The 70725-nt window shown below is 41.4% G+C and overlaps 2 protein-coding genes across 3 annotated transcripts in view; both read right to left on the minus strand.

The window, feature by feature from the left end:
- The window catches only part of LOC140323126 (sulfotransferase 6B1-like), a 13706-nt gene extending 11446 nt beyond the window's left edge, over positions 1-2260 (minus strand). Inside the window, exon 1 of one of the 2 annotated variants that reach the window (XM_072399913.1) lies at positions 2118-2260. In XM_072399913.1, coding sequence (XP_072256014.1) covers positions 2118-2175 — 58 coding nt within the window. In that variant the 5' untranslated portion in view covers positions 2176-2260. The remainder of the gene's footprint in view (positions 1-2117) is intronic. The other variant, XM_072399912.1, reaches the window with a different exon arrangement.
- Positions 2261-32811: 30551 nt separating this feature from the next.
- On the minus strand, positions 32812-58868 carry ST8SIA1 (ST8 alpha-N-acetyl-neuraminide alpha-2,8-sialyltransferase 1). Its single transcript, XM_072399914.1, has 5 exons — positions 58584-58868; positions 46834-46978; positions 44665-44774; positions 40729-40821; positions 32812-36158 (listed from the first exon to the last, which is right to left on the minus strand). The coding sequence occupies exons 1-5, from the start codon at positions 58766-58768 to the stop codon at positions 35669-35671; spliced, it is 1023 nt and encodes a 340-aa protein (XP_072256015.1). The 5' UTR covers positions 58769-58868; the 3' UTR covers positions 32812-35668.
- Positions 58869-70725: the final 11857 nt, after the last annotated feature.

Below are 70725 nucleotides of genomic sequence, written 5' to 3' on the forward strand. Positions count from 1 at the left end.
TTATAAATCTGGAGATCAGGGGTGTCACTGCTAAATCCTAAAATATAAATCTGGAGATCAGTGGTGTCACTGCTAAATCCTAAAATATAAATCTGGAGATCAGGGGTGAAATCTGGAGATCAGGGGTGTCACTGCTATATCTTAAAATATAAATCTGGAGATCAGTGGTGTCACTTCTGTATAATATAAAATAAATCTGGATATCAGGGGTGTCACTTCTGTATATTATAATATAGGTAAATCTGTAGATCAGGGGTGTCACTGCTATATCTTATAATAAAGATCTGGAGATCAGGGGTGTCACTGCTAAATCCTAAAATATAAATCTGGAGATCAGCGATGTCACTGTTTTATCCTACAATATAAATCTGGAGATCAGGGGTGTCACTGCCATATGTTATAATATATATCTGGATACCGGTGGTATTATATTGTAAAATTTAATTTAAACTTAGAGATTGGTGTCATTAATGTATATTATAACTGATATCTGTAGAGTGGTAATGACTCTTCTGTAGAATAAAATTACAGTATATCCGGAGTTAGTTTATACGGGAGTTTAATATAACCTATATCTGAAAGGTGTGATGTCACTTCAGCATAATATAACTTATATATGAAAAAGTGTTATATAATTTCTGTAATACAGTATATATAAAGTTGTTTTATTTAGGGGTTATATAATATAGCTTGTATAATTTGAGTTACAGAATGGTTGTCACTTCTGTATATTTTATTAATATCTGGAGAGTGGTGATATCACTTCTGTATAGTATAAAATATATATGAATAGGATTAATGTCATTCCTGTATGATAAACCTTATATCTGGAGAATGGTGATGTCACTTCTGTTTTTTATAACTTTTAGTATATCTGGAGTTATTGTATACATGAGTTTACTCTAACTTGAATAATAACATATATCCGAATAGGAATACTGTCACTTGTGTGATAACTTTATAACTAAGTAAGTTATAACTTATATCTGACTAGGAGTCATGTCACTTCTGTATAATATACCTTATATCTGATTAGGAGTCATGTCATTTCTGTCTAATATTACTTATATCTGATTAGGAGTCATGTCAATTCTGTATAATATAACATATCTGATTAGGAGTCATGTCATTTCTGTATAATATAACATATCTGATTAGGAGTCATGTCGCTTCTGTATAATATTACTTTTATCTGATTAGGAGTCATGTCACTTTTGTATAATATACCTTACAGTATATCTGGAGTTATTTTATACATAAGTTTACTATAACTTGTTTGATACTATTCATCTGAATAGGAATGATGTTACTTCTGTGTAATACAATATTATCAAATGAGTGGTGATATCACTTCTGTATGATATACCTTATATCTGAATAGGAGTGATGTCACTTCTGTATAATATATTTACAGTATATCTGGAACTTGTATAATAACTTGTCACCCCTGTATACCATAACTTATATTTTGAAGAATAATGATGTCATGCCTGAATATTATCAGTTGATTATCTGCAGAGCAATGATGAATGAAATGTTTAAACTCTCCTCCATTGCTTCTGATCTACGAGTGAGTAGATTATGTGAAATAGAACATTATATGACAAATGTCTGTGTTGCAGTCAGCGTGACATAGCTGTATCAATAATCTTTTTATTACGATTCATCTAGGTTGGTACAAGTACTTTATTGCTATGAGAAGCCGTAATTTAATTTCCTGCAAGATATAACATAGATATGAAGAACGCTGATATCAACCCTGTGCATGACATCAGCAAGTAGTCTGAGCGGGATGGTGTGACATCACAGAAGGTAATATTGTGCAGTCTACAGGTGTGACATAGCAGAATGATAGGCACATGGTCTGTATGGAGTCAGCTATTCTGCTTAAACTTGGCACATCCCCTATCAAATGCAGAGCTGGCAAGTTTATCAGGTTGTACTTAATAGGTTCAATTACCTAAACAGACCAATTCATTCCCTGTAATGAATTGAACAGGGAGGGGGATCTTTCTGATTCTGTAGCTTTGATGGTAACAAGAACAATCATACTGCTAAATTCACATTGCAGGTGTTGAAGCCAGAGGATTAGTAAGACAGCCATCTATGTAACTTACATTTCCAGAACCCCAGCCATGTCTTTCTTTGTATTTCGCTCACTCTTGAATTTTCCATTAGAGCTCAGAAAGACTTCAATCCACTGTCATAGTCACTGATGTTAATCTTTGCTGCAGATCGGCCTCGCTGTGTAATTTTTAGACATTTCTGTGGGTTTGTTGTGACATGTTGATAGAGAAGATGTCATCCTTATCCGCACATCATTACAGGTTTTATAGTGCACGTCTGCCTCCTCTGTGATATAAATAGGTGAAGTGTTCTAGATATGGCACTGTTTGGGGAATAGATACTTACTGCTTATTTTTAGGTCTCAGTAACAGCAAATGATCTGTGAATTCAGAAGGGACAATCGTTCAGTTAGTAGACTTGCTGGGCCCCTGAAATTACCCTTTCCTTCCATTGGAGGAATGATGTGATGGGCCACGCTTCCCACTGTGACCCACGGCTGATTTTCCATGTAAGAAAATGGTGCAAAATATTTTATTGCCCCCAATGCACTGTTATAGTAATAGTCAATGCACCCCCATAGCAGTGCACCACATCATTGCATCATTCATTGTTTTGCACCATGTAAAAAAAAAATTGGGTCATGTTGGCCTTTATCGGAAAAAAATTAGTAGTGCCAACACATTGCAGAAACAAATATGAGTCAGCGATAAAAATAAAATTGTTGGTCATTATAAAGTAATGTCTTCATTATATGCAGCTCTACCCTTCCTAGTAAATTGCTGTGTAAATGAAACAATTATTGTTTCTGCACACTCAGAGTCCAATAGAAAACAAATCTCTCACCTTTACCCCGTGACGTAAAGACACACCAAATATTTAGACTTCAATGAAATACTAGATCTGGTGGTTATTAAATGGTTGACGATTTTCCTATTTTTTGACACTGAAAAAAAATTTTCACTGGACTGATTTATATTATAGCGGGACTACAAACTGTAAATACCTAGGTAAAACAAAAAAAAAGTTAAGCAATGAGATTAAAGGAGATCGAAATGTGTAACTTAATCATGACAAAGACATGTCATGACAAATCATAACAGAAATCTGTAGATTGGTGGCTATGGGTACTAGTCCCTTATCCCTGTTCAGGTTCAGAGCTGGGCTGGCATTTTGGTTGTGGCTGATCACCATTGAAGTCAATGAAGAAGAAATGATGGTGGTTTGGTATGTCTCAAAGATGAGAGTTTAATAGCTGCCAATTGCATCAAAATGTCATGGGAAGATCTCTAATTGTCCCAGGAACATTGTGTTGAGTGAAATGAACAATGGTAGGGAGCATCCAATTTATGTGGCTTGGACGTTAACATGGGAAAGATGGAAATGCTTTATTTACAGCTCTCCGGGGTCTCTAAATTCTGCTAACGAATCACAAAGGGTCATTTATTTATTGGCTTGTAGAAGGATTTTAAGCTAGAAGCAATATTGATTTCACATTAGGCATGTGCCACAAAAAATTGGAGATTTAGGCCCATGGGTTTGTTGGTTAAAAGGCATCTGCATGGCATTGCAAAACACAGAAAAAAAAGACCAAAAATTAGTGTTAGCTTTTGTGTATACAGTATATGTATTTACCCCTTCATTTATCCCCTGGTACTACATTTGGACAGCAGCATCGACAAAGCTGAAAAGTCAAGCAAAAGGACCTTGGGGTCCAAATCCATGCACCCAAGGGTTTGTTTGTGATAGAGGAGAAAGATGCAAAAGTGATAGTGAACATTAACATTAGATCTTCATTCAGACAATGGCTACAGACAAAAATGATTTACCTAAACACATTACACATATAATTGGCACAGTCTATTTAAATATTTGAATATAGTTTTATATATATATATATATATTATATATATATTCACAAGATTACAGTTTTCTTTGGAACATATAGGCAGAAGCCACCCGTCAACTGATAAAGTCAGAGAGGTTTGTCCAAGTAAAGAAACTTATTTGGTCCAAATGGATGAAAGTGTTTCAGGTGAAGAATGTCCTACCAACTGTGAAGCATGGTAGAGGAAATGTTATGATTTAGGTTGCTCTTCAATTTCAGGACATCTTGCAGTCAGCTATGAACATCATTTTAAAGCATGTTGTTTGAGAATGCGAGGCCATCTATTTAAAAGCCAAAGCAAAAATGGCTCCTTCAATACAATAATGATCTGAAGCACACTACATCAGAGTACTGGCCTAGACAAAGCCTTCATATGAAACCCAATAAAATGTTGTAGGGATTGAAAACAGGCAGTTCATGTAAAGAAACCTACACAAATAATGTAACCGAAGGACGTTTTCAGGTCAAGGTCATACAGTGGCAAGAAAGCATGTGAAATGTTTTCCAGTATTGTTGTACACCTTGTTACGATGATGTTGAAAATCGATAACAGTTTTATTTAATATGCAATTAAGAATGAACTAAGGGTGGAGATGCATATAATGTAGACATTAAAGATTATTTTTTATTATTTGTTCTGTTTTTATTGCTGACTCATTCATTGATGCCTATGAGGAAGTGCTGAGATGAATGTTTTTATACAAATAGGACCAATTTAGTTTTTCTTGAGTGATTACACTGGGTTAACATGCATTGTGTTAAGAGAGCCCAGTTATTATTATTATACAGTATTTATATAGCACCATCATATTACACAACACTGTACAAAGTTGATAGTCATGTCACTAACTGTCCCTCAAAGGAGCCCACAATTTATTGTCCCTAACATAGTCATATGTCATTAATGTAGTCTAAGGGCAATTCTGCGGGTAAGCTAAATACCATTACAAGGCACAATGCATGACAAGGGCTGGCAGATGAGCATGTTTTTGGGATGTGGGAGGAAACCAGAGTACCAGGAGGAAACCCACGCAGACATGGGGAGAACCTGCAAACTCCATGCAGATAGTGTCCCGGCCGAGATTTGAGCCTGGGATATAGCTCTGCAAAGGCCAGAGTGCTAACCACTGAGCCACCATGCTGCCCACCAGTTGCTACAAAAGGGAAAGGCACAATGCATGACAAAGGCTGGCAGATGAGCATTGAAATGCACATTATTGTGAGCTGCAGTGCATTTGTGTTGCCTGATACTTGATTAGTGTTGTGTTGCGATTAACTGCATATTACAAATGTAAATGGGTCCGCAATGTTTTATTTATTTAGGATGTGCTGACAATGTTTAATAATTGGAAACATTTCTATTGCAATCCATGGGATTTTATCTTACTACTTTTCCCAAAGACAAGTTATGAGAACAGTTACAATTTTAAGTAATAAAGTCCAGAAAAGTTCAAACTGACCAGTTTAAAGAAGCAAAACTCTGGCATATGTTGGATGTCCAGCTGGCATTCTGATGGTGCACACAGGAATAGCCGTCATGTATCTTAGTGCTTTTCCATTTCTCTGTTCTGTACAATCCCCTTGTGGCAGAGATTCCAGGTAATGCACAGGTAATGCACACATAATGCGCATTGTTCGTATATTCATAGAACTGGTTTATGGTGGAGATAAAATGTATCTGTACTTTCACTGGATCAATGCTGTAATCTGCAAGTGATTGTTCCATGTTATCAGCTGCCATTAGTGTGTTACCACATTCCACTCTGCAGCTCACATTCTGTGTCATATGCTGTATATATGACCTGGATGACATTCCTTCTATGTTGGAGAGTTATAGGTGGAGGTGCAAAAAGGGCCATAACACATGGAGCTCAGGCCGCTCCCATAGAATCAGGCATTTCAGAGCAGTTCAATGCTATATTCTCTTAGATTGTAAGCTCTTCAGAGCAGGGTCCTCCTCCTGTTTCATTGTTTGCATCTGTCTGTCATTTGCAACCCCTAATTAATGTACAGAGGCAAGAGGGGCTCACATCTCAGACACTTCTGTGGTAGGGCTAAATTTCTATTGTCACAGATTTGCTCTGAAAAACTCCTGCTATGTGCAAAACTGAGCTGTCAAATGAACTCAGTTGTCACAGAATGCAGCAGACTGGCTGCAAAAATGACTGCAGAGCTCTGCTGGGTATAGCATCCTGGTCAGTGCTATCCACTAGAATGTCAGTATGACAACTCCAGGTCTTTTTTTTATTTTGGGGTTGCAGCTTTCATTTACAAAACAGTGTTACCTTTAAATTGTTTTACAAATCATGTATTTTGTATACATTCAATGGCCAGTTTATTAGGTACAACTGTCCAATCACCCAATCACATGGCAGCAACTCAATGCGTTTCAGCATGTGGATATTGTCAGGATTACCTTGTGAAGTTCAACAACAGTAACTCAGATAACGACTTGTACAACCAGGTATGCACAAGAGGATTTCTGAATGCACAACATGTCATGGAACAGAAGGGTTACAGCAGCAAGAGACTACACCGGTGTCACTCCTTTTGGCAAAGAACAGGCACCTGAGGCTACAATTTGTACAGACTCATCAAAATAGGACAACAGAAGATTAGCAAAACATTGCCCGAGGTCTACTATTTCTAATGTGGTTGGATGAAGTTCTGTAACCTACCCTATATTGCTTAACCACCTAAGCGTTACACTGAGGTCTAGATTTCTGTACCAAAAGTGATCCACTGTTTTTCATGAATTTTTTTTAAAATTGTAGACCTGTAACTTACCGAAATATGTCCGAACAGGGGTTCTAGTAGATAATATGAATATAAAAAATGTTTGAAACAAAGTAAGGATGTGAAAAATCTCGGGCTTAACCATCCTTGCAATTTTTTTTTGCCCGAGCGAAGGTCGGGCTTAACTGCAAGGAGGTTAAATACATATTCTTACTTTAATGTGAAACTCAAATTAATTATTTGATATACAATGTTTCCGACTGTTAACTTTCTTTTGGTTGTTGTTACCTTTTTTTTTCTTTCTTACATTTTGTTTAACATGTTTTATTTTGTATCTGTTTTATTATTTTATTTTATTGTACTGTTTTATTGTTACTGTTATTGTACTGTTTAAAAAAGTAAAAACCTTTAATAAAAATTTTAATTGAAAAAAAAAAAAGAAAAACATTGCTTGATCTGATGAGTAGTAATCTTTGCTGTGACATTCAGATGGTATTGTGAGAATTTGGAGAAACCAATATGAAATCATGGCTCTGTCCTGCTTTGCATCAGCAGTTCAGTCCATAGGTGGTGTAACAGTGTGCCAAATTTTCTTGGCAACACTTTGGACCCATTAGCATCTACTGAGCATGTTTTTTTTGACACAACCTACCTTAGTATTGTTCCTGACCATGTCTATCCTTTTATGAACACAGTGTCCTATCCTATAATGGCTTCTACCAGCAAGATAATGCACCATGTCACAAAGATCATCCCAAACGGTTTTCTTGGACATGATAAAAAGTGCAATGGACATTTGGGATGTGGTGGAACAGATTTGAACCATGAATATGCAGCCAACAAATTTGCAGTAACTGTTATGCTAGGCAATTCTTAAAGTGAAAGATGGTCCAACCCAGCACTATTCAGGTTAACCCTACTTTGTTTTAATTTCCCCCATCATGCACTTCGTCCAATAACTATCTGGTTTGATGTTTCTGTTTCTTTGCTAATGCAGTTTCCATTTGTACCTAAAAGATTAAAATACTGTATAAGAGATGTAAACTTTCTGCTCTCCAGATAATAGCTATATTTTATAAGAGAGAATTCACTGTTCTCCAGATAAATGTTATCTTATCCATTATTAATATTACCACCCTTCAGATATTATTTATATATAACTGGAATTACATAACTGGACTTCACTGCTCCTAAAATGGAAATTATGCAGGAATACTATCATCACTCTCCATATGTAAATGATATCATACAGGAGAGACATCAATATTATCCATAGGTTATAATAATATACAGAACTTACCTCTGATCATAGGATTTAGTATTTTACTGATTTTTCTTATTGGATTAGCAAGATATGTAGAGAGGGTATAGATATTTGCTTCTTTTAGAATCTCAGTTTGATATTTATTTCACTATAATCATCTAATAATAGAAAATGTCATTAATACTGTAGACACGCAGACAGGTTCTCTTTGTGTTTCCTTCATCGTAATAGGCAATCAGCAGAGGAGGGATTTTCCTGCTCACTGTTCAGATCTGATGAAGAAACTGCATTGCAGGTATAACATCAGGTGCAGATGAAAGTTTATATAGCTGATTGCTGGTGACACAATGTTCTCTTGTGAGATGCTGATATGTATCACCCAATTACCTGAACTTCAGAGAGAGCCCTCAAAATGTCACTCTGCTTATATCAGTATGGGGGTGACCATGAGTTCCAGAGTACATCTATCACATCCCACAAATCCCCAATGTATGGGACAGGAGGCAAATCTAAACCTGACAGATGCATATTAATATATTCTGCAGAATATTGCAGATCTTTCCAGGGCTCTGCATAACATTGCTCTGTCACATCTCCATCCTGAAATATCAATATTTATATATTCTGCAGATTACTCTTTTAATTACGTCACTAGAGATCTGCAGAACATTGCTCTGTCCCATCTCCCTCCCGATAGATACATATTGATATGATCTACTTATTATTCCATCATTGATCTCTATAGATTGGCAGAACATTGCTCTGTCTCATCTCCTTCCTTCAGATACATATCCAAAAAAATCTGCAGATTATTCTATCACTGATCTCAATACAGACCTGCAGATCATTGCTCCTTCCCATCCTGTTATAGACCATTAATATATGATGCTTCCCATTTTGTTATAGAGACCTGCAGCACATGCCTTGATATAATTATATAATTCTGAGGTCTGCATTCTCATTGCACTGACCTTATCTATTGATTTACAGTACTGTGTGTCAGCAATCGAGGATTAATGATCAGGATCCCACACGCCCCCCAACACAAATCATCCAGCAAAAGTCAGGAAATCCAATAGTGTTGACCACCTAATTATATAATAGGATGTCATCATGAATAAGTTTTACTGAGCTATTCTTAGCAATGAAAAAATGCAGGAAAATCCCTGTATGTCTTATAGAAGAGAACGAATATACAGCTGACAGGTCCTCTTTGTACTGCTGCAGCCTTTAATCTCTTTGGCATGCAGTTCTAATTGGATAATGTAAGAAATCTGTTGATGTCCAGGAGAACCCAACATCTTCATACACACAGATCTTTGAACCTCATGATGTGTGTTATGTGTGTACACAAGGTGAGGCACCATTCTCCAGAAATGACCTTTTCAAAAACATTTACCTAAATGCCCTATTTACTTACCTGGCCTTCCCGGTCCCATGCCTTCCTTCTTCTGGACTGCCCAGTGGTTGTGTCCTTCTTCTGATGCCTAGGTTATTCTTTGTTAAAGTAGATGTTTACAAATGGCTAATGGCTGGGCCCTAAAGACTTCCAGTGGAAGGGATTTTATGATTCCACAGGGCCAGGACTCCAATGGTAGATCACTGGTCCTAGGGTATTGCAGGGGATCACCTGGCTGCAAACTATTATGGATAGGAAGTGTATTATGGATAGGTGGTGTATGAGCAACTCGGGGGCCAAGTGATTGACTTTTTGACTTTGATTGAATTTTTAGCTTACATAAACAAATTTGGGAAATTTCAATAAATACCCTTGAAATATTCTGCACTCAGGCCATGATCAGATCCTGGCTTTGTGTGGTACAGCAACAGAACTTCACACCTGCCCGCCCAAACCATCATCTTCTGCAAAAAAAGAAAAAGTAGCACAGGTCTTATATACAGCTTTAAAATGACATCACCCAAAAGCTATAACAATATCAATAAATTATCTTTCAGCTGATGTATCTGTTTTACAGCCCTGCAGGGAGGAATATAAACAGTCAATGAGAGGCAGATCCTGAAAATGAGGAATTAGATGACATTTTAATGAACAGACAGTAACTGTGTAAAGAGAATGAAAACTGCAATGATGCAGAAAAAAAAAGGAACATTGCATTGTATTCTTCAATAGATCCTTATTCATGACCCCCAAGGGGGAGTCTAAAAGCAAGGATCCTTTAAGATGTCAGGTGTGTGTTAAAAAATGCTCCACCCCTCCTGCAGCACATATGCACTGCACTAGATTCTGATTGGCTCTCCTGGTTTTGTTGCCTTAACAAAAAACATTTTAAATTAATATGCAACTGCATCATTATTTAAAGTTGTATCAATTGTAGCTCTATTCGGACCCACTCTACAGGCTACGTGGAAGAACAGGAGCAGAGCCTTTACTTTATCTGTGGAAACAGGATGAAATCTCTCATAAGCGCAGTGCCTCCACTCAGTTGGGTCTTGTGAGTAACAAGTGCAGTCCCAGTTGAGAAAAGTATACTGATAAACAATAATCCACACTGTATTAGCAGAAGGAGTCTCTGTATTGAATAGTAACAACATATGAAATCCAATGTAACATCAAACTTTGCAATCTTCAAACAGCAGCAGTGTAAACATGTTAAAGTCCTTTCAGTCTGAAGTTTTACTTTCTCTGCCCATGCAACAGAATCTGAGTCTGTCATTCTCCAAACCCCGTCCTTCCCCAGAGTTTACCCAGGAATCCCTGCCCCAGGCTGGGTCAGTACTGACGACCCCATCCCCAAAATCCCGAGGGCACAGCAGGCATCTTGGAACATGGGAAAACACAAACTGCAGTAATTATCATAGAATATAATAATGCATAAACAGGCAGTGAAATTACTACATTTGCTACACAATATTAAAGATAGATTGATTGATAGATGGCCTACAGGTTGTATGGCCTGCAGAGGACGCTGTTTTTGTAGTGCATATGGAGAATAAAAAAAAACATGTACTAGGTGTGTCAAATTCCAACGACATGCAAAACGGGGCAGGATGACTTTATACCTGGTGACATTTATTCTACCAAGGTACAAAACAAAAATAAAATTTGCCTACGCAATATAAAAAATAGACGCCTTTATATAACAGGTATTGTAGATTATTGGTACTTAACAACATTTCAAGTGTAATGTAAGTGCAAGAAATCATTTTTATGTATTTATTTCTGTTCTAGGTACATCAGATCAGTTTAAAGCATTATATATATTTTTGTGATAATTGCAGCATGCCGAGTAATGTGTTATTAGCTTTCATGGTAGGTGATATGGGAGGTGGGGGGGCTGGCCAGGTTAATTGCACCAATTATTCTAGTGGAAGGTCCAATTTCCTAATATTATTATCATCATATTATTATCATTATACACTGTATTGTTAAAACCTGTTCAGGAATAAAAAATGAATAGTTGAGGGAATTTTATGTGTTACATTTTTCAACTATTCAAAACAATGTATTCCTGTACAGCACTGCGTAATATGTTGGTGCTATATAAATCCTGTTTATTAATAATAATTTCCTGATTAAATTCTCTTACACACAGATCAAAGAGCTTGGGGGTCATTGCCATGAGAGTGCGGCCACTGCAATTATCAGACCATGAAGCTGGGCTATGATAGTGTAATTACTTTGCGGTTATTTACTGTAGTGCTCTCTGGTATTCTGGCTAAGGATAGCTGAGACTCTCCAGAAGAAGAATGCTTAGTCTGCAGGGATCCAGATATATTAAAGAACCACAAGTTCCAGGATACCCAGTTTGCAGAAGGAATACAATTCGTAGGTGATAAACTACAATACACAGCATGTTCCTGTTGCTGGTTGTAAAGAAGGTAAAAGTTCTTTATTGTCTAAACTTTACCATATTTAAATGTGGTGGGTGCAGTTTTTTTGTCAGGATTTTTTTCATTTTTACCGTCAGCAATACACTTCCTGTCCTAGGGTGACAACATGAATTCTCCATTCTTAATAAAGCGGCATTGTTGTCACACTAGGACAGAACTACATAACATTCCCTTATCTCTAGAGGAGGAGTTGTTATCCCCAAAGATTGCTGATAACAATGTAACTAATAGGATGAAAACTCACAAAGGTTAAAGCATGATCAATAGGTATTTGTAGCACTTGAACTGATACCGGTATTACAAAATGCTCTTAATAATATATTTACCAGATTAAAGGGGAGCAGTCAGGGAAGTTTATTATGTATGTTTGTGATAGGGATAAACAAATAAATAATTTTCTATTTTCTGCAGCTTGGTTAAAAATCAAAAGTTTTCAGAAACTTTTCACCACTTAGTTACAATGCAGTGAAATCAGTAGGGAAGGTGAAGTATCCATCCCCCCCACAACTTGTAAATAACCTGTTAAATGAAATGCGGCCGCACGTACACTCTGAACCGCCTAGACTCCCACCTCCCAATTTTTTTTTAATCACCGATTCCTCTACATCCCATCTTGCCGCCTCAGTGGCCACCCCAATCCGAAATGAATGCGAGGAATAATCCTCAGTCTTGACACCCAACCTACCCAATCTTTGCCAGAAGACAGACACAAACTGAAAACGGGACAAAAACGTCCCGTCTGCATGTTTCAACAGCGGACCACCCCCTTCAGGCCTAACCGTCAACAGATCCGCCACCGCTCGCACCGGACAAACCTTTGAACCCTGTAAAGCAAAAAGATGCACATAAAAGCCTTTACCCCCTTGGTCCGTCTTGGACCGCTTAATCTTCAAACTTACCTTGTCCGCAGTAACCACCACATCCTCAACACAAATTCCCCCGGGCCTATCCTTCGCAGGACTCACCAGTTCTCCAACTCTCATAGCCCCAAAAAATGTCGTTACAAAAGCAGCCCTAAACAGTTAGGCCTCATATTTCCCAAAACAAATAACCCCCAAACCCCCGACCAACCCTTGTAACAATTCAAAAGTCACAGGCCTCCTCCTATCCTGTACTTGCTTACCCCTCTGGAACCCTTTCAGCGCTTGCCTAACAATAAAGGCCTTCGTAAAATCCTCCTCCCCCCTAAGTCTAAAACCAAAAGCCAACCCCGCCACAAATCTATTAACACATGCCACCGACACCCCTTCAGCAAATTTTTTGGCCAACAGCCACAAAACCCCTTGAAGCGGTTGCAAAGCACCACCCTTACCTGCCTCTGTTTCCCATGCCTTCCATTCCTCCCATACTTTGGAATACGTCCTCCAGGTTCCCTCACTCACCGATCTCTGAACTAAACCTTCGATAATCCCCTTGCAATATCCCAAAGATGACCCGGGCATTGATGACCAACTTCTTCTGCCTCTGGGGCCAACTCTCGAAACCGTTGCCACTGGAAACGAGACAAAGCATCGGCCACCGTGTTAGCCACCCCCGGAATATGCCTAGCAAATATAAATACATTATGCTCCATACACTTAAAAACTAAATGACGCAACAACCGCACTGCTGGCCCAGAAGATACTGAAAAACTGTTGATCGCCTGCACCACCCCCATGTTATCACAATAAAAGCGAACTTTCTTATTCGCCAATTCCCTACCCCACAATTCTAACAAACCACAATTGGAAATAGTTCTAACAAAATCAAATTCTTCACCAGCCCGTCTGTCACCCAAACCTCCGGCCAAGCGCCTGCACACCATTGTCTGCGAAAATACGCTCCAAAACTCCCCCCTCCAGCCGCATCCGTATATAACTCCAAGTCCACTGCATCAACCGGTCCTTCTAGCCACAACGCCTTACCATTAAAAAATTTCAAAAACCAATCCCATGCCAACAAATCCTCCCTCACACCCTATTCAATCTAACAAAGTGTCCCGGCGCCTTTACCCCAGCTGTAGCTGCCGCTAACCTCCTACAAAACACTCTGCCCATGCGTACCACTCTACAGGCAAAATTCAGCTTCCTAAGCAACGACTGCACTTCTTGAAGCCTCATTTTTCTCCTGCCCATGGCCGCCTGCACTTCAGCCCTAAGCGCAGCCAATTTTTCTACCGGCAACCTACTCTCCATTGCCACTGAATCTAACTCAATGCCCAAAAAGGTCAAGGCCGTCACCGGCCCCTTCTGTTTTGTCATCCGCTAATGGAACCCCAAATCTTTCAGCCACATGTTGCAAAGTGGCTAACAACACTCTACACACCCGTCTACCCGCCGGCCCAATCACTAAGAAATCGTCTAAATAATGAATGACCGAGTCTATTTCCGACACAAAACGAACCACCCATTCCAAAAAGGTACTGAACTGTTCAAATAGTGCACAAGAAATAGAACAACCCATAGGGAGACACCTGTCAAGATAATACTCCCCCCCCCCCATTTACAACCCAGCAACCGCAGGCAACCAGGGTGAACCGGTAAGAGCCGGAAGGCGGCCTCAATATCCGCCTTTGCCAACAAAGCCCATTCCTGCGCACCCACTTAATTGCCGCATCAAAAGATGTATAAGCTACTGCACAAGCCGCCGGATCAATGCCATCATTGACCGAACCCCCCCGAGGGAACGATAAATGATGTATCATCCGGAATTTACCTACCTGTTTTTTGGGGACCAATCCCAAGGGAGAAATCACCAACCCCTCCAGCGGCGGGCAAGGAAAGGGGCCACTCATCCTACCTAGACTCACCTCTTTATCCAATTTAGCTTTCACCACCTCCGGAAATCGCAGCGCCGAAGTCAAATTCCTGGGTTCCCTCGCCGTGCCCACCACCGCACTGGGAATCCAGAAGCCCTCTTTAAACCCTTCCTCCAAGACCTCGGCTGCTGCTCTATTGGGGTATTTATCTAAAAAGGGGAGCATCCTTCCTACCTTCACCGGCGTCGCCCCCTTTTCCAACACCGTCCCCCCCTCTCCCCGAACCTTGCTTAAAGCATCTTGCCTGTCCAAGGTTGCCCCCACAACCTGCGCATTCATGTCAAAATCAACAACTCCACCCAAATTTGCACACCCCTTCATTAAACAACCAACATACCCCTTTTTTCTTGCTTCCTGACTGCCCTCCCCCCACCTGGGTACTGGAGCCAAGAAAAAGCTGTCCACCTCCCGTTTGCCTCCCCCCAGCCATCAGCCTCATCCATAAGCCTATATCTTTATGATCCCATCTCAAAGATGGTCTCACCGCCTTACGCTGACGAAACTGTTCGTCATAGCGCAACCAACACACCCCCCCATACTGCCTATAGGCCTCCCGAACCGAATCCAGGTAGCAAAACAACGCCGCACACTGATCCGGCTGTTTTTCACTAATCACCCCAGCTAGAATACTGAATGCTTGTAGCCAATTGAGGAACGTACGCGCCAGCGGACCCCCAAAGGCCCTACCTTGCCGCCCTGCGTCCAGGGGTCCTGCAGCCACCTCTTCCGGGTCCCGCACCGCCTCCGGCACCTGGCCCGCATCTTCATCCTCCGATGAGGACACCTCTCCTTCGGACCGCTCCACTTCTGGGATCGAAGCCGGTCCTACGTCACTTCCGGGCGACTCTGATGACGCGGCCCGGCTCCACCCCGCATCACTTCCGGTTTCCTTCCGACCATGAGGAGCATAGATGGACGCCATCTTCTTTCTTCTCCCAGCCGACCAGGACTCCCGCCGGTCGGGACGCCGTCTTCCCGCCACTGGACCATCAGGTGCGCAATCCTCCGGACCACCAGGTAACCGTTCTTCCCAGGCCGCATCCACGACTGGACCGGCCGCCTTCACCTTCCGCCGGGCCCCCGCAGTACGCGAGGCCCGGCTTCCAGTGAGGCCCTCCACCGCCGTTCTGGCAACCCGGGCGAACGGGGGCTGCGCTCCCTGACAGCCGCAGCCCCCTTCCCGGACACCGACTATGTATAAATACAAAATGGTCTATATATATATATATATATATATATATATATATATATAGACCATATATATTGATAATTTGAAGCAAAGTTATTCCTTCTTAGGTCATTATAAAGAACTTGAGAAATAAGGGAGTCTGGAGAATATTAGGTTTAACCTCCACGTATGGAAAGGGTTTTTCAAATTAGGGTCTAAGAAAATCTGTAAGGCATTCCATCAGGAAGTAAACCCAGCCAGCTCCATAGATTGATTTTTGGACCATGCTTTGTAAGGGCGTATTTGCCTTCCTTGGGAACAACTGTGGGTAAAGTGTTGAGAATATGCAGGATTATAATCTACCTATTTATTTTATTGGCTGAATTGGATGGATTTCCTAAACCTTCCTATCTATGTAACAGTAGCAAGGAGAAGCAATTAACCTCTGAACTTGTGGGATCTCGTGGAAAGCAGAACGTGGAAACAAAGCGCTGGCCGGATAACTACAGACCAGCTGCCAAAGCAAATAAATGTAAGCCAGGGATATTCCTGATTCAGACACTTTTGCTTCCTCATATTTACAGTTATCACCCTATTAAACTGCCTACACCATGAAGGGCCAAAAAAAAAAAAACAGCGGTAATCCAGATTAGAATTCTTTATCAGATTTCCTGTTGTAACCCATAAATAAATTGTATACATGGCTATGCAATAAAGATGGCTTTCAGAAATAGGTGACCCACCACCGTTTATACATCTGGACAGTTGGAGGGTAATTGTGGTTCTTCATTTACAGGCTGAATGGGAGAAATCCTAGACATCAGTTTATATGGTGTCATGTTCTGGGTATGGGAAAAGATGATTGACGGGAGTAAGACCACAAATGCTCAGTCATTGGTTGGGGATTTGGCACAATTCATCAGTTCCCTTCCTTTCATTATTGATTGAAATTACTCCTATAGTAAGTCAGGCTTGGAGGGGAGAATAGAGCACAACCCCCAGATGGACAACAAAGAAACTGGAAAACAGCAATTCCCCTTTAATCCCAAAAACAGAAAATGTGCATTACCGGCTAACAATGCTATTGGAATTCATCTCCTGTCCAGGCCTCTATCACCCAGCCACTGTGTCTCACGACCAGGAGATAAAAATCTGCCTTCCAGACATTCTTAATTGAATTTTCCAGCTGCTGGTCAGGGGGGCTTTTCCCTGTGGAGGTCCTAATAATCTTTTCTCCGTCCAGCCAGAGATATCTGCCGGGTGAAATGGCCAATTATCAGCCTTTGCCCCATGCATCAGCCACTAATATAACGCCAGCCTGAGCCGCGCGGCCTGAAATACATAACATTTATGTCTGTATTGTTTACCAGTCTGCTTTATCTCTGCCAGACATACACCATGGGCACCTATAAAACTGTGCTGTATACCAAGGTTGTGTAGCGTCCTTGTGTCTGTGGCGTCCTGAGCTATAAAGATGTTTATACGAGAGACATCAGCAGGTCATCACTTTTACCTTCAATCCTCACTATTGACACAAATAAAAGGACCTCCAATGAAGACATGTTTGCAGTTCAAATAAATTTGAAAGGTGTTGGACCTATTTTATGGATGACACAGTCATGATCCCAGAGCCTGTACAGTTCTTGGCTGTGTTCACAAATATTTTACACAGATCCAATACATTCTGCAGCTTTAAATCTGGAAATTGTACAGACCCATGCTCCCTATAGACCTTTCATATACTGTATCTTGTTTTTTCTCCATATTCCTGTGCTATTGTAATGTTCCTTACATGACCAGGGTACAGCATGAGAAGCCTTCTTCTGCCATACCCAATTAATCCACCAACCCCCAATTGCTCCCCACAATAACACAACATAACACAATTACTTGGTGGAAAAATTTGGCCACAGCAGCCCCCTTTTATTAACCGTGTTCACAAATACACTAACAACAATATTTTAACATAAAACCAGAACAATTCTTTAAACGGATCCATGAAAGGTATCAATTTTTTCTTATAGTACTCCAGCTGTCTCCGCATCCCCACGAGGCCCCCAGGCGCTCATACCCCGCCTCGGGGACAGTTAGCGGATTCCCATATTCCAAACTAGCCTCCACAACAACCAAGTGTCATGCGAGGCCACCCTTACTGTCCCAACAAAATTTTACCATGTCCCCATCCCCTCTATATTTCCATTACCCCACCTCTACCTTCCATGGACCCGAACAACAGAAACCTGCCACCAGCCGCAAACTTGACCCCTTAAGTTTGCGAGCACCTCCACACCCTAACTGCCCGCTGCAAAGCGTCCCCCAGACTCAGCAACCATAAATCATTACCCACTGCATTAAGGTGAACACCATCTCTCCGCAAAATTAACTCCGGGTTAGATTCCAACTCCTTGTGTCTCGCCACCAATCCCCCAATCCTACCCAGGAAACGGCCCACCTCCTTATTCACTTTTATCCGGGCCTTATTTACTCGCTCCACGGAACGAGCCTGCCTCCATGCCAAGCGAGCCACCATTTCCGACCATACCAATATGGTCCCTGGGAATGCTTTCCTAAGACGTAAACAATCCAACTTAATGTCCCGAATCAACTCCCTCATAGGCCGAAAACCCAGGTCATTGCCACCCACATGAAGGATCAATACATCAGGAGCTCTATCCAGGCCAGCAAACCTGTGCACCTCAGGAACCACCCGCCTCCACTGCATACCTGGGATACCGATCCAATGCACCCGCGCTATATCCCTCCGTAAACCCAGCTGCCTACCATTCTGCTGAACATCCGTCCTTCTGGCCCTCCAATAAACGTATGAATGGCCCAAGATCCACACCAAACACGCCGGCTGATCTGCAACAAAGAAAAAGCCACCTTACTGATACACGAATATTGCGCAAAACACCAAATCCACCAACCAACAACAGCCCCCATGCCATCCCCAAACAAAACAAACCCCCCGGCCCCAACCATTCTTACAATAAATGCGGCCGCACATATAAGCGGAACTGATGGGATTCCCACCGCCCAATCCTTTTTATCACCTCCGGGCCCAAACCCCACCTAGCAGCCTCAGTGGCCGCCCCAATTCTGAATGAATGTGCCGCATACTCACTCGGATTCCTTCCTGCCGTCTCCACACAGCGTCTAAACACCGACACGAATTGAAAACGAGTCAAATATGACCCATCCACATGAACAAACAAAGACCCACTTCCTCGCGTCCGTATTGCCAAATACTCACCCATTGCCTTAACCGGACATAAGTCCAACGCCTGCAAACCTCTCAAAACAAGGCGAGCCCCCTTGCCCCTTTGATCCGTTTTAGACCTGCAAATCCACACCCATAGCTCATTACCCAGCACCCGAACATCCTCAAACCGCAAGCCCCCTCCCTTTCCTTTACTGGGAGATACCACTTCACCCACTCGCAACGCTGCAAAAAATGTTACCAGAAATACTGCTTTAAAAAGAATTGCCTCAAAGTTGCTAACGCACACTAGCTCCACATTGCGATATATCTCACCCAACAGACCAAATGACACCGGCCGCCTGCTATCCACCCGACCCTTCCCTTTTCTATAACCCTTCAGCGCCTGGCGAACTAAAAAACACTTTGTATTATCCGCCTGACCCAACACCTTAAATAAAAAGGCCAAAGCCGCCAACTTCTTTCCCATGACACAACCTGACACCCCTTTCTGAAAATTCCACAATAAAAACAACAAAACCAATTCTTCCCCACTTACACCGTGCACAAAACCTCGCTCACCTTCAAGAAAAGCCCACCATTCCCTCCATACAGCAACATAAGCCCTCCAAGTCCCGACGGAGACCGACTCCCTGAGTAGGTCCGCTAACACCCCCATATCACCGACCATACCTCCACCGGACAAGGGGTCCCCCGCACGTCTGCCCCAGGCGCCAACTCCTGAAAACGATCCCACTGGAAATGAGAAAGAGAATCCGCAATTACGTTCTCGCACCCAGGAACATGCACAGCCCGTACAAACACATTCAACTGCAAGCATAACAGCACCAAATGTTGTAATAGACAAATAACGTGCGGGGAGGATGCAGAATTATTATTAATGACCTCCACCACGCCTAAATTGTCACAATGCAATCTAACTTTCCGATTTTGCATCATAGAACCCCACAATGTCAATGCCACAACAAGCGGAAAAAGTTCAAGCAAAACCAGATTCTTACACAAACCCAACTGCTGCCAGACCTCCGGCCAGGACTCTGCACACCAATGACCCGCAAAATAAGCCCCAAAACCGGTGCTTCCGGCTGCATCCGTCCAAAGCTCCAAAAAGTTATTATCAACCGGGGGCTCCATCCAAAGCGAGCGCCCATTATACTGGTCCAAAAATTGCCTCCAAACTCCCAAATCCTTCCGCAAAACCCTTGTCAAACGTACAAAATGCTCGGGCTGCCTGATGCCCGCCGTGGCTGCTGACAACCGACGGCTAAAAATCCTCCCCATGGGCATAATTCTACACGCAAAATTCAACTTCCCTAACAGTGACTGCAATTCCTGCAAACGTATTTTTTCTAAACAACACGCCCTCCGCACCTCCTCCTTAAGTGCCACCAGCTTGTCCTCAGGCAGCCTGCACTCAATGCGCCCAGAATCCAAAACAATTCCCAAAAAAGACAACTCGGTGCACGGGCCAACCGTCTTGTCCTCCGCCAAGGGTACACCAAATTGCTCCGCCACATGCTCCAAAGTACCCAGCAAGTTGGCACAAACCAAAGACCCACTTGGACCCACACACAAAAAATCATCCAGATAATGAATGATGGACCGGACCCCCGATACCTCCCTTACTACCCATCCAAAAAAGAGCTAAACAACTCAAATAAAGAACATGAAATGGAACAACCCATGGGCAAACATTTATCAACATAAAACGCCCCTTCCCAACAACAACCCAGCAACCAAAAACTATCAGGATGTACGGGAAGTAACCGAAATGCCGACTCAACATCAGCCTTAGCCATCAAACACCCCTTCCCAGCCCGCCGTACCATGTCAACTGCCACATCAAAAGAAGTATACACCACCCTACACAACTCAGGTGCAATCCCGTCATTAACCGATTCCCCCTTTGGATGTGACAAATGATGGATCATCCGAAATTTATTCGGCTCCTTCTTAGGGACCACACCCAACGGGGAAATTACCAAATTCTTAAGCGGCAATACCCCAAAAGGCCCTGCCATACGTCCCAAAGCCACCGCCTTCTGCAACTTTGCAGTAACCACCCCAGGATTCTGCAATGCTGAACGCAAATTTTTATGTACCCTGTTTATACTCACATTTTCACATGGGATCCTGAAACCCTCCTTGAAACCCTTCACCAACACTCCTGCTGACCCCCGATCCGGATACTTACTTAGAAAATGCGCCATGTTTTCCAGCCTCACCGGAGTCTTCCCTCTTTCCCGCAGGCTCAACGGGATGCCCTCGCCCCCTAACCATACACTGTGCCCCCGAGTGAGCCCCCCCACAACCTGAGCATTCATGCTTGAATCTGCAGGTGACACCAAATTTGCACACTCCTTCATTGAACAACCAACAAAGGCCTTTTTTCCTACCTGCCAGGGATCCTGCCCCGCCTGAACCCCCGGCGTTTCCAAGAAAAGGCTGGGGGGCGAGCCTCGCCGACGTCATCAACCGCATCCAAAGGCTAATGTCCTTATGATCCCAGCACATTCCAGGCCTCATAGCTTTCCGCTGCCTAAATTGCTCATCATAACGCAACCATGCAAGGCCCCCATACACCCTGTAAGCCTCACTGACTGCATCCAGATAACAAAAAAGCGCCGAACAATTCTCCGGAGCCTTTTCGCCCACAATACTTGCCAAAATTGCAAACGCCTGCAACCAATTCTGAAAAGACCGTGGTATCAAACGCCACAATCCTTTCTCTTCCCCAACACGCTTGCCCTCACCAGGCTTCATATCCCGGCCACCAAAACGCTCAACCGGCAATAAAGAAAAAATTTCCACATACTCCCCATTCCAGATTCTTTCCCTTGTCTCAGAGGACAAATGCGCACCTAGAGGACCCTCAAAACATATATAAACCTCCCCCTTTGCTCCATCCGCCACCCCCTGCGAAGGAACCTCCACACCAACATCCTGGCTACCCCCCCGTCAATCCTGGGAACCACAGTAGTCACGTCCCCCCCTGTACCACCAGGCCGCTCAGCCACAACATCACCACTGCTTCGCACAGTCCCTTCACCCGCCAACACAGGCACCCTCCCCTTGTCAAGGACCCTGTCCTTATCATGGCCCCTAATCATCATATCCCCAGCAGGCATACCCGCAAATTTCAAGAACAAATCCCGCAATCCCATTAATAATTCCCCCCCCCCCAAAGCACCCTGACTGCCATCCACCTGTTGGCACAATTGCCGCCCACCAATTGCCCCAGCATTCCTCTCTCCCACGCCATGCCTCACAACATCATTAAAATGCCTTCCAGACCCCCCTCCCTCCCCCCGCACATCCCAGACCCCCAAGTACTCACACGGCTGCCGGGCTTCCTCCCGACCCGCGGCCGCCGACTCGTCCTCCTGCCTCGCCGGTGGTCTGCCATCTCTGTCCCGGATCTCGCCCTCCGAAAATGCCTCCTCCATCATGCTTCGATCATTGACATCTCCGACTTCCGGGTCCCGTTGAATGACGTCATCTCCAGGCGCCTACGCTAACCCCGAACTTCCTCCCGGAATCGACCACTGCGAGACCCGCCCTAGACTCCGCCCGCCAGAACACAGGCCGGAGCCCGGTGCCAACGATGCCCTTCCGCTCCTCCGGATCTCCGGTGCCGCTGCCTCCTGGACTGCCCCCACGTCTGGATCACCGACTGACTCCATTCCAACTCCGGTCACCGCGTCTCCGTGCCCGCCAGCATTTCTCCTGGCAGCACTGCCCACCGTAAGTACCTCTTCTCTGTCCATGCTTTCATCCAATCCCCGCTGTCCACGCATCACAGACCGGCCCCTCGGGGAATCCTCTTGTCGCCGCGCCTCCGTGGGGTCCCGCCTACGATGAGGATTCCTCCCTGCTCCTCTGCTGGAACGTCTCTTTACCGGAGGAGCTGGAGGGTCCCGTACGGGGCTCCTGCAGCAGCGCTGGACCCCGGGGGTCCCGCTAGTACTTAAGCGCTCCGGCAGCCTTGACCGCCGAGTGCGTCTGGAGAGAGGGGGCTCCAAACTTGCCTCCCCCTCGACCCCCTGCAATGCCGCAGATAATTGCTTCTCTAGCCATCCCGCTCCTCTTAAGTCCGCAGCCTGTTTCAGTTTCTCCAATAAAGCTTCCACGTCCGCCATCTTCCAATGCAGTCTCACAGCAACAATTTTAAAAGAAGTTCTGCTTCCCCCACCAGAAACCTTCCTTTTAACCCCTTAGATCTCACCACCCCTTAAACTTCCCTCCAATCCTGATCCCCTATTTTCCCCGCATTCTTTTCCATTAACATAAATTATGTCATCTTTTTTTTTTTTTTTTTTTAAACTATTAACCTTTCCATTACTCATCCTGCACACGTGCCTACCTCCTCACCCTCCAGCCGTTCCTCTGAACTTATGACCCCCTCCTTTGCTTGCCTCGTGGTCCTTCTCAATTCCAATTCCACCTGGCCCCCCTTTCTTGACCTTTTCACCCTTCTACATATTCCGTCTTCCATACTCCCCCTGTCATGAGGCCCTCCGCCCATTAAGTTGCTCCAGGCCTGCTTGACCAGGGTACAGCATGAGAAGCCTTCTTCTGCCATACCCAATTAATCCACCAACCCCCAATTGCTCCCCACAATAACACAACATAACACAATTACTTGGTGGAAAAATTTGGCCACAGCAGCCCCCTTTTATTAACCGTGTTCACAAATACATTAACAACAATATTTTAACATAAAACCAGAACAATTCTTTAAACGGATCCATGAAAGGTATCAATTTTTTCTTATAGGACTCCAGCTGTCTCCGCATCCCCACGAGGCCCCCAGGCGCTCATACCCCGCCTCGGGGACAGTTAGCGGATTCCCATATTCCAAACTAGCCTCCACAACAACCAAGTGTCATGTGAGGCCACCCTTACTGTCCCAACAAAATTCTACCATGTCCCCATCCCCTCTATATTTCCATTACCCCACCTCTACCTTCCATGGACCCGAACAACAGAAACCTGCCCTGAATGAGCTGCTGCGACAATAACCATGTCCCATTCCCAAACTTCATATCCCTGTCCCCTCTCTATGTCCCCTTCCCAAACTTCATATCCCCTGTCCCCTCTCCATGTCCCATTCCCAGACTTCATATCCCCTGTCCCCGCTCTATGTCCCCTTCCCACACTTCATATCCCTGTACTCTCTCTATGTCCCCTTCCCACACTTCATATTCCTGTCCTCTCTCTATGTTCCCTTCCCAAACTTCATACCCCTGTCCTCTCTCCATGTTCTTTGCACACTCTTTATGTTCCCTGTTTCTGCATGTTCACTGCAGTTACTTCATTTTATTTGTGCTCTTTCTACGCCCTCTGCAGTTCCTTGATGAAACCTTTACCTTCTTCATGTCCCGTGTGCTCACTTCATGTCCCTTCACACACTTCATGTCCCCTATGGATCCTGCATGTCCCCTACACATCCCTCACATACCCCATGTTCTCACCATGCCCCCTACACTCTTAAATTACCTTGTGCTCCCTACATACCCCTTGTACACCATTCCTGTCCCCCTACACTCTTTCCATGTCCCTTACACACCCCCTCATGTACCTATGGTCCTCCCATGTCCCATATGCACTCCTCGTTTCATAGTGCATGTCCCCTGTGTCACTCCTGGACCCTTGTTCTCTTTTCCACCATTTCCCAGGATTTCCCCTATCATACACTTTCTTACAAATGATCCAAGAACATGGACTGTTGTGTATGTTGTGCCACATTGTGAATCATTCAGTAGAGATCCGTCATTGTTCTTCCAAGTGTCTCATGAAGATATACGAATGCCATTACCATCTTCACGTGGTTGTCCCATCAGTTGTGGCTGTCCAAGGATGAAGCTCCGCACTTTTGTCATCCAGCGAATCCTCCTCTACATTTACAATATTTGCTTATTTGGGCGTTTAGGAACAATTTTACACCCATTCAGAAACTAATTACATTGCAAATGTTTCTAAATTGCAAATGACAGCTAAGAAAATTCCATTTCTTGGTTTAGCTTCTGAGAAATATAACTCTCTGATCCAGAAATCACTGTGTCACTTACGGAAGATATTTAGGAAAGAAAATGAAAATAAGACACATTTTAAATCTGTGTTCATATACCATTATGCGTCTATGTACACAAAATACCAGCACAAAGTTATTATACTAAACTAGAATCATTTTTACATTTATGTACATTCCTATTTTAATTCTTCTTTGTCAATCATCAACAATGACTGGCACTGTGACACAATAAGTTCATCCATTTAAAGCAGAATTATGGTCTTTATTTAAGGAAAAGTATATGCTGTAGCATTTAATTATCAGATCATCTGCATTTATAGTTTTCTCTTGGAATTCTTACAAACACTTATTAACCATGCCTGTAATCCTGCAGCTTCCTGTGATATAGTGGCAATGATGCTGCTCTGCTCCTAAATGTGGGTTCTGCCCGCTTACACTACAGTAGGATGTAAAAATTGTGGCTGGGGGCGTGGCTTTAACTGTTTAAGCAGTGCCTGGTCACACCCACTCTCGCATACATTTTTGGATTGATAGCACCGCCTTTATTACTGAGACCTCCCACTTTGGTCTGCAGTGCCTAGGAGGGGGTGAGTATGAGACACAGATTCAGGAGGATTTAGCTCATTGTGGGAAGGTAAAAATCATTTTTTTTTGTTCTTATTATAAGGTTTGTGCATCACATAGAAAATGGATTTTGTATATTTTTGGACTTTTTACAGTCATGCATCCTGAATTTGCTAAACTGTCCCATGATTTTGTATTTTTTATTTCCTCATTGAACTTTTATTAATGTCTTGTTCTGTTTATTGTTTGGGTATATGTTGTGGAAATCTCACTCATAGCACAGTAATTATAGACTATAGTGTGGGTACAAGGAGAGTGTACACAATATTTGAGTTCAAGTTTATTAATGGTCCTGTACATCATCAAGTCAGGAATTATACATACAAGAGCCTTTGATTGTATTTTAACTTTCATCTGTATAAGACATTTTCAGGCTTCCCATTTTGCATTTGGGGGTCTAAAGATTTTTGTCATATGACTGCCGTGCAGTCTCCCTCCTATGCTTCAGCTTGTTTGGTGGGGTTGAAGAAAAATCAAAGGGAAGGGTGGAACTGGAACCAACGAACACACTAGCAACCTTATTGAATTGGAATTCAAACCTCTGGGAAAAAAAATAAAGTTCCAACATCACCCTGCCATCTATATTATGATTTACCCCACTACCACCATAGTGCCACTGATGCCCTGGGCAGAAGGATTTGGAGATTATTGATTGATTTCAGTGTCTTTGATAATAAAGGATGTGAACCAATCATGGGCAATCTCAGAATTCTTCTTAACTTCCTATAGGCAGCTAGCGCAGGGGGAATTCTAAGCGGCCAATCAGAGTATTCTCCTCCAGCATGATGTGACTTTAGCAGTAGGCTGGAGGGCGGACAGGTTGTTATTCTGTGCAGGGACAATGCAGGCCAGAAAATGAAACCAATATTAAACATTCTTCTTAAATTCCCGTTCCTGTCTGTCCTTTCACAGCAGTGACTAATTATGGGAGAATTTATAACCTTTTCCTGATGTAGATCATACCTAGTCTTTCTAGCCTGGAATCACCAAATCTGGCCGAGTAACAGCAACACTTATACATGTAGCCAGGCTGTGTCATAAATTTACATTTTCCTAGCAGGAATCGAAGAAGCCATGAAATAAAAATGAATGACTTTTATGGGGTGCAGGCACTGCATAGCATTTCATCCTGAAAGCTCACAGAATGAAGCAATGAAGTCCCTTAAATTGTCTCAGATCTGCTCCCCCTCCTAGAAGTGACTCAGCTACTTCTGGTTTTCCTTAGCCTGCAGTGACTAAGGTCACCTCATCTTGTTTACCTTCTCATGAACGACTCAGCAGTTTAACTATCCATGCCCCTCATCCCAGCTGTGGTACAGAAACCAATCCTGCTTTTCCTTTTCCAGCAGTGACTTGGGACTCTTTATCCTGCTCCTTCCTACCAGCGGTAATTTCTGATCTTTAGAGAGAGCTGAGCTGCTGAGTCGCTACTAGGAAGGAGAGCAGAAAGAGCTGAGCTGCTGAGTCGCTACTAGGAAGGAGAGCAGAGAAAGCTGAGCTGCTGAGTCACTACTAGGAAGGAAGCTGAGCTGCTGAGCCATTACTAGGAAGGAGAGCAGAGAGAGCTGAGCTGCCAAATGATTACTAGGAACGAGAGCAAAGAGAGCTGAGCTGCTGGATGACTACTAGAAGAAATAGCAGAGAGAGCTGAGATACTGTGTAACTGCTAGATGAGAGAGCAGAGAGAGTTGAGCTGCTGAGCCATTACTAGGAAGGAGAGCAGAGAGAGCTGAGCTGCCAAATGATTACTAGGAACGAGAGCAAAGCGAGCTGAGCTGCTGAGTAGGAGAGCAGAGAGAGCTGAGCTGCCAAATGATTACTAGGAACGAGAGCAAAGCGAGCTGAGCTGCTGAGTCACTACTAGAAGAAAGAGCAGAGAAAGCTGAGATACTGTGTAACTGCTAGATGAGAGAGCAGAGAGAGCTGAGCTACCGAGTCACTACTAGGAGAGAGAGTAGAGAGAGCTGAGCCAGTACTACAAAAAGCTAAAAGAGCTGAATTGCTGAGTGAATGGTCCCAGTCCCCCCGTACTAAGGGGCCCACGTCATTACTTGAACACTGCTCAGTCCAGGGGAAGGAGCTGCCCACTATCACCACTGAGGACCTCTGTTGTCACCAGCTGGTCCATAAACTGCAAGATAAATGTGGGCAATGAGTATTAAAAGTTTAACAACTAAAGATTTTGGTGGTTAGCAATGTTCCGGATCATCGGGAGGTTTATAGTTTGTCCTAAATTTGTTCTGCAATCAAGAAGATGGTTTCCTATAGGATGGCACCAGCAGGGGCAGTTTTAGACAGAATGGGGCCTTTGGGCAAATATAAGGGCTCTGTGTAACAATTCTTCCCCATGCCTGCAGTTCTTAAACCTACTTATAGATATGAGATGCCAGTCACTCCACCTGGATGTCCTGGAATGGACCTAACTTGGGAGGCTGATACATATGTGAGCGATTTCAATAACCATAGACTGGCCGACTGATGGGCCTGAGACATAATATACCAGCCCTGCCAAAGCTTATGTTCCCCACAACCAGATTGTGAGAAAATGAGGCACCGTGTGGCATCTTTGCCATCCTTAGTATTGTATAGCAGCAGCTGTGTGTGGGAGTCCTGCTTGTTAGATACATCTATTGCCAAGCTGCTTCCAGGGCTCTAACAAGGTACCCATCAGGGCACCCTGAGTTGGCAGGAGCCTGAGGCTTCCAGTGGTTTCCTCTGCTTTAAATTCAGCGTTGTCATAAAAGATTTGCTTCTCTCTGGCAGGGGACGTCCGTGTGTGCCGGATAGGCAGGTGGGTGGAAGATTTCCGATACGCCATTGCCAGTTCCCAGGACGACATTGATGTTGGCGTATCTTTACAGTGGCAGCGTGCCCCACGGGCCATCTGTGCTCCCTCCTCTAATTAGATCTGTGCCGGGCAGAGAAATGTAAAATGGGACGCCGCAGTATGGCTGCAGTAAATAACTGCAGAGACAACAAATAAATTATGGGCGAATGTGGCACCCGTTTTGTGCCACCGTCATCGCCACAACTGGAGAGGCGGTTATGTTTCACCTGATTATTTGTAGCATTTGCCATCACATTGCTGCATTCGTCTAATCTTCTTCATGCATGATAAATATTGTGTATAGCTAACACTCCCAGGTAATTATCACCTCTTGTGGGAGAACCTGGGTGATCCAGCAAACCTGGGATGGATTTCTTAAAAATCACTTAGAAAATGTTTGAAATCCTGATCTAGGTTTGCTGGATCATCCAGGTTCTCCCATGATAGCTTATCTTCTCCAGTCTTGTATAGCTTTATTAAACCAGGTCCATTGTGTAGCTGTACACCCATTCACATAGCCCAGACCTCTCATACTTTTTAGTATTCTGCTAGAAGATTGGGGACCTAAAATTGCTGACCACCTACTTCCTGTAGACACATTGGGCCTGAATTTTTCAAGCTCTCCAAGGCTTCAGTAAAAACCTGGAATGGATTTCTTCAAAGGTTTTTGCTTGTTGTTAGCAAATTATTTGAATCCTGGACCAGGTTTGCTGGATCACCCAGCTTCACTGATGAAAATGTATCTTCTCCAGCCTTGGAGAACTTTAATAAACCCAGCCCATGGTTTCTGGAGTGGAAATGGCTGCAGTGCAATATACAAGTACATCTGAAACAGATGACCTGCCCACCAGTTTCCTTCCATTCACATCTGGTATTCACTCATCAATCGGATTGCTATTAGAATTCACCTTGTTTAATATTTGGCATTCCTCCACTTTATTAAACGCATCATTATCCTAAATTGTAGCAAAATCCTGAATATTCATTTTTGGAAGGTGATGATCTTATGTCGGTGTGTCGGGTGACAACCCCCCATGAATGGCTGCTGTATGGTAATGTCACCGGCTCCCCTTCCTGGGGTATAAATGGAATTCCTGCGACAATCTATTAGCCTGGAGCTGACAGTAAGCTGGAGACAAATCCAGGTCAGATTCCCGCTGAACGCAGCGCCGCTGAACGCAGCGCCGCTGATCCACTTCTGCTGCGAACGGGGAAATTCTAATGAGATTGTTTTAGTTATATTGGAGGACTGTCAGGCAGGAATGTGACAACGGCCAGGGAGGGGAAGATATTAACACAGAATTCACATAATGCCGTGAATAATAAGAATATCAATATATATTTAGTGTCCGCTGCCTTTCTGTAACATCTCACACACCTTCTACTGTCATCTCCATTAATACAGAAGCCAATGCAGCCACTGACAGCCTGATAGGAAATTTCAGCTGTTGTGCAGGAGATGATGGGAGTCTATGGTAAAAGTCACATCTGCTGTGGTTCCATTTATATAAATCCAGTGCTCTGTCTCTCATCATAGCAAATGATTATTCACCAAAAGTGATTATTCACTGCAATAGTATCACACTGTGACACATAGATATGGATACGATCAGACTTTGAGGGCTATTTAAGTTTTTACCCAATACTGACCCAACTTTTACATGATACATGGACAATGTCAGACCTCAGCATCTATTAATAAATTAGGTCATCCAAGATTCACCCACCTTTTACCCAAAAATGTACACATTTTTCACATTGGATTCTTCTAGAAAAAAATGCATAAATCAAGAGTAAAATTTGATTTAAACAATTGAATCCAATGAGAAAAATGTATTACTTTGGGTAAAAATAAATGGGTAAAAACATTTATACGTTTACTTAGAGGTCTGTTCATAAATTATTTCACTTGGATTTCATGAATTCACCCAAAATGTTCACATTGGATTCAATGTGAACCAACTTTTATGATTTATTTGAATCCAAGTTGAGTTGATTCACACATTTTATAATTGAACCCAATGTGAAAAATGTGTACATTTTGAGTAAAAGGTGTGTGAATCTGTGAAATCCATGTGAATCAATTTATGAACAAAACTGTAAATTTTCTTACCTGTTTCCACCTGTTACCCAAAACATACACATTTTTCACATTGGTTTCAATTGTAAAAAGTATGTATATTTTGGGGTAAAAATGGGTGAATCTTGAATAAAAATGTTTAAATATTCCCCTAAGTAGAAGAAGTGAATAACTTCTTTATTTTTTATGTTCTCATTTCAATTTTAATATTCTTATATCTGCAGCTTTCATTAACATAACCCTGGTGATTCTGTCCTTGTTTAGGCACTTCCTGTTATAGGGTGACAACTCTTAGCACCTATCCCCAATCACAGTCCTGCGTTGTCATCATGTCAGATGTGCTTATACTGGGGACAAGTGCATTTTACCACACAATACACTGATATGGTCCATGGGCCATCGCTGGAATGAATGTAGATAGGGAAAGGCTGCAGAAGAATGATGAAAACAATGTCATTTTTTATGATTCACGTGGTATTTTGGGTTTACAACTGCTTCCCCTAGCTCTTAGATTGTATGCTCTTGGGGACAGGGTCCCCTCCTCCTCCTGTGTCACTGTCTGTATCTGTCTGTCATTTGCAACCTCTATTTAATGTACAGCACTGCATAATATGTTGGTGCTATATAAATCATGTTTAATAATAATATTCTATGTGAACTGCTGCATCTCCAGGAACTCTTTTACCCTTTATTACCGGATGGGGTCACATCACACAGCACAGCACATGAAATTTGAATTATTTTAAGTTTAGATGAAACTTTTTCATTTCTTGCCCCATCTGACTTCTTGTGACTCTGCCAAGAGCAGTGACAGACACAAACTTACTGAGTGCGGCACATTCGGCTCGTCTCTTATTTCAGCCGGTTCCTGTTTGATATTTGGGCCAGGCGCTCCGTGCTGGCTCTGCGAAACTCAGTATTGTCTGCGGAGGATTGTGTGACCTCCCTGCCTTCTGTGTCCTCTGCTCATGCGGTCACTTCATCCATTTCTAACAGTGCCAATCAGCAAACCGCTGCCATGCACCGACAGCAGCAAAATGTACTGCAGGGTAACGCATTGGCACACATTGCCCATGTGTTTGTGGTAGGGATCTTCTTCCAAAACAGGAGAAGCAACCACATTGTGTGATACTTCCCCCACCGGTTAGATTGTAAGCTCTTCGAGGGTCCTCTCCTCCTCCTGTGTCATTGTCCGTATCTGTCTGTCATTTGCAACCCCTATTTAATGTACAGCGCCGTGTAATATGTTGGTGCTATATAAAACCTGTTTATTAATATTAACATTGTAAAACGAGAAACATGTCACTGCAGGAACTGCACTGCAACTGAAACTGCAACACAACCAACCGCATGCACAAAATAATTCCAATTTTTTGTTAGGTTTAGCTTCTAAAAGCCTTCATCTAGGGATGACAGGTCCTCTTTAAGACACTTTTAAGTGGTCCTCCAGGCAGATATAAAATACAGGAATCAGTGCAGCTCTGTATGCATGATTACATCACTGAATGCAGAAGTAAGTACCTGAATGGGACCCCCTGTACACCATAGTTCAAGCTTGGGGAGGAAGAATCAGTACAAGAAGCCAATCAGACTTACTGTAGCAGTCATGTGCTCACAAGGAACATGCTCATAACAAGAGAAAACAGAGTGACCAAGATAAGTCTGTCTCCTTTCAAGACCTGTAAGTGTTACTGAACTGCAGCAATGGGGTCGGATCCTCTGCCAAACAGACCTGTGCTATGTGGCAGAACTATATGAATCTCAACACTGGATGGGCAATAATACAAATCCAGCTTCCATACATATATCTGTGTGTTTATCTCCTTGACTGGAGTTTGGCTTTAATTTGGTTATTTTTGGTACTAAGCATCTGACTCGGTGCCTCCTCGGCACGTCACTGACCCATTCAGCTTGTTCTTGTATCAAGTTACAGAACTGCGTGTTAAGCTGAAATATTTTGTTGACGGTTAGGGAAAAACTGCAGTGAATAATTTATATCTGGGGTCAGTGATCTTCCTGTCTGGGACAACATTTTCCAAGAGTTTGGCAACCAAATCCCAGCATCCAGCCGTAGGTAAGAAACATTCCTGCTTGCAGCTTCATTCTGTGCTTCACAGCCAGGTATTATCAGCCAGGTCCGAGGATATGGCACAAAGCCCATGCAGAGTTTAATCTGCATACAACATTCACAGGTTCACTGACTATCATTGGCGATATAAGTGAAGCAGACCTTTCATTCACCACACTGTAACCAGAATTCTTGGCAAATGAGTTTTATTACCTGTTACTATACATTGCAAGATTGACGGATAATTCACATTGTAGGTTACATAATTCCAAAAAAGAAGATTTTGTGCTATCCCAAAATCCATCTGAGTGTTGTTTTTTTGTGTTTGCTGAGCTTTATCGGTTTGTGATGATAAAGCTGCAGAATATTGTCACACTGTTTATAGGTTTTGTGCAGTTGTACCAAAATCCAGAAGAATTACAGTCCATGGGGTTTTCCTGTTGGTGGGCTGCTAATCCAGAAGGACGGAGCTTGGTTCCCAGTGAGAGGGGAAAACGTCACCCCCACGGCCACATAAATCTTGTTATTGCATCAGTGCATTCATGGGACATAAAAGCAGACATCATACAATCGCTGTCGTGCAACATCAAACACGGAATACATCCGCCGCTGAACCTGGGCACCAAACTGCAGCGACACACTCACGCCAAACACAACCAAGACCATGCACCCTGGGACCCCCAACACTCTCCGCTAGACAGGAGATAATAATGTTTTAGGTTGGGTACTTGTCTGTTGGTGCCAGGTGCTACAAAGATGGTCTGCTTGTGATTTTATCCAAGTGAGCTTCTCCATGCATCACTCACCTCCATCCACCACAATAAAGCAGCCATTTCTGTTCTCAAAGCGCAGTCCAAAGCTGATTTATTACACACCTCCGATGCTGAAATCCTGGCAGTTGGTTACTCAACCCCCCCCCAAACCACCTCAGAGGCAGACATAGCAGTGTATAAAGTGTGCAGGTGCACAAGGGACCCAGACACTCAACTAGCAAGGGCCCCAACAGAAACTTGCACAGTCCTAACTGCTCTTCCCCCTGTATAGCCCACACGTCCTTAGCAATCTCTGTTCTGGCCTCATCCTCTACTCAGAACTTTTTGCTTTGCTGCTCACCATGGTGCGGTGTTAAAGGGGGGGGGGGCAGTTCTGCACAGTGGACCCACTGGTCACTTTTTGCACGGGGACCCACTTTTGGCTGTGCCCGCCCTTGCATGATCTATATAAGATGTCTCAGTGTCGCCACCACCACGCGCACACACCCGTATAGCTTATTTCACATTATGACTTCACGAGCTGGCAGGAGAGAATTTAATTCTCACAACTGGAGTTTTAGGAGATAAAAGAAGTCATTGGATGATCTTTAGATATAATTCTAAAATATCAGTTTTGGATTTGGGTTGACTGACCCTTTTTGGAAAAGGGAGTGGGAAATTGGGACCTTTAAAACATGATTTTAAACAGACTTACAGTACTACAGACCAGTTTATAAACTGTAAAAGTTTCTCTGCATGAAAAAAACTGCAATAGTTCTGAACGCGATAGGTTGGCAATTCACCCAAATCGATCATTGTTAGTAACGATCAATTAATGGGAAAAGCCAAGCACAATAGGAGGATGTACTGCATTTTTAGTTCTCCAATGGAGTCTTATCTGTGCTGTTTGGCCCATATTCAATATTCAGCATAGTAATCATCAGAAAAGAATCCCTGCTGCCACTGGTTGACCATCCCAGACACCCTGGGTAGGAAATGACAACCAGGAAAGCACACAATAGGAATTAGGAAGTCTAAGGGTTCCCCATTGGCTTTAGGAGAGCAGATTAGATCAACCAAAGGACTAAGCAAGATCCACAGAATACTAGGTAGATACAAATCTGCTGATTTTAGGTATTGGATCAACAAGCCAGTTCTCTTTCTATTCTATCTAGAGACACTTGCCAGCCTTTGACTAGCCTAATGCACCATGGCCTGTGAACAGTCAAACTGCCATACTAGTTTTAGCCGTAGTGGCACTGCAGATGAAATCTGAGCTCAGAAACCAGAAAAAGGTGGCTATGAGACTGGGGCAATTAGGGATTCATTTATGTAGAACAGGGGGGTCATCTATAGTTCCTGGTACCACCAATGGGCTTCCAATAATATTCAGTACATGTAATGCTACAGTGGCAAACTACAGACATGCTACACAGGGGATTACAGACTAACTTCATGCTCCAGGAGACAGTCAGAGACTTGGAAAAAGAGAATGCCAAAATTTCTGTAGGTCCTATACACAATATCATTCCCACTCCTGAGTGCTGGAGTCCAAGGGGCCACACAAGGGTACCAAGGAGCCAAATATTTGTTGTGTCCTGTACAAATCAAATCTGCTTATCCAATTTCCAAATTTTACCCTTCCAAGAAAAAAAGCAAGAAAAATGTTATCTTCATTCACTACTGGCATTTGCAAAGCAAAGAAGAACATACATGCTTCAGACACAGATGCATTCCTGCATTCCTTATAAATAAACATCGAAGGCACAAAACTGACACTTAACAAAAACATAAAAACAAAAAATATTATATCTATTAAAAAAAAAACAGATCACCCCATGCAAGGTGTTTGTCCACTCCCTTTTGAGCAAAATCCCTTATAACCTCAGCTGGTTTTTTATATCCGCGGCCTGTTGGAGAAGTCGCGAGTTGAACGTTCTAAAGAGTAAAAAATAGTCTGTAAAAAGCTGTTTTTTTGGACTGTGTTTTTGCATTAAAAATACTACATTCATATTCTAAAGAATCTAGTTGGCAGCCAAAAAAATATTTAAAAAAAATTCACTAAAATTCTGTACATCAGTAGGTTTCAAAGAAAATCCAGGGACAGAAAGACAGAATTTTGGCACTTTCGTAAAACGTGGCCCTAAATTTAGCACGCTCATTTCACAATCGCCCTTCAGTTTCCAGTTTCAGCACAGTACAAGGAAAAGCAAGTCTGCAAAGGAAATAAAGAGAGTGTGCTTGTGTTATTGTCAAAGAATAAAAAGACTTCCAGTTTGTAGACTGCGTGGAGCTCAGTGAGGTTTCTGATTGGAAGATGCTGTATCACACTGTTCTAACTGAACTCGTAAAATTCCAGTCTTGTGAAGTAACCAAAGCTGCAGGAACTCCTCGGGCATGGAGTGGAACCCCGTCAGAGGAGGCACGTCATCGTAGTAATGGTGGCTGATGGGTTTCCCTTTCAGGTTGATTTGAAAGGGCCAGAATCCGTATACGGTGACTTCCTCGCACAGACTTAAGGCAGCACTGACCATGAAAAGGCCCGTAGACAGACGCTTGGAGTGGACGCCTTTGGATTTCCAAAACTTTCCGACGTTGCGCAGGAAGTTAGGGTTGGCGAAGAGAACAGTCTGGTTGGTGCTGAAGTCGGCCAAGGTGTAGTAGACTCGCAGCGAGGGCTCCGTACCATGTTTCATGGAGAAGGCTGGCATGTAGACGTAGCTGGACTTGTATACCTTCACACTTTCCACAAAAGATTTCCTGGACCACAACAAGTTCTGGAATCTGAAAATAAAATCATAAGCACACATTGATTATACTGATTTCCATAGATAGATAGATATTTGGATGTATTTCACTGAATAAGACATTACTTTATAGCACTGGTTGGTGTCAGATGCTCATAATAAATATACACAATGTTTATATAATTTATTGTCTTGATATGACCCCCTATGTTTACCTCCAGGATATGGAGATTAGTGTGCATAGTCCCTCCAGCATCCTGTCCTCCCCTTGCTTCTGTAAACATTAGTGACACTTCTCCCGTGTGCACCTCTCCCCATTTCCTTCCTGGAATGTATATTCCTTAGCACTTCCCCATCAACCTCCTTGTTTAATTCCAGACATTCTGCTCTCCTTGGTGAAATAACTAATTCTCTTCCACTGCCTGCCATCAGGGAGCGCTCTCCTCCAGCTCTGGGGAGGTAACTTTTGCACTGTCTGTGTGCTTGTGATTGATCCTACAATAATGGTGATGGGCAATGAAGACTTTCCATGTCTGTTTAGGATGTTTTTCAACGCCACATCTTTCATCAGTAATGGTTTAATCGGCTTATAAAACACTTTACATGTTAGAATGTTGCATAATGCTGTCACTGCCCATTAATAATGTTGCACCTGGGAACTTTTATTTACCCTTAGGGATACCTAAACTATGTCACAGGTTCAGAAAGAGCAGCTGGAGGATCAGCTAAAGAACATTAGGAGAATGAATGAGCAGACATTAGAAATATCTTAACAATAGAGAATGTGCAATGATATTTGTACTGATGAGAGACAATGTGCAGGAACACACTGGCTGCTTTCATGCCCTGGAACCCAACTTATTCTTTTCATGGATCTTATGAAAGCCTAATAAACGGATGCCGACAACTTTCTCTCTATCATATTTAGAAGATTGGCCGCATAAAACTCCAGCAGGCATTGCATGCCTGGCCTCAAACAATAGTCCCTCTGCAGTCCTTAATAAAATGAACCACCCATAATGCTCCTGGTAACCAGAAAGCATGTTATCTAGATCAGTGTTTTTCAACCTTTTTTGAGCCACGGCACATTTTTTACATTGAAAAAATCCTGCAGCACACCACAAACCAAAAATGTTACAAAATGACACTCTGTAGCTCAATACAGTATAAATAATGACAATATAGTTTCTCAATTCATTTATATTTATTAAACCTGGGCCTGTTTAGAAGACTTGGATTGGGGTGCCCTCACTTTTTTGGCTTGCGAGCTACTTTTAAAATGACAAAGTCAAAATGATCTACCATCACTAAAAATGCTAAACATATATTTATTTATATATATAGCGAGTATACTTTACATTTAAAGTATATATTGTTTACCTTGCATAACAGCATGAACACGTATGGCACAATACAATTCTTTATTTTATTTTTTTTTTACTTTAGTTCCGCATTAAAATGATCCTTTTGCAGATTAAAGTTCACTTTAAATATTAAAAAAAAAATGAACATGTGCAAACTCCTGGTTCAAATAGTTTTATGTATATATATTTATATACATACAGTTTGGTCCATAAATATTTGCACAGAGACAACTTTTTTCGAATTTTGGTTCTGTACATTACCACAATTAATTCAGATGCAGTTGAATTGCAGACTTTCAGCTTTAATTAAGTGGGTTGAACAAAAAAGATTGCATAAAAATGTGAGGAACTAAAAACTATTTTTTACACAAATCACTTCATTTCAGGGGCTCAAAAGTAATTGGACAATTGACTCCAAGGCTATTTCATGGGCTGGTGTGGGCAATTCCTTCGTTATGTCATTATCAATTAAGCAGATAAAAGGCCTGGAATTGATTTGAGGGGGGGGTGTGCTTGTATGTGGAAGATTTTGCTGTGAACAGACAACATGCAGTGAAACGAGCTCTCCATGCAGGTGGAACAAGCCATCCTTAAGCTGCAAAAACAGAAAAACCCATCCGAGAAATTGCTACAATATTAGGAGTGGCACAATGTACAGTTTGGTACATCATGAGAAAGAAACAAAGCACTGGTGAACTCAGCAAGGCCAAAAGACTTGGACGTCCATGGAAGACAACAGTGGTGGATGATCATAGAATCATTTCCATGGTGAAGAGAAACCCCTTCACAACAGCCAACCAAGTGAACAACACTCTCCAGGAAGTAGGCGTATCGATATCCAAGTCTACCATAAAGACAAGACTGCATGGAAGTAAATACAGAGGGTGCACTGCAAGGTGCAAGCAACTCATAAGCTTCAAGAATAGAAAGGCTAGATTGGACTTTGCTCAAAAACATCTAAAAAAGCCAGCACAGTTCTGGAAAAACATTCTTTGGACAGATGAAACCAAGATCAACCTTTACTAGAATGATGGCAAGAAAAAATTATGGAGAATGCGTGGAACAGCTCATGATCCAAAGCAAAGCACATCATCTGTAAAACATGGCGGAGGCAGTGTGATGGCTTGGGCGTGCATGGCTGCCATGGCACTGGGACACTAGTGTTTATCCATGATGTGACACAGGACAGAAGCAGCCAAATGAATTCTGAGGTGTTCAGAGACATACTGTCTGCTCAAATCCAGCTAAATGCAGTCACATTGATTGGGAGGCGTTTCATAATACAGATGGACAATGACCCAAAACATACACCCAAAGCAATTGAGCATGCATTTCACTTGTTGAAGACTAAACTTCAGACAGAAAGGCCCACAAACAGCAACTGAAAGCCGCTGCAGTAAAGGCCTGGCAGAGCATTAAAAAGGAGGAAACCCAGCATCTGGTGATGTCCATGAGTTCAAGACTACAGGCTGTCATTGCCAGCAAAGGGTTTTCAATCAAGTATTAGAAATGAACATTTTATTTTCAGCTTTTTAATTTGTCCAATTACTTTTATGCCCCTGAAATGAAGTTATTGTGTTAAAAAAGGCTTTAGTTCCTCACATTTTTATGCAATCTTCTTGTTCAACCCACTGAATTTAAGATGAAAGTCTGCAGTTCAACTCGGTTCAGTTCGAAAAAAGTTGTCTCTGTCCAAATAGAGAATAGAGACCTACCTGTATATATATACTGCTTTCAACATCCCTCACTTTTTCTTAATATTTGAAACACAGCACTTGCTAAAGAGCTGCTAGGCTTTAAAATAATAGAGTGCAACACCTTTTGTGCAAACTGTGTCATAATTTAGTAGGTATATTTTTGCACTTTTCATTCTTCCCTGTTAATGGAATGTAAATCTCTATTCCATTTAGTTATATTCTGGAATGGTGCATGGTTTCTTCAGTATTTCTTCAGTACATGTTATACCCAAACATTGATTGAGTAAAAATGCTAGAAAAAAATGAGGCAGCTTTAAAGCCTTTGTCAAATATTTGTCAAGTGACATGTAGCAGCCACTCTACAAAAAAAAGTGTATATTTAGATACCCTGACAGTTAGAATTTTAACAACCACTAGAAATCAAGATACTGGATACAGGGAAAAAAACGAGTATATGCCTTCAAATTATAAGAATATACATAAAAAGAAGTTCTAGCTAAGTTGCAATATGACTCACCCAACGAGAGAGCAGTCTCGGTATTCCTTTGTCACACTACGGGTCCTGTACCACCACAAGCCAGGAACTATGGCAACCCTTACTGACATGAGTAGGCGGAGCCAGAACTGAGCCGGGGATCCGCGATCGACTCACGTAGCCATGACAATTCACCTGACTTGGCTAATTTACCACGGCACAGCTGAAGATCTCACGGCACACTAGTGTGCCGTGGCACAGTATTTGAAAATCACTAAGCTAGACTACCTAGTCCAATGGTTGCCAAGAAAATTTTGGTGATCCGCAGCTCTGTCTGCCGTATAGCCACAACCCGCCCATTCTCCCATCGCAGGTTCAGACCTTCTTGCTAAACATCCTGGGGGGACAGTAGCGCCTGGCTGCGTAAACAACTTTTGTTTGGACCTTTGTTTAGCAAGCACGTCTGAGCCTGCGATGAGAGAGTGGATGGGTTCTGGCATCATGACGTCAATCTGGGGAAGTTTCTCCTCCTTTGAATGACACACGGTTTCCCGGGTGTGCGGCCCGGATTCTGTGGATTTAGTGGTCCATGAGGTCAGAGAGGTTGGTGACCACTGACCCAGTCTATAGGTCACATAATGGAATAGCAGAAAATTGTGAAATATTAATATTAACAACATATTTTATTTTATAAATAATAACATAGATTGGTAATGCTGATGAATTTCAGAGGCCGATCTGCTTCAATATGGCTTACAAATACTAATAAGATATTGGTGTTCTCCCTGGAAATTGTTTAAAGTTGGGTGGGAAGAAGATCGAGACAGGTGGAAGCCCCTGTATTGTGTCTCAACATTTCACTAAGCACCCAAAAACAGCCGAGTAGTCACTGAAAAGTTCTAGGTGGTGCACCCAGGTAAAAGTGGCTGGGAAGAACAATGCAATGTATTACAGTAATATATGTACTACAGCAACACTATGGTGTAAATCAGGCCAAGTGGTAACTGAAAAGTGCCGGGTGGGGCGCCCAGGTAAAAGAGTCTGTGGAGAACAATGGATTTTATTTTTTACCTTTTATCGATTATTGAAGGATTCACAGTCACCAGCTGGGTCTTTGTTCCTACATCTTGGATAAAATCACTGCTCAGTGGGGGCAGGTTACACCTGTGGATAGAAAAGGAATCATATTAAACATGTAAAACTGAAGGCAATCAATCTAATAAATGTTTCACTTTACAGTGCTCACACAATGATTCATTCTGAATGGTTGGGTTACTGTGCACATTCACTGAAGTACATTATGGATATGGTGAAAGTGCCTCCTTCTCAAATATTATAAGTAGGTGAAAAATGTACCTATAAAGGTGAAAATTAAAATTATATTTATCTTCATGCCTATTTTATGTATTGCTGGATTTTCCATGTAGAGATTTCCAAAGAATGCAAACGGTGAAATTTTAAGTAAAGACTCCCATGCAAGATGTCTTCCTTTTAAACCACAGGCTTCTACCAACAAATCTATGTGGCAGATGGGGATAAGGCAAGTACAGTTCTAATTATTTACAACAGGAAGTGAAGAAAATACCCTCTAAGGAAATGTGTCAACCCACTGAAAGATTTCTCATTTGCGGTTTACTGTTTTGGATTACATGTAACACCCAAAGTAAGAGGAGCAAAGGCTACATTTCCATGTCCTATGAAGAGGTGAGATTTGTAGGTAATGTAAGTGGGAGATTTGCAAATGTAAGCATCATTCTGTTTACAGGAAGCAAAAAGCCACAAAAAATCATGGCTCTGCATAGGACATCTTTGCTGGAGGTGTCCAGGATGAATGTGACCATCAGACAGGAAATGAGGTGGGCTCAAGATACTTGTTGCAGCTTACTTTAGAAAGTCCAGTTTTAAAGTGCCAATTCTCCCTGCACATTTCAACAGCCCATATGAGGATACAATGAGATAAACTGCATCCTGCAAAGTGCACAAACATCATTCCTTCTAAATATTAAAAAGTAAATAAATTAAGCTGTAAAAAGTAAAAAACAAAAATAATAAATAATATGACAGACAGCCAGCTATCAGTAAAAAGATTACCGAAGCGTTATAAATAAATAGGGAACAGGGAAGTAATGGGAGAAAAATGACAGATAGCAGTCCCAGGTCGGAGAAATATATGCTGAAAAATAATGTTTCTCTGCAGAAAAGTACTTGTGTCAGCTCACCGGGGGATTTCAGCCTACATAGATCTCAGTGTAGTGATTTGTCTGAGCGTTATAGAGGACAGAACCCCCGAGACCCAACCCTGAACGCCACTTCATATTCTCATGTAAAATATACGCTGATAAACATTTTCAGCTCTTTCCAATTAAAATTACCTTTTCAATCAATATTAGAATGTTTGTAAGGGAATTTGTGTAATATTAAAAAAGGGCAATTAAGTCAACCCCCAGCTAATGAAAAACTGGCTCTTTATTGAAAAACTTTGAGATATGAATGGAAAAAGGCAAGTCAGTTTATCAAGTTTTTAAAACTTGATAAAGAGGATTCTGTAAAATTACCACAGTTTTGTTTTTGCAAACATGGTAACAGAATTACACAATATCTTAATTTCCCTTCTTTTGTGATTTAATTTTTTAGATGTCTGCACAGAACTGGCAAGGTCCTTAAAATGTATAAGGGAAATAGAGGGTTTGGTGTCAAGAACAATACCGGGGTGAAATGTCTAAAGGAATACAAGAGGATTAAAGTCTAGAGGGATACGGAGGGTGAAATGTCTAGAGGGATACAGGAAATACATTGTCTAACAAGATACTATGGGTGCAGATTTGAGAAGGATACAAGGGGTAAGGTGTCTAAATGGATATCGGGTGCAATGCCTAAAAGGATACAGAGGGTGCAATGTCTAGAGCAGTGTCTTTCAAACTTTTAAAATAACTTTCAGGTCTTCAGGGAACCCCTTCTATACGTACTATATCCACACCTCACAGTATATTAGTAGTGGGAAGAATACCTTACATTGCTGGCCTTTGGGAAGAATATCATCCTTACAGATAGCCAAAAAGATCATTGGTGTTCCCTAACCTGACCTGAGAGACACAAATTGCTCATTGCTCAAGGAACAACCAGCAACCTCTGGAGGGACCCTAGTTTAGAAACACTGCTCTAGAAGGATACTGGGGGTTCAATGTTAGAGAGATACTGAGGAAGCAATGTCTTCAGGGATACCCGGGGTAAAATGCCTAGATGAAAGAGTGGCAGTGCAATGATTACAGGGACCACAGAGATGCAATGTCTACATACTAGGGGTGCAATATTGAGGTAATACAGCAAGGGTGCAATCTGTTCAGGGATATAGAGGGTAGAATGTCTGGTTGGATACCAGGGCTGCAATCTCTGAAGGTATATAAGTGGTGCAAAGTCTGGAAGAATACAGGCGGCACAAAGTCTAGAGTTATAAAAGTGGTGCAATATTAAAAGGACACTAAACGTACAATGTGCGGGAAGGATACCAGAGATGCAACAGGCAGCTGTCCATTGCTTAGCCATAGTGGCACAAATGTTCCAGGTGAGTTGTTGTTCAGAATAAAAAGAAGTTTTTTGTGTAATATATAAATGTGGAATACTTCATGCTAAAATAAAATTAAGTTTGAATGTATGTATGAACCGTCATAGAAATGAAAGTTCATACCTTTGTTTCCACGTGTTAGGTAACAGTTCAGCAGAGCTGGTAAAAAGGGCAGAGCTTAGTAGAGAAAGGATGGAAATTGACTGTGACAGAATTCCGGCACATTCACGAAATGAGCTGCCACATCTTATCAGAAATGGGGAGTCTGGCCATGGAGTGATCATACAGCAGCTGTGCCGTGATGCCTCATTCATGAACCTACTAATGTCTGTGTACTGAAAATCTCATCAGAAAACTTGCCACATATAAAGGCAAAGCTGGTTATGTGCAATGCCATTCTATAGGAAAACTGGAACTTTCAGGATTCATTCTTCTTTTCTTGTGTGTCTGTGTCCCCCAAACCCCTCTTTCCCTTCACTTTATTGTCATCCTTATTGGAGTTAACGGACTGTGGAATAATTTAACACTGAATGATTTAAATGGCTGGGAATATACACATATAGATTCCCCCACAAGCGCATGCACTGTGCATACAGAACACACAAGAAATACAGCACACATACCATCATAGCACACAAAGTACAAGGCCAGGGTACACCCAAACACAGCACCCAGGCACATGCAAAACATAAACGGAACACATGCAGAATAAATGCAGTCACACAAAGCACACACAGGCATACTATGCACATGCAGGTGGAGCACACACATCATGTAAAATCAGAGCATACAAACACCTAATAATTATTTTACATATTAAATTCAATACAAAGTGACACACAGTTTTCAAACACATTGGACTTTCCAATAGGAAAACGAGTATGGTTTGCTTAATTTTGCCATCTGCTTGTTCCAAGTAGCAAATAAGTAGTGGAAATACACCTTTGCGTGCTGGGTTGGCTTTTGTGATACTGTGTAAATATATACAGCATAAATGGACATTTTGGCACAACTACAAGTGTGTCCTTCTCCATTGCTGTATAATGTAAGCTCTGTCCAATGCCGCCACCACCCATCTCTACCGTGATAATGTAAATCCTGTATGTGCACACAGTCCCTGGCATCTTCCAGATGGGCAGAACCAGCCAGGAGTGCATACTGCACAATGCAAGTAGGGAAGGGTGTACACAGAGTTTTCTAGCAGAATACATTTGTGGGGAGTTTGTTTTAGTTAAGTTTTTTTTAGAGTAAAGTTCCCCCTAACTATTTCTACATTGTATATCACGTGTTCTCAGTTTGCTTCTGTCATCCAGTTGCACAACATGATATCAATTGTGTCACTAAGTAATTGTTATACAATCGCTTTGCATCAGTCTGAAGGACACAGGTAAAGTTCTTCCAGAAGCCCCAACATTTACAGTATACCCAAATGGGAGACAACTTACCGTATAACAAAGTCCGCCTCGTCAATCTGCTTGCCACATCTGCTGCCCTTCAGAATGCCACCGTTTCCAACCACCGAACATTTCTTCAATGGAAGCTTAAAGGGGATCTCCTGGCAACACAGACAAGAGAGCAATTACTAGCAGGCACCACCATTGTCACCCGTACAATATCACAATGAGGGAGGCATTATAAACTTGGAGGAATGATGGAGGATCCCCACCATGATAAAACTCTTTTTAAAGCTGTGTCCTAGTTAACAGGGATACTAAAAGTTGACAATTATAATTTGCACCAAAGACTGACTTTAAAATGTTTCCAACAACATGATCTCTTCAAGGATTGTGTAATGAAGATCTGCTGTAATGAATAAACATAGAAAATTAATATGCAAATTTGCCTTTGCAATGACAAAATCTGGACCGTTGCAGAATATACCTGAGCCAGATAAGTCTAGTTAAAGTGCATCCTTAGCCAAAATAATAGACATGATTTAGAACCCCCTTTCGGTTTTTTTTTTTTTTTTTTGAAGCTTTGTTAACAATGTTTATCTTAGTTCTTTCTACTGGTGACAACAGGGACACAATGGCAACGTGTACAGTTTTTATTAGGGCTGATTTACGTCATTGTGTTGCCATAGTGCATGCATTACTGTAATACATAGTAGTGTTCTTCCCCAGCCCCTTTAAGCTGGGTGCACCACAATACAGGGGTCACCACCCTCCTACAGCTTTTTCCCACCTTGCTTAAAAAAGTTTGGGGAAAAACACTGCATAGTACTGCACTATATACACATTAGTATGTTAAAGACATCCCACCACATCTGCCTTGCAACCCACATGCCACTGAAAATGCGATGCATGTTGCAGAGAAGACCAGTTCTGAGTAGGGAAAAGGAAGGCCAGGGCCTCCTTGTGTAGGAGCGCTGGGTGTAGAATACAAAGGAGAACATTGATGTCACTACCTCCACAATGTCCCGATACTCTGGTTTGCCACTGAGCTGCAGACCTAAGCACTGTGATAGCAAGAGCTGGCAAAGCAGCTTGAGGTCCCATTACCACTATGTCTCTTCAAGGTATAAGGTAAGTAATGAAACCTGTCTTCATATACCTGGCTTCCAAGTAACCACCTGAACCTCACCACTAGATGTGTGCAGAGTTTTCATTGTCGAGTCACAAGCTGGACATGGGCTAGGCTGTACTGATAAATATTAAAGAAACTGCATATATGGGAATGTTGTGTTCTAGGGAAGCATGAATCACAAAATTGTTGTTTTCTCATTACATTTTTACCCCACCACCCCCCTCCTATTTTCATGCTCATATCCCACTGATAAAAATAACCTGATACTATATATAAAGCTGAATGTTGGCATTTGTTTGGAACTTCCAGTGATGAGTATTGTTGTAAGGCATTATAAGGCATATGGAGCATATGCAAATTTACGTATGCATGTTAACAAGATCATTTGCATAATATAATATGTAAATGTAACCAGGAAAGTCATATACAAAATCATCAAAATAGCATGATGAATTGAAATGTATCATCTTCCTCCATCTCTGGGAGTTTGGTGCAATTACATGAACTGATGGCTACTACATAGCATACCTTAGGCACCCCTCTATCAATGAAGTTGGTCAAAACCTGATTCAGAAAGCTATTTTAGGGTATTACATGGCGCATAAGAAAGTAAGAAATAAGAAAGCTGAAAGATTCCAATTAAATAAAAATGCCACGAGGATGTGCAAAGTGCCATAATGCATAGTGACCAGTAATAGTAGAATGTGTATTTTTCTTTTCTAATTTTTTCAAGGTACGGCGTCTTAACTTCTGTCTGTTTTCCCATGTGTCACCAATCCCAGTCGAGCCCCCAACCATCTTCAGATGTATTGAAGGCAGTGAGGTATTGAGTTCAGAACTAAACAAGGGACTCCCTCATTGTGGGTTTGTGAAAACGAGAAGCATTTACAAGAGATTTTCACTTGTGAATGCAGTGTACTATAATACAGTATAATATCAAATCAAAAACGAAATCTAAGTGACAGAGGCATCTGGCAAAAAACAGGTTAACTGCAGAAAAAGCCAGAGGACTGTGCCATATCTGCTATGATAATCGGTGACAATTTAGGTTTTGGGCTTTACGTGAGGATGAGAAGAGACGTACTTACCTGTGGGAAGAGGTTATAGGTGGAATTATCAATGGTCAGTGAATACAGAAGCTCCCCATCAAACCAAAGATTCTCGCCCAATGGGGTGTTCACCTTCGTCATAGAGAAGAGGTGGCTGGGGTCACAGCAGTCATTTAACAGCTTCCTGAAAAAGATAACAAGGGCGTTATGGAGACAAACATATTGCAAAAAAAGAAATGATACAATCTTGAGAACACCTGCAGTTCAACAGTTGATGTTGGGGTAAAGTTCTCTGAAACAACCCAAAATGTGTTCACAAGATGTAGATGGGACAAGTGAATGTCTTCACCTTGCCGAAAACAATCTGGACACTTGATTTTGCTAAATGGAAAAAGTGTATAGCCAACCAAAAAAGTTTATTTTTCATAAGGTGGGAAAGTATTTGAACACTCGCAGATTTTTCAAGCTATCCAGGAATCCGTCTATTGATATCTGTCACTATCCATCTATTGTCCGTCTTTGTGCCTCTCTATGTTCTGAAGACTATCTGTGTTGTTTCTCTTATAGAAGTTAGTAAATTCGGCTGGGAAGTGATGGGAGAGGATGAATGGGGCTTATTGTGCTCGGTGTCTGCGCTGGAATGATTATGCTCTGTCGATCATTACTGAAATAAAAGGCTCTCTGTTCTTGGGAAGGAAGGTCCGCAAATCAGGACATCTGGGTCAGGGTTGATGCGTGGCCAAATTTGCAGTGTGGTGGATTTGATGTCATGTAGAATAGAAGTCCGCTGATGGACATTGAATATTTTCCAAAGATAAAATTTATTTTCTATGGGTCATTGCAGACATTTTTTGTTCAGTGTGAAGCTGCATGCAGATTTCAGATGTTACATAATAAGGTTAAAAATAACACAAGTGTTTATTGAGTTAAACAGACAACTCGAGAAAATGGCAAAAATATCATAAATACATAATACCATTATAAATATAATATAAACACATAAAGTGCAATATAATTGCAGCAGCTACTAGCTACCACATCACAATCAAACTGCACATATACTGTCTATCTTGCCACAAAAAAAGTGCAGCATTAACTTCCATCTAATTTGTCTTGTGGTCGACATCTGGTTGGGCCACAGCAAACCAAAGTGTAAATTTCCAATTTTAAAGATGGTCACCTTATGACACTTCCCCATATTCTCACACATCAGACACAGGGCCTGATTTATTAAAGCTCTCCAAGGCTGTAGAAGATACACTTTCATCAGTGAAGCTGGGTGATCCAGAAACCTGTAATGGATCTGGTCCATGATTCAAAACCTTTGGTAGCAAATGACTTTAGAGAAATCCATTCCCGTGTGCTGGATCACCCAGCTTCACTGCTGAAACTGTATCCTCTCCAGTCTTGGAGAGCTTTAATAAATTAGGCCCACAAAGTCTTCTCAGTCTGCCAATTCTCTCATCTCTGGGTACTCTGTGCTGCTTTTACTTTAAACTTATCAAACACACAAAGATTGTGTGATTTATACCTATTTAATGTACAGCGCTGCGTAATATGTTGGCGCTATATAAATCCTGTTTAATAATAATAATAATAATATAGATTTTAAATCAAATAAAAAATATTGTTTGGCTGTGTAAAATAAATAAAAGCTCAGTCAGATGTCTCTGCCATTTCTTCTTGGTCTTGTAATTGTGAAATCCTAGGTTTCATCAGACAGTCCTCATGTCTATGGGCCCCCCATCCTACCTGCCAGATAATGCGTATTGCCGTCAGCTCTCTGTGTATAGGGATGGGTCTCATATACCGTGAACAGATGGAGAGCAGAGTGGCAGATGCTGCACTCACCGTCCTGGCCCGGAACCCCATAGGAGATCAGCAGATGGAGCGACTTCTGGTGGTAGCTGCTGGATCTCAGCCTGAGCCATGACACCCCACAATAACAACCTGCTGCAACAGACTTTTGTTCCCTAGAAGCAGGTTTTGCATTTTCATACAAGTCCATGCAAAACCTATTTGAAAAAGGTCAAATGCAGCCCAGAAGACTGCAGGTCAATGCACCTAACAAAAAATTCTCAAAGATCTCAAAAGCGTATCAAAGGACTTTCATCAGTGAACCTGGAATGAATTTCTTAAAAAGCACTTGCTATTAATTGGCAAATGTTTTAAATCGTAGGCCAGATCTGTCATGGATTTGCTAGATCGCCCAGGTTCACCCATGATAGTCTATCTTCTCCAGTCTTGGAGAGCTTTAATAAATCAGGTCCAATTACTTTTTATTTGAATATTTAGAAATAATAATGAACGTCATCCTAGAGGTGTTTTATAGTTCCTCATTGCATGAATATGTAAAATATTATAATAGAACCAACCATTCATCCCAAAAATAATTGGAGCTAAAATAACCTAATCATTAGAGCAATAATTACCACAATTTTGAGGCTGCTACTAGCAGATATGGTATTCTATTTAAATAATAATTAGAAAAGTAAAACCTTGCAATGCATTTTTTTGTACCAAAATTGTAGTAGACAATTGGAGCTGCTAATCCCCAAAACTGCACAATAAGTGCACAAAAAAGTTATCGTGTAATATGGTCTCTGAGGGCTTTATTGATAAAACAGGAAATTGGACATTCCCTAGTGTGAGTCAATTACTGCCATTGAAACATATGGACCTAGACCATTCTCACAATGGAATGTCTGAGGAAATGTCAGATTCCCCGTTTTATAAAGTTTGTGCTTTGAGCCACCAGCTCAAATGAATTCAAAATGTCCCAAATTTTGTTTCATGGAACCAATTTCGCTTGGTTGCACCATTGCTTGTCTAACCCTCAGCTGACAATTCCTGCTAAGCATGGCTTCCCCTGGCCCGATCCGTCTGATTCAGGATTATGAAGTTTGCTTCCTCCTCAGAAGTTTTGGCTTCACACAGCCGGCATTTGTATGAAATTCCAACAGGAAAAGCGAGGATACGGCAAAGAAGAAAATTCTTGGCAGCTGAGAGGGACAGCGGACATTAATTACAGATTAATTGTGGGCGATCTTCAGAACTGCTGTTTGTCTAATTAAATATTCTGAGGTCTTCAATTTAATCACGTCATTCCAGTGCCTCGTCCTTACCTACAATTATCGCTGTACTATATGGCGCAGAACTCGGGTAGTATATGGATCTGTTTACCAGAGCCACATTTCTGGGTATACAGAGCTAATGTTCAGGGTCGCTTCCACTTGTGGCCCCCTTTGCAGTATGTGTGGTGTTAAAGTATCATATGCATTCATTCTAAAAAAAGAGCTGGCAATGCAAATTGGCACAAATGTGGCATGTTCGTGGTATGCGCACTGTGGTGCACTGTAGTGTGGGTGCATAAATTATATGGGTAGCTTTATACAGGGGACCTTGGGGCCCATTCTGGTCTTAGTAGTGGACGTCCATACCTTTGAACTAGATGTAAGCCTAGATTTTTTACTTTTTGTAAACATTCTGTTGACATGCACTTCAGTGGTGACAACATGGAAAGGTATTGCTGATAGTCCTTTGCCAGTGTGACAACACAAGAACACAACTGAGAGTGTTGTCACTCAATAACAAAAAGTACTTCAACACGTACTGTAATGACAGGATCATTCTGTATTATTTAATAAAATGTATTGTTTACAAAAGACTATACACAAAGCACATTAAAATGTATATAAATTCTAGTGATCTGGTTTACCTAAATGGTAAATCTGCAGAATCTGGTTCTTTAGGAGTGAGAGTGGCTGGCAAGGTGGCAACCACTAGGTAATGGGTAAAATCGCTTGAACCCAAGGCAGGTCTAAATATATCTCTCATGTGCGTTCCAACCTGTCTGCCATTGGCCAACACCAGGAAGAAACACTCAACAGAAATCCATAACACTTCCACCAAAAAAAAAAAAAAAAAGTTAAAATGTACCAATAGGCAAAACTTTAGTCTAGTTTTAGATAAAAAAAAATAGAAGGGTTGCAACCTTTGTCCATTGCCACTGTCTATTGCAACCTATTGTCACCAAGACAGGAAATTAAGTGATGGATTTGGAATTCCAACAAGTTACAGCTTTTACCGAAACAGGAAGAGATGGGGAATCTTCCAATGGTAGACAATTATGGGGAAATTACGGGAGATTTCCTTTACTATTCAATTGTGTCTTTGGAACAGAAAGTTAAGGGAACAGGCCAGGGCATTAAAACATTTTAGCTAAATTTTGGCTACACAAAATGGATGTCTAGAATTGGGTTTTCTAAGTGAGAGTAAACCCCAATATGAAAGTGGCCTGAATTCTAGAACACATGGTCTGTTCTTGTCCTGCAGCTGCAGGTCAACTCTCAGGAAGTGCCACACACGAAGGAATGAGGATACATGGAAATAAATGGTGCGATCCCTATATACACATCCTGCTTTGTCTGTGTTGAAAAATGAATGACGTTTGGAGTTCCGGCTGGTCGGACACCATCAGATTTGAGTTTCCCGGCTCATCTGAGACACAATTTGCAGAATAACAAAAGCTCTTTGTTGGCAGAAACTGATGGGATGATGCTGAGTTTGGGATGGAGTCTCCAGAGGTTCCCATTAAAGTGTAACTAAAGTTCCACTTTAGTTCCACAAAATTTTGGATCAGGCAGGGCATTATTGCAGAAAGGGGCAGGTGATGTCCCTTCTTTAAAAAGCATTCTTACCTGCCAGATCGCTCCCTGCAACTGTAATAATGTTGAACTGTATGTAAAATCCTGGCTTCCTATGCACATGACTGAATGAACTCCAAAGTTCATGGGCAAGGAGTTATGTCATCCCATTGAGTTACAGCTATAACCGAAACAGGAAGAGATGGGGAATCTTCCAATGGTAGACAATTATGGGGAAATTACGGGAGATTTCCTTTACTATTCAATTGTGTCTTTGGAACAGAAAGTTAAGGGAACAGGCCAGGGCATTAAAACATTAGGAGTTATGTTCATTCATCCCATCCTGGCCATTCAATATGGTCAAAGATCATATGTAGAATGATAAGAAGAAAAAAGGTGGCAGCTCTGTGATGGAACATGGACGGGTGAATATAGCGGGTTTAGTTCTGCTATAAATTTTAACCAGATACTCAAATGACAGATCTGTGCACTGTAATAATAACGTCAAATTGGAACATGTGTTTTGATTAAATTGATTTCAATAGAAAATGTATCATGGGGAAAAATGCCTAAGTGTGCTTCCATCTGGATACATTTCAGCAAAATTGTCTATATGGTTGAATTTCAGCAAACCTGCATTCTGAATACCTTTAAAATTCACTTTCCATCTTGGAATCAACTCCTGGTAAATGTATTAATCATCCCTACTGTTCCCTTTAAAATAATATGGATACTACTAACTTAAAGCAAATGAAACATAATCATTAAATGTCCTTATAAGAGTTATTTTCAAACCTTTTCAATCTTTAGTTTTCCTAAAACAGTCCCTGGTGATCATTAAGGTCTTTGCTTAGGAATTTCAAGTTATAGGCTGACAATTGTCCTGTAAATGTGCTCCTGGCTTGTCACCCTGACACATGGGCTTCTGTAGAAGTTCCACACACATTACAAAGGCATGGAAGTGTATGGAGATAAGAAATGTATGCAAATGGACTGCAAGGAGATTTCACAAAGGGTGTAAAAAGAAACATTTTGATGAAGGCCCTTAAATCATTTTTAAATTTTTTTAGCCCTCCAAAACACTAAGTGCATTCCAGCACCTTGTAAATATGAAAGATAAAACCTGGCGGTGTCATCTATGTGGATGGTGGAACCAACCCAAAACCCACTTAATAAGCTCACTTCTACTTCCCAAGTTTATGCAAACTGTGGTGAGGATGCACAAAGCTTTTTATTATGTGTCTGCAGCAAGCAGCCCTCTGTGGCTCCTATTGCGGCCGTGATAAATTAATTGCAATCCTGGCTATGTTCCAATAAGCAAAGCAGAGAGGGTGATGCAGAGTGCAGACTTTCAGCATGGATATAAAATGCTGGCCACCTGGCTCGCGGCCTTCAGTATTTTAGATTCAGAACAAGCACACAGCAAGACCTACACAATTCTAGATCATAGCTCTTCTTTCATGTCCCAATACTGTATTCACTGCCCCAATACTGTATTCACTGGAATACTATGACAGCCAGGCAACCAGCATTCCCAGAAACAGAGATCAGAGAACAGGAAACCAACCATGAGCAAAACAGCAATGCTGCCATCACTATCTGCTGTTATGTCTTCCCCTTAAAGTGTATCCAGACCCAAATCTTCCTTTTTAATTTTGGATCGAGAGAAGAAGGATCAGAACTGTTTAACTGCAATTGGAGAGATTCTTTCACTTCCTATCTAATAAAATGGTTGTCCCCGGGAAAGGAAGTGAGGGGAAATTTCGCTAATGGGGACCCTGATAGCAGGGAAACCTTGAAAGGGTAATAACTTTCCACCAACTTTATGTTTATGAAGAAAACATTTTGGGGTATAGATACACTTCATTGCACAAACGGACTTTGGGCCTTTCCCAACTTTCTGGTCTGCATTCTCGTTCCTTGAGATTAAATCTTCCCGTTAGAGAATTTTTCCACAAAGAGGTGTCATCATTGGAAGAGCTTCCTTTTATTCAAATTCTGATGACAAATCTATGGGGTTTATTTATGAAGAAGTAAATCTGACATTCCCAGGGTCCATTTGTTTTCAACAGCAGTGATTGATTCTCCACCAGGGAATGTTTCAGTGAATGTCAGATTCTCAACTTTATAAACAGACTACAAACACATTAAATAATTATTGCCTGAAAGAAATTTAGGTGAAAATCCAGCATGTATTCAGTGATCTACTGATGACCCCATGGCGGATCACTAAACCACCAGCCAGGACAACAGAAGTCATTTTATATGGAGCAAGGATGCAGCAAGGGGTGTATCCCGCTCGTCAACCCCCATAGAACTAAACAGTGCTGTATGTTCCAATGTCACTTGAAATGATCATTTCCAGCAATATAAATTTGACATATAAACAAAGCTTAACATTTTTAGTTTCCTAGTATTTTTATTCCAAATGGTCATCAAGACAAACTGAAGCAATTGGTGGGAACACCAACAGCAATAAAAACTTCAAATGCTCTAACCCAACTTTTCTCAAACTTTTTAACATGAGGTAACCCTTTGAAATAACTTTCAGGTCTTCAGGGAACCCTTCCTAAAATTACTATATCCACAGTTCAAAGTTTATTAGAATGGTGGTCAGTGGGAAGAATGCTTCTTACATTGCTGACCATTGGGAAGAATGTCACTATAACGGATAGCCAAAAAGATGGTGTCAGATAAACTGACCTGGGAGGCATTGCTCAAGGAATGCCCAGCAACCTCTGGAGGAACCCTGGTTCAGTAAACACTGATCTAATCCATCTCCACAAGATTTGGCTTTATATACACTTTATTAATGGAATAATTGAGGCGTCCTTTATATAGCCCCCAGTTGGAGCAGACACAGCACTGCATGCAGCTCTAATAGTTTCAATTCACTGAGCTTTATATAAAGATAGAATCTCAATAGCTGTCAGATAGAAATAGGAAGAAAACAGATCTGTAACCTGGTGTGATGGGTTTGAAAATGAGTGAAATTAGTGAAATATGTGACTAAGCAAAATTAGACCCAAATCATTAGTGTAATCAGAGCGATCAGCAGGAAAATTCCATGCAGCATATATAGAGTCCAGAGTTCATCATACACCATCCTTATTATCACTCACTGATAGAACACAAGCTTGTTATCAATATCAAGAAAAAACATTAACTTAAAGCACCAAATCCTGTCCACAAAAGCTTACTATCATACCCAAAACCAAATAAAAGGTATCATTGGATGCATTGGAGATATTGGAAAAGCTAAAGTATGCCAACCTGAGCCATGCATCAGTTTATAAATCCTTCAACAAAGCATCTGCAGACCAGATCACTGAATGCTCTCCGCTAATCTTATTATATTATAACCTGGAAGCCTCTTATAGTATCACCAGGACTTCCTGAGTGAGGAAATCCAATTAATTGTAATAAATCATAGTTGTTGCTGTCATTGTCCCTACACGAGCCATGTGCCAGCGGTGACACAAAGTGACGGGCTGGTATGGGAAGTGGATGACAGCTAGAGATGATCAGTGTCAGATAATGGAGGATGCAGAGTCGGGGGTCTTGGATGGGTTCCCCTCCTTCTGTCCGCTCGATGTTCCCTTCTGTCCATTCTGATGGATACAATGTGCTCCATCTGCACCCACCATATATCAATCTATACAAGATCCGGTCTTTTTATATGCAGCAATCCTGGAAGGGGGGGGGGTCTGAGAATTACAGTGACAAGGAAGACAATGGGAGAAGGGTGAGGTTTAAAGGGAGGGTCAGCCTGACATAAGCAGGATGCTTTGTGTTTGGGGTGGAAAGTGGGGGAGGATGCAGGAAGGATGCAGGCTGGGTACCACACACAGGCCTAATCCATGATGCAGAGCAGAATCCAGACACAATCACGGAGATCGCTCTTAAGGAACATCGTATAGAAATAATAATATTATCACGATTAATATATTATATTTTAATATTAATATTTTAATATTTTATTAATATTTTCTACTGCACACACACCGCTCCTCTATCCCTTTATAAAAGTTTACCAAAGAGAACAAAAAGTAAAACACAAAACATATGACTTCAAGGAAAGACCATATCTACTTTACAAAAAGAAAAAAATTGACTCTATTGTAGGAAAATAAAGAGAATTCTTTTACTGGAATATGTTCATTACTGCTATAATATGGTGTTGGAATTGTTCGGAGCAACTTGATACATTGTTATATTAATTTCATTACAAAAAAGCAATGGACATGGTATGGACTGTCCATGCAATTCCATATAATCCCAGAAGTCACCGCACAATTCCATGACCATTCAGATGGTGTGGATGTGACTGTAATTGTGGGGCTACAGCACTGAGGTCTAGGTACTAAATGCTTTCAGCACAGTTCACTCTGAGGTCATCATATAATACAAGGTGATATTTTTGCACTGGGAGGATTAGATGTTATCTCTGCGTATGAAAAGGCTTCTTTGCAGTTAGAGCTGTGATAATGTAGATAATACATTATAATAATCGTGATAATAATAACTGCTTTTCTGAGTGTGTTTCTAAATTTACAATAAATAACTGGCTACTAATATTTGTACCAATGTATATTATTGATGCATGAAGAAGATGAATGCTTTTGTGCAGTGTTTCTCAAACAGGGTTCCTATAGAGCAGGGGTAGCAAACTCAAATACACAGGGGGGACAAAATTAAAAACTTAGATAAAGTCGCGGGCCAACTTGAAGAAAAATGTTCCTTTTCATTAGATATAAACCCTTTTCATATGTAAACAAAGGGGTTTTGCTTCACATTTAATCTGGAAGAAGCTTATATTAGAGAAAGAGGCATAACATTTTTTTTAATTTTATTTAAGAAAAAGATTTCTGCCTCTTTCTCTATTTGTAGCCTTCTGAGTTAAATTTGAATGGTAACCTTTTTGCACGGGCTAACAATAATAATAACAATTGTCTTCTATGAAAATCCAACCATTTAAGTCCATGCCTTGGAGTAGCAAGGAAAAGTACAGTACAGGGGGAGTGCTGGAAATGCCAGACGCGGCCATTGCGGAGCTAAATCTTATGAGTGGCCCGCCACTGGAACTCGCTCTTCATTAAAGTAGAGCCGCTACCAAAATTCCCGGCATTACTTGTGTCTATAAAACAGTCCAATGCAGAACCACGCATGGGCAGAGAGCCCGCCGGTCTATAGGCGCGAGTGATCCCGGGAATTGTAGTAGCGGCACTATTCAAATACAGCGGCGGGCCAGCTGCAGTTCATATTTAGGATTCCTTTGGGGGACAAAAAAAAGGTTGTTGGGGGCCAGAGTTTGACACCTCTGCTCTAGAGGTTACTAGGGGTTCCTGGAGCAATGAGAAATTTGGACTTTAATGACAGCAATTATCATTTTGGCTATCTGTAAGGGTGACATTCTTCCCAAAAGCCAGCAATGTAAGAGGAATTATTCCCACTGACCATCACACTAATGTACTGTGAGCTGTGTAATTGTATCCGGGGTTCTCTGATGACCTGAACGTTAATTCAAGGGTTCCCTCATGGTTGAAAAACAGTGGATCAGAAGGTATCTCTTCTGTTTAAACTATTTGGATCATTCTGTAGTCGTGTTTTCCGACTACCTACAGGTGAAATGGTTATTGGGGGTAGGTGAGAGGTCGGCCCTCAGACATATATATTGCACATAGAGAGCAAAGTATGCGACTGATGAGACTTATCAGGACATGGAGAGCTGATACACTCTGGGTAATAAAACTTTGCCTTTTGTACCCACTGAATTATGTGTGATCGGAGTGATCTGAATGAGATAATCGGGGGAATAAGTATGTAGAGGATATAGAATAGCAGGGACCCATAGAGGGGGGAATGGGACCGATCAGGGACCAATAACTCAGAGTGCTGCATGCAGGGTGGCATTATATATAGAGAATCATGCAGGCATTGGAGACTAATAATCTTCTTAGATTAATTATAAACTAACATTGTTGCAGTAATAATTCAAAATGCAGATGGACCCTATAGACCCATCTGCAGTACCTGAGAAGTATGTGTGGCCCTGGTAGGGAAACTTATCTATAACCCACCCGGGCATTATCTTTATGTAAATTGGACACTCGGAACATTCTGGTTTCTTTCTATACCTTTGCGTCTCTGGGAATTTGTCTTCCTATGTGTGGCCACCAATAACCCCCAGCTGTAGTTCACCTTCATGCAAACTTTCAGTAAACAGACAACTTTTGTGAGTGTGCCAGGGCCTGGACGGCATTGCTTTATCATATGGTTCTGGAAGGAGAGCAAACGCGTGATTCGGTTGGGCTTGGTGAACTTTATGTGTACCGATCGTCCTGTTCGTCCATTGGACTAAAGTTTGACTATGTATGTGGTATTAGGTGGGTGCAGCCCCAATGCCCAGAATATGAACGGCCCATTCTGCCTAATGATAGATTGGGAACTATAGTAGGTGGTGAGAGTAATAGGGGTATATATCGAGGGGAACATGTCACAGAAAGAGCAGGGCGGGTAAATAATAGAGAATAATAAATCTGAACTCTTCTGTTCAGCTGGTTTGGTGTATATGCTATGTTGGAGGTGATATATGATAAATAGGGTACAAGGGCCATACTGGGTATTATAAATGGAATATTACTTCCTTTTCCATACACTCAGCCAGCTCTAATAAAAGGAAAGAATTGGGGGGTTTATGTGATGGTGCAATGGGTATGCAGAGGAGGGGTATATAGAATAACAGGGGAATATAAATTAAAGAAGGGGGGTAATAAACCTACGGGAGTCTTCTCTGTCTTGTTCTTCTTTCATGAATTGTATATCTATGGTGGGGTACATAAAGCTGGCACCCCCGGCCCCTCTTCTCCCCCATTTCCAGGCTCAGTGTGGGGTATACATAGGGGGTAATATAGAGCAGAGGGGTAAATATTGTATGGGGGGGGGGTACCCAAATCTGTGCTTCTCATTTCCAAATCCCCTTCATTCTTAGCACTGGTTTGGTGTATATAGGGGGGCAGTGATGGGTGTATGTGATAATGGGGGTATATGAGGGGTATATATGGGGGGTATATATGGTAATGGGGTATGAATGGGATGTATATGTGATAATGGGGTATATATTAATGTACGGGGGGGGGTTACCTGAAGCTGGCGGTCTCGGTGCCGTTCCTCCGCCATCCCCGGGGTTCCCGCAGCACCTCCCGTAGCACGGTCTTGTGGTCGGGGCTGCGCTCGGTGGGGTAGATGAAGATCCAGCACAGCACGGACACGGTGAGGGCGGAGGCGCCCAGCGGGCAGCGGCTCCGGGGACATTTCCAGCACAGCATCGTCCTTCACATGGCCAGAGCCCAGGGCCACCCGGGGCCCTAACAGTGTGCGGGGTACAGCCGGCTCTGCAGCCTCTCCATCCTCCTCACACAGCCCCTCCCCCTCCTCCCGCTCAGCGCCGCCTCCCGGTCCGTCTGTCTGTCCGGATGCCTATTGTGTAAGGAGAGAGCCGGGACCTCCCCCCCCATACTAATCCTGTACACATAACACCCCCCCAATATACAGGGACCCCCCATACTAATCCTGTACAGATAGCCCCCCCAATATACAGGGACCCCCCATACTAATCCTGTACAGATAACACCCCCGCCTCCTAAATACAATCCCCCAATATACAGGGACCCATCCTCTCAGCACACCCATCCACTATACAACCCCACATATACAGAGCCCCCCTCCCCAATATACAGACCCCCTCTCTCCAATATACAGACCCCCGCTCCCCCATATACAGAACCTTCTCCCCAATATACAGATCCCCGCTCCCCCATATACAGAACCCCCTCCCCAATATACAGACCCCCCAATTCATCCCCTTCTGATCACCCTGTGCCACTTACTGTGCGTACTTACAGGTACCGTACGTTCTCAGCCGGGGGAACTCCGTTAGGGCAGGGATCAGCGTGCTTCCGGGATCGCAGGGGCACGTGTGCCGGCCTCTCCTCGCTCGGAGGAGGAGGATCGCGGTAGCACGTGTGCCGGCCTCTCCTCGCTCGGAGGAGGAGGATCGCGGTAGCACGTGTGCTGGCTTCTCCTTGCTCGGAGCTGCAGCCAGGAGGAGAGGAGAGAAGAAGCACGCAGCATCGCGGGATCGCGTTATCGGGTGAGTATGATATTTTAATTATTTTTAAAAACTGTGTTCGCTGTATAAGACGCACCCACTTTTCCCCCCCCAGTTTTGGGGAAGAAAAAGTGCGTCTTATACGCCGAAAAATACGGTAATACGGTAAATACGGTAATAAAAATGGCATTAGTATTCTCATATCTGCTCAGCAGATGGAGCCCTAGTTTCCTTTTCTGAATATCCTTTTGTTGAAAAAAAATCTTGTCTCCTACTAAGCTCAGTAGCTCAAGCCAAATTTTTTAACACAGCTGAAAAGGGCAAAAGGGATGCCTACCTCTCCAAAGCAGTGATTATTTACCCTCCAGAGCAATGACTCCTACCCTTCCAGAGCAGTGAATAATTCCCATCCAGAACAGTGATTTCTCCCCCTTTAAAGCAGTAACTGATTCCTATTTCTTTAGAGCAGTGACTAAATCCCCTTCCAGAGTAGTGCCCCCCTCCCGCTTCAAATACAACTACAACTGGCCCACAAGCAGTAGGTCTAACCCCTTTGCTTCTCCCCCAGCAACTACATAAAAGGCTATGTAAGATAGTAAAGGGGCAGAGGAGCTAGGCCAGCATAGACAATAACTAGACACTCCCAGGTGAGAAGGGGGCTGTGACGCACAAGAAGGGGTTGTGCTAGAGATTGATTCCTTAGCACTCTGCAATTGAATATAAAAACATTTGCAGGCAGTCCCCGGGTTACATACGAGATAAAGACTAGGTTTGTTCTTAAGTTGAATTTGTATGTAAGTGGGAACAGGTACATTATTTTAATAATTGCAATTAGGACAGATGTTTGTTCCAACATATTATTAGGCAGCGTGGTTTCAGTTACTGTATAAAATCCTCACTGTGAGTTAATCACAAACAGAGCAAAATAAAAAAAAAATTATGAAGCCTAGAAATTCATTAACTTCTGGAGCAAGCTGTGCTTTGATATGCAAAAAGAAACAACTGCAAAAACTCCGTCCTGCCCACAAAATTGTTCGTATTTAGGAGTCATCTGTATGTCGGATGTCCTTTAATCGGGGACTACCTGTACTTAAATAATAAGAAATAACTCAAGGAATCTTTAAAATTTTAAATTTCTCTGTGCCGTTATTCTAAGCTGGTGACAGGGTCCCTTTATAGAATGTCCCAAATATCTTCTGCATTATTATAGAACATATCATTATCATATATTTTAGCCTTTCCTCACAATAACACGGGAAGTCTCCTTGCTGATTTCATTTTCAGGAAGTCTGTGGTGTGATTCCTGCAGTTGGCATTCTGAAGATCTCATGGCAGATATTCTGGTTTCTCAAAAATGAAGACAAACCAAGATCAGTTCTACTCCGACTCCAGGGAGGTGAATCTGTACGATCTGTATGAATAGATTTCTACTCTACATTGTTTTCATTGCAAATATTGTATTACCTCACTTGGTATGGTATGTTAGCATTCATACTAAATATATTTTGAAGTTTAGCCACTCAAAACCCCAGTCTTTTCTCATTCGTTTTGTTTTTCAAATGCTTTTTTAAATTCCATATTAGATGACCTTGGGGTACTTGTTTGATCCGGTCATGATGGCACAACAAGGACGTTCCACGATGGCACCCAATCTGGAACATCTGATTCCTATTGGATTTGAAGTGGTGGTAAATAAGGGGGCCTTTTTTTTATTTATGGGAATGAATACAAACATGATAATTTTGTAAGTATCTTCTTTATCTGTAGACACTGTTTAAATAAACATCTAATGTTTGCCCATTCAAATGTGTTGCAAATGTCAATTATTTCCATGAGTTTGTGAAGGTTCTCATTTATCTGGGTCATTGGGTATCTGGGAGTTAGTAACATTCATGTTCTTGTGACTTGTTCTTCATTCTTGTTCTTGATTCTTATTGTTGTGACTTGTTCTTCATCCTTGTTATTGTGACTTGTTCTTCATTCTTGTTCTTGTGACTTGTTCTTCATTCTTGTTCTTGTGACTTGTTCTTCATTCTTTATTCTTGTGACTTGTTCTTCATTCTTGTTCTTGTGACTTGTTCTTTATTATTGTTCTTGTGACTTGTTCTTAATTCTTGTTCTTTGACTTGTTCTTTATTCCTATTCATGTGATTTGTTCTTCATTCTTGTTCTTGTGACTTGTTGTTTATTCTTGTTCTTGGGACTTGTTCTTCATCCTTGTTCTTGTGACTTGTTCTTCATTCTTGTTCTTTATTGTTGTTCCTGTGCTCTTCATTCTTGTTTTTTCATTTGTTTTTAATTTCTATTCACGTGATTTGTTCTTCATTCTTGTTCTTGTGACTTGTTCTTCATCCTTGTTATTGTGACTTGTTTTTATTCTTGTTCTTGTGACTTGTTCTTCATCATTGTTTTTGTGACTTGTTCTTCATTTTTGTTCTTATGACTTGTTGTTTATTCTTGTTCTTTGACTTGTTGTTTATTCTTGTTCTTGGGGCTTGTTCTTCATCCTTGTTCTTGTGACTTGTTCTTCATTCTTGTTCTTGTGACTTGTTCTTCATTCTTGTTCTTTGACTTGTTCTTCATTCTTGTTCTTGTGACGTGTTCTTCATCATTGTTTTTGTGACCTGTTCTTCATTTTTGTTCTTATGTCTTGTTCTTTATTCTTGTTCTTTGTGTGTTTTTCTTCTGAAAAAGAATCAGGTGTGAAATTAGCCAAATTCATGTGCATTGATAGCTCATTGAAAGTGATTGGGCTGCTTTAACACAACCCAAATTATCTCACTTTCTGCACATTGATTGTAGTGTACTATAGTCCAGCAAATGATACAGTTATTAAAATCCATAAACAGTAGCACATAATATTTCAAGTTCCATCACAGAAGATATATTAGTTGTAACTATTTAGGAGAACACAAGAAATAAATATAATGTATTAGGCTTCCCAATATGTGGTTGCTGTAACCAGCAATAAAATTACTAGTTTCCTCTCCTTTTTTTTTTTGTAACATGCGGTTAGCTTGGAAGCATTTTGTTAAGGCTTATACACACCACAATGTAGTTTGTAACATCATAAAACACATGTTATAATATCTTGCTACACAGAACTGCACATGATGGCACAACACAAATCAATACCAAAGCAAGGCAACTAGACTCTCCTGATTCGACATTCAACTCCACCTGCATACTCTAAAAGGAGGTTCTAATCATTGGCATCGGGAAAACTTTATTCTGATTAATTAAATCTGAAGTGGGGATTTATTTATGTTTCTTATATGTGTCCCTGAATTTGTTAATGCAGACTACAAATTTGCATTTGTTGCAGTGTGTTGCAATTTATTGTTCAATATACCCGAACTCTTATATACAGTGGAGTATTTTATGGTAAAATTATATAGATATCAGGGACTTTTCCTTACGTTTTATGAGCTGCTTAGTGTAATGATCCTTGATGCACAAGTTAGTTGAAGTGCAGCGCCTTGTGGTATGACCTGTAAAAGTTTTTCTTAAAGTGTTACAGGAATAACCAGAGAATATGGCTAGGAATACATAGGAATCTCTTCTTCTTTATATGAGTGTCTTCCTTTGTGAGCCGCTAATACCATCTCACACCCTCCTTCTGCCTTTTTCTGGCTATTTCAGACACCATGCTAGCATTCATCATTCCTTCAACTTTGTGTCCCGATCTTGTTCTGTCTGAACGCAGATGATGGGGCAAATCCATCAGACTGGAGCAAAATTTCATACAATTCCCAATACATTTTATTACAATTATTCAATCCAAACTCCACCAAAAAGTCGTGGCCAGGTGCGGTTTGGTTTGCTTCTCTCTGCCTGGGAGTGGAAAACCGTGTGGTTTTACATGGTGGGCCTGGGAGGTGGATTTTTGCTTCATGGCCTATATGCTGAATCTGTTATAAAGATCAGAATTTGTGTCCCTGGTTTGTTATTGTTATTATTTTTATTAATATTATTATTAAAAATAGTACAAACAAACAGAATTTATATAGCGGTAACATATTATGCAGCACTGTACATTAAATAGCGGTTTGCAAATGACTGACAAATACAGACAGTGACACAGGAGTTGGGTTCAATTTCCATTAAGATTGCCACTGGTATGGTAAAGGACCCAAGAAAACCAGAATCGTCTACTGGGCTATAAGGAAAATAAAATATGTAAAGCAATGGTACAAATATTGGTCCAAAAAATCCCTGCATACCTTTATAATACATTTAAAAAATGATATATTTTCTTTTCACCTAATTGGATCAATGAGCAAAATTCAGAGTTTTCACTTCATATAATTATACCCAGATCACTTTAATTTCTCCTTCATGTGACCGCCATCCAGCACAACGGAGACAGTCACATCCTTCATCATGTCAGCATATTGCTGACTATTTTGGGGTCTGATCACTGCACAGAACATAGAATTGTCTGTGATGAGATTTCATTATTATTATTATTATCATTGTTATTATTTTAGACAGCATTTATATAGTGCTGACATTACACAGCGTTGTACAAAGTCCATAGTCATAAAACTAACTGTGCCTCAAAGGAGCTCACAATCTAATGTCCCTACCATAGTCATATGTCTTTACTACAGTCTAAGGTCAATTTTGGGGGAAGCTAATTGACTCGAATGCATGTTTTTGAAGAAATGTTAAAATTCTTTGTGGACATTGTGCAGCAAAGGAGTCAGACATGTCTCCATTTATGGATCGGGTGTCACCTTTGTGTCCTATGATAAACAGCCCATGTTAGCGTCCATATAAACCTCTTTTCCATGTGTGTTTACTTTCCATGTCACACCATGTGATGGATTCCAGGACTTTGCATGTTCCTTATCAGCTTAACAGGGCTTGTTGGGCCCTCCTTAGGTTTCTTCCTTCTCCATCCCAACTCTCCAGCAAACTGCAGGAAGTTTCTTAATTTCCAGGGACAATTATGGGAATGGATGCAGGAAAGAGCTGCAGAGACTTGAACAACTATGACTGGGTGACCAAATGCACTGATAAGCTCTCATTTCCTATATGTGAGGCTAGTGTAGCTTTCTTCTTCCCAGGTTAATAATATTAAACAGGATTTATATAGCGCCAACATATTACACAGGGCTGTACATTAAATAGGGGTTGCAAATGACCGACAGATACAGACAGTGATACGGGAGGAGGAGAGATCTAGGAATTCAGGTTGGTAATTCTTGATGATTACCTGCTATATATAACTTTGTGTTTATATTGCTGCAAGAACAAAAGCCAGCTTGTAAAAATGGGGTTAGCTAAGTTTACTATATAGCGCCAAGATATTACGCAGCGCTGTACAAAAAATAGGGGGTGCAGTACTCCAGGGTTCCTCTAGAAGTTGCCAGGGGTTCCTTGAGCTATGGCGTATTGACCTCCTATAAAGATAAATCCTACAGGGACAACACCACTTGATAGAGCCAGCTGCATGAAACCAAAAACCGTTTTAGGTGTCTATAAAGGTGGCATTCTTCCCACAGAAAACCCACCAGAAACCAATGCAAATAGCATTTTCACCTCCCTCTCTCCTCTTTATTATAACATATTGGAGGGGGGTCCTAAAGTACATAGAGATGAACTAGGAAAAGCTAATAAGACTGCTTGAAATAACTTTGCAGGGTCAGCAGGGCATTACTTTATTTCTGACAGAATCAACTTTTTTTTATCAAACATCAAGATATAACAAAAAGCTTTCATTTATATATAAAATGCCCAAAACGAACCAAAAGAGTGATTAGCATTCACATTGATTTAGCTTTAGATTTATTTTTTTGGTCACTAATATTAACCACCTGGGCGTTTCACTGACGTCTAGATGGTATTCTAATTCTAATTCCGAACTTCTGTACTTCCATGCAAAAAGTGTTAAATTTTTTGCATGGAAATTTATTTAAGATTGTAGGCTATAATTCACCGAATTACTCAATAATTTCTTATAATTCACCGAATTACTGCATAACTCACCGAAATATGTCCAAAATTTTATAAATTTAATAATCAAAATTTTTTTTATAATACATAAAAAAAAATCTTTAAAAAAAAATAGTGTATAATGTAATGTACCTGTACAGTAGCTTAAATATTATATATAAAATACAATTGTATATATATTATATTAAGATTTCTTTGTATTGGACTCAATACAGCTTTTTTGTATTGAGTTCAATACAAAAAGGTTTTTGAATTTCCCGCCCCGCCTCCCGCACCAACACATGCACAGACCTCACCGGGAAAGCCCGGAGATCGTCACTGCACTCGCCGGGAGAAGAAGGAAAAGAGGAGATGTGTCCAGGGGAGCTGCGGGGACTGGGTAAGTATTTTCTTACAGTTGTAATCCGATTGTCATACAATGTATGACAATCGGATTGCAATACAACGTTTGTTTTTATTTTCAACCACCTGGGAAAAGTTCGGGTTTAACACTTTTTGCAAGTGTTTTTACCCCGAACTATGTCGGGTTTAAAGCCCGGGTGGTTAATAACCAGTATTTATATAGCACCAACATATGATGCACATAAATAGGGGTTGCAAATGACAGACAGTGACACAGGAGGAAGAGAGGACCCTGCCCAGAGGAGCTTACAATCTAAGAGATATTTTTATCAAAAATAGTGGACTTATCTAGAGAGTTGAACTGTGGGAACACATAGAGCTATTTGTAACCATTTTGACACCCTTCATATAATTTCATGTATGAACTACAGATATAATAATAAAGAAAATAATAATATATATATTAATAATATAAAATTTGATGGTGTTGGTGTACGTCTGCCATTCTCTACCAGGTTACACCACTCCAGATGTTCCAAGGGGTTCCTTCACCTGTTGATTGACCTGTATAGTGGTGCCTGTGTATTCATTGCACTCATTTTTCTGAAAATTTTTAACGTGGGAGAACCCTTGAAATAACTTTTAGGTCTCAGGGACCCCCTGCCAATATTAAGGATACCCAGTAATTTAGTCTGGTGGTTAGCGGGAAGAATGCCTCTTACATTGTTGGCCAATGGAAAGATTGCCACCATCATAGATAGACAAATAAATTATTGGGGTCAGTGGTAGCAGAGCTGAGAGGTCCAAATATCTAATTGCTCAGAGAACCCCTAGCAACCTCTGGAGGGTCCCTAGGATTCAACAAGACCCTGGCAAAGAAACACTGCCCTGCACCAACACCACTTGAAAGAGCCATGAAAGGAATATAATTTTGCTGAGTTTTGAATTTAAGTTGTTTTTGTGTTTTTGCTATATTTTGCAGTTAATTGAGTTGTGTCGAAACTAGTTACATCCTCCTTATCAGTAGGTCAATATTTGCTCCATCCTTACCTTGAAGCTTCTTACCTTGAAACATCTTGCTCAGCGAAGTTGTTAATTAAGTTTCTTGTTACTAACTAACTACTAAGTGTCTTCCACCTGGTTGTCTGACTATATAAACTGTGATGTGATAATAAAGTTTTGAGACAGGATATAACTATATATGCTTAAGTTGCGTGTTGTATTAATCACTGCTCCCAACGCGTTGAAAACCGAGGTCACGATAGAGAGGGAAATATTGGTCTGGGATCAATAGGAAATCGCCTTAACAAGCCAGCAGTGATCTTTTTAGCTATTTTTAAGGAGTGATAAGTGTTCTTTCCCAACAAACTTGTTTTACTAACTAGATTTTATTTTAGACCATGCCTGCTCAGTGCACTGAATTAGCTATTGTTGATTGTTATCTGAAATGATGACCATGTACCCCTAACGGTCAGGTAGTTACATGCCCTCAATAACTTGGGGAAAGTGGGGGATTTATTATTAGGTCAGGGGAAGGATGTTGATATGTGTTCTTGTGTGTTATATCTTAAACATATTATTTTAGTCTTGTAACTTTTGTATTTTTTATAATGTTATATAGTATATTTCTTAGCAATAAAAACATTGAAATACAAATTCCTTTTAGTAGAGATTGTTTATATCTGGGGAAAAAAAGATTGAGATTGGTAGAAGTAATTATTGTGGAAGAGATGCAATCAGATGTGTTGGTGTTTCATGTGTACAAGGTTATAGCGCCACCTACTGGATATATGGAATATTACTGTTTCTGAAATTCCACCCAGATTTATTTTTTAGAACAGAGAGCAGAGAATATTCATACCCACTCCCTGATTTTACATACCCCATATTTTATGGTTAACTATGGGTAACACTGTGAGCAGTACAAATACATCCAACAATCATGTTAGAACAATACAGGTAGGAGGCACCTATTCTCCCAAATGAGCACCAGAACAATTTGCTGGGGCTGCATCCAGATAAATATTTATTGAATTTTATGTAGAAATTTAATAAATTTGTCATGACAAATAGAGTAGTTAGATTGCATAAATTTCCAGTTGCTTTTAAGACACACACACCTCTGGATGGGGATTTTGGTATGAGTGCATTCACACCTCTGCATTGTGGCACATTATGTGGGATATATGCATTGCTGCACTGCAGTGCCATTTAGAATAACAACCTAACACACTTTCACAATGAACCTGTGTCACACCACACCTTACTGCAAAGCAAAATATTACTGTGCATAGCAATGCTCTGGGTCACCCATATTCCTAAAACATACTGCTATTGAAATTGATGTCCTCAAAAATGGGCTTTAGACAGTTTTAGGGACATTATTTCTGATAGGAAAAGATAATGATTTGACTATAAACACTGTACAGCGCTGCATAATGTCGACACATATATAAATGTATGATAATAATAATAATTATAATAATAAGAATTGTGTGAATAAGTCCAAAGTGCTATTTTAAATAAAAAACTATTATTTACCCTGGAAGACTGGGGACATCTAGTGGTGAAAAGAAGCATTGCAGGCAACTCAAGGCTAAATTCATACCATCCTCTTTTATTGGGCTATTGTTTTTTTTTATTTGTTTTATTCTTTATTTTATTTGCACTTGCTTTATTTTACTGATGCAATTTACAAAAAAATCATTATTTAAAATTTCCAACAATAAATACAAAAGCATATATAGATATTTATACACAGTCTGCATTACATGAATTGCCTGTACCCACCTCTACATTGAGATTCAACTTTCTTTTGCCAAAAATCCTTGCTCTACTGTTCCTTTTCTTTAGTACTTGAAATGTAAAGAATGAAAATGATAAAAGCGGTTGCAATAGGAAATAATAAAGCAGTGGATTTGGTATTTACTATTTACTGCAAGTACATTATTATTAGTTGTAGTACCAGTAAACAGTTTTTATATATCACCAACATATTACGTAGCGCTGTACATTAAATAGGGGTTGCAAATGACAGACAGATACACACGAGGAGGAGAGGACCCTACCCCAAAGAGTTAACCATCACTGCTTTTTAAATAAACATCTGAATGTTTTAATAAAATGAAAACACAGACAAGACATATGTCGGCCCCCGGCATAGCAGATAGACAGAGTTTTCCAATCGATATGTTTTAAATTGTTATTCAGACCCTGATACACATCATTTTGCTTGGCTTTTATTTTCTCTTGTATTGGTGTTACCTGGCAATGCTGGAAGTGTCTGGACTGAGTAACTGTTATCTATGGGGACCATTACTGAGCATGGATTGGAGGAATATGGACCAGCCAAGGTTTGGATGGGAATAATTGTTTGGACAGGTACAAAAATCTAATATGGGTTTTCCAAACTTTGCCCAGAACCGGAGGCCAAAAACCCTTCATTACTACTGGGAAATCCAATTAAAGTTAAACTATGTTCAGATGCTGCTTGTCATCTTATCTGTGGGAAAATATCACCCAGTGCTTTTGTTTTTCAATAAATAACATTGAAAAATGTTATTTGTACCAGCCAGGTGGCAACCCTGGCTTCTTAGAAGCCCTATTGCTGTATTGCTCAGTAATCTCATCTGAACGGCTGAATCAGGGCCTTATTTATTAAAGCGCTCCAAGGCTGCAGAGTATACATTTACATCAGTGAACCTGGGGGGTCCAGCAAACCAGGAATGGATTTCCTAAAGTAATTTGTTAGCAAATATTTTAAATCCTGAACCAGATCCAGGTTTTTTGGATCACCCAGGTACACTGTGTAACAGCTGGCCAAAGAAATCACAGGGTTTCGTCCAGGATGACAGGTACCTTTGCCCCAGATACAGGTTATACGCAGAGTATTGTTCTGTTTCCTGAGTTTTCCTTTTGACCTGAAGGTGGGGTTGAAGTACCAGGCTGAATGGCAATGAGCTTCTTGGCCAGGTGGGGGAGCTAAAGAGGCCTGGGTATGATCAGGTGTAACTGTCTCACCTGAAATGCATCCTTGAAATTAGGCTGGGGTTATAAACTCCCAGCCTGCTTACACCTGTGGCTCTGTTTTGGCTGGTGAGCTGGGAAGAGGTCCAAGGTGAACTGTGAGTAAAGACTTTGTTGGAAAAGCTGTATGGTTAGGGCTTTAGAGTCCTGAACAACATTAGTTTGGGCTGGATTGTTAGTAAAGAGATCTATCAGTGAGGTATAGGTCAAGTGGCCAGGCTTTATTTTTGCTGTTTGTTTTAATTTGCCTGATTTTGTGTGTAAATAGTATTAGTGAATAAAAACCCTTGTTGCACGGTTAGCCTGCTGGCCCTGTTTCCTGTTTGAAACACCCCCCATTGCTACGGGCCATCTCACATATGGGGGAGGAGGCGGGTAGCTTTATAGGCCGGTGTTTGGAAGGCCAGCGTGGAGGAGATACTAAAACAGCTTGTACAGGCAAATGCCAACCAACAGGCCAATGCACTAGCAGCGTACTACCCACCAATTGCTGCTAGGTCTGTAAAAAGCAGAGGCCCGTCACAAGGAATTGTTGGAAATACAAGGACAGAGCTACCAACAACAATTTGTTGCACTAAGACAGCAGATATCTGTACGAGAGCAGGCTGACGCCGAGAGGGGTGCTGGTTTTTTGGGTAAGCCAGTGGTTGCAAAAAATGACAGCAGATGATGATCCTGAGGTGTTTTTGACCACATTTGAAAGAACTGCCGAGAGGGAAATTTGGCCTACGGAACAGTGGGCAGGATTAGTGGCCCCGCTATTATCTGGAGAGTCCCAAAAAGCCTAATATGACCTAGAGCCGTCGGAAGCAAGCAACTATGTCCGCCCTAAGGCAGAAATACTGG

Source organism: Pyxicephalus adspersus, chromosome 2 (genome assembly GCF_032062135.1).
Source record: "Pyxicephalus adspersus chromosome 2, UCB_Pads_2.0, whole genome shotgun sequence".
NCBI lineage: Eukaryota > Metazoa > Chordata > Amphibia > Anura > Pyxicephalidae > Pyxicephalus > Pyxicephalus adspersus.

Bases quoted from the DNA above. Each gene is read 5' to 3' on its own strand.
- ST8SIA1 (XM_072399914.1), bottom strand. From the start codon at position 58,768: ATGCTGTGCTGGAAATGTCCCCGGAGCCGCTGCCCGCTGGGCGCCTCC. The intron at 46,979-58,583 runs GTAACCCCCCCC...TATCTTTTTCAG, and splicing joins ACCGAGACCGCCAGCTTCAG to GAAGCTGTTAAATGACTGCT. The intron at 44,775-46,833 runs GTAAGTACGTCT...CTGTGTTGCCAG, and splicing joins CCTATAACCTCTTCCCACAG to GAGATCCCCTTTAAGCTTCC.